A 70,084-nucleotide genomic window follows, 5' to 3' on the forward strand; every position below is an offset into this window, starting at 1 on the left:
ATCATCAGGTCGGTTCGAAGTAAGGCTCCCGTTTAAATCAGATCCAAATTGTTTAGGGCAACTCCTTTGAGGTTGCGAAACGGCGGTTTTTTGTCGCTTGAAAGACGATTGCATCGTGACCCTGAGTTGAAGAAAATGTACTTGAATTCATGGAAGAGTACCTCTCCTTAGGTCATATGTCTCCTACTGACAATACGATTCCGTCTACTCCACACTACGTAATCCCTCATCAGTGTGTTCTGAGGCCCCACAAAGTACGTCTACCAAGCTCCGAGTCGTGTTCGATGCTTCGACCTACCATTCAAGAGGAATTATACTCGACACTGCTCCGTTTCCGTCTGCACAGGTTTGCCCTGACTGCTGATGTTAAAAAGATGTATCGCCAAGTGATGGTGAACGAGCGGATCGGCAGTTTCAGCTCATAGTGTGGAGAAGAGACCCTTCTGAATCCTTGAGATTATACAAGCTCAACACTGTAACCTATGGGACTGGACCAGCCCCATTCTTAGCTATCCGGTGTTTTGAAAAAGGTTGAGTGAGTCTGCGAAGCTCTCATTCCCTAGAGCTGCTAACGTTATTGGGTCCGACTTTTACGTCGATGACTTGTTGACTGGTGCTGCATGTGTAGAGGAGCTAAGGGCAATTAATTCCGAAGTGTCTCAGGTTCTTCAGACCGCAGGGTTTGAGTTGACTAAGTGGTTTTCAAACTCACCCGAGATCACCGCATCTAAGAGCACAGCCAAACCCATAACAATCTCGGATTCAGAGTCGACAGAGGCGTTAGGAATCTCATGGTTCCTACTGACGATGCCTTTAAGTTCAAAATTGACAATTCAGTTATGGGTCTCCAAGCGACAAAACGGAAACATACTATCGGTGACATCAAAGTTGTTTGACCCCCTAGGTTTATTAAGTCCTATCGTTATAAAAGGCAAGATCCTATTGCAGGAGCTTTGGCTTAACAAACTAGATTGGGATGAGTCGATCCCGCTGCATTTGGAAACAGCGTGGAATAAGTTGAAAAATACACTATCTCAATTGGAAGACATATCCATATCTCGGTTTGTGTATTCCGATCCGATGTCACCGGTTCAAATACATGCCTTTGCTGACGCCTCCATGAGAGCGTATGGAGCGTGCGTCTATATACGTAGCAGAACTGCAGAAGGTTTAAAAGTATCATTGTTGACTTCGAAATCCAAAGTAGCGCCGCTCAAGACCAAAACGCTCCCAAGGCTTGAGTTATGTGCCGCTCACCTTCTCGCAGATCTCTGTCACAGAATCAAGCCCCTATTAAACGTGCCCATTGAACGAGTCGTTTATTGGTCGGATTCAGAGGTAACTCTCCATTGGATCCGGTCTCATCCATCGTCGTTGTCGACTTTCGTTTCAAATAGAGTGGCTGAGATTCAAGAGTGGTCAGATGATGCTACGTGGCGGCATGTACCCACGAAACAGAACCCAGCAGATATTGTCTCAAGAGGTTGTGACGTCGACGAAATCGTTCAGTCAATTTGGTTCGAAGGACCATCATTTCTGAAAGAGGAAGAAGAAAACTGGCCCAAGAACGCTCATTTCGAACACTCCGATGATCTTCAGCTGGAAAAGAGGAAGACTGCGGTCGGGCTGACCGCGGCTGTGCGAAGTTCGGAGCTGTTAGATGTCATCGAGGGATTCTCGTCACACCTCAAACTGCTTAGAGTGTTTGTGTATGTGTTCCGCTTTATAAGAAAATGTAAAGACCCAAGCCTAAAATTCGAAAAAACTATCTCACCGACCGAATACAATGAAGCCTTTTATAAAATTGTCGAAATCGTCCAGCATCACGAGTATCAAGGAGAAATCGAAAAGGTTAGGAAAGGATCTACAATTGGTCCTAGTCTTCAGCGGTTGAACCCATTCATCCATGAAGACACAGGGACTTGGTGTAACTTTTCGTTGTTGCGAGTGGGGGGGCGACTAGCTAAAGCTCCTATATCATACGATGCCAAGTTTCCTCTGCTTTTGACTAAGCGCTCGCAATTCGTGCGAAGCTATATTCGTCATCTGCACCATTCGAATTTTCATGTCGGCCCACGAGCATTTGTGAGCATCCTTCGACAGAGCGTGTGGATAGTGAACGCTCAGGAGGTCTGCCGTCAGACAGTTCGATCATGTATGCGCTGTTTTAAATGCAAGCCTCGATTGCTGACGCAACTCATGGGGAATTTACCCGCAGATCGACTCCGTGCTCTCCGCCCATTTTCAATTTGCGGCGTTGATTTTTGTGGACCAGTGCACACGACATTGAAAATTCGCGGAAGGCCCCCATACAAGTCATACATTGCGCTTTTTGTTTGTTTTGCGTCCAAGGCGGTTCACCTAGAAATAGTTTCCGATCTAACCACTGATTGTTTTTTGTTGGCTTTTCAAAGGTTCGTCGGGCGCCGAGGATATCCCCAAGTCGTTCATTGCGACAACGGGACGAACTTCGTCGGAGCGAGCCGCCATCTCAGCGCTCTGCGGATCAGGCTCAAGGAGCAGGGAGACGCAATTCGCGACTTTGCGTCAAAAAACGGATGCGAATTTGCGTTCATACCGCCGCGAGCTCCTCACATGGGAGGGCTATGGGAGGCAGGTGTAAAAACTGCCAAGAGCCTACTCCTACGGGCGGTAGGCAGCGCGCTCCTAACCGCCGAAGAGCTCGCCACAGACCTCGTCGGCATCGAGGCCATAATGAACTCGAGGCCGCTGGGAGCCATCAGCCAAGATCCAAGCGACGGCGAGGCCCTAACACCCGGGCACCTGCTGACAGGCGGGTCGCTCATCGCCCCCCCAGCACTGCGGACTCCGGACCAGGAGAGTCTCAGTTGCTTGCGGCGATGGCGACTTGTCTCGTCAGTCAGGCAAGCGTTTTGGCAGCGATGGTCCCGCGAATATGTCCTGGGGCTGCAAATTCGGGGCAAATGGCACCAGCAGCAACCGAACCTCGAGGAAGGAGACCTCGTCATCGTGGCCGAGGACAATCTGCCGCCTCAGGAGTGGCTCGTAGGGAGGGTCATAGCCACGCACGCAGGAGAGGACGGCATGGTCAGGGTCGTCGAAATAAGGACTAGCACTGGAGCGGTTTTTCGGCGGCCCATACACAAATTAGCGCCGCTCCCAATGTGTTGAAGCCGATGCAGGCGTTCAACGGGGCCGGTGTTGCGGGACCTTCCATCCATGGCCACAATTATTAGTTATAGATGGAATTATGAATTATGAAGTCTAGTGTAAGTTAGGCTAGGGCAAAGCGGGAGCGCAATAAAAGCTCGCTCTCTCGCTCTTGGCGAATTCGCCCCGCTTTGCCACCGTAGGATAGCTAGAGTAAGAGATTTGAATTGTGAAGAAAATATAGTTGTTCGCCAACCTTGAAATAGATCGAGCGTATCAAGTTTTTCGCCCCGCCAAATAAATAATTTAAATTACAGCCACCCAAAGTTTTCGGTAACTGATTAGAAAAACTCTTCTAATTTTTCAGTTATTATTATGGGTAGAAAGAAAATTATATATAGTTATGGGTTGAGTATAAGCTAGGGAAATAAGAGAATTAAAAATATAGGAATAATAATTTTAAATAATATGAATAATATATATGATTCAAAAACAAATGGTAGGATACTGGGAATAATTTCACGAATATTTAACTAGGAACTTTTGTAATTTAAGATTTCTTCATTTTCGTTATTTTCGTATTAATGCAAAAGTAAGGGTAACTAATCACCGTCGCATAGGTGTAAAGCACCTGCTGCCTCTGATCTGCGCTAAAGCTTAAAGCTTACAAAGCTCTTGAGCTTTTCGTGGGCTTAAGGCCTCTTTACAACACAAAAGCCCCAACATAATTTAGGGAAAATCAAAGAATACGGCCGACCGGGCTCATGTATGGTTTTTGTCTCTTTATGTTAAAAGTTTATAAACGATAACTGGGAGCGAGTTCGTTCACTTACGTACTTTCATGTTCCGGCCACGTCCAAAAGATCTTTCGGCGAGGGGTGTTGCGTGACCTTCCATCCATGGCCACAATTATTAGTTATAGATGGAATTATGAATTATGAAGTCTAGTGTAAGTTAGGCTAGGGCAAAGCGGGAGCGCAATAAAAGCTCGCTCTCTCGCTCTTGGCGAATTCGCCCCGCTTTGCCACCGTAGGATAGCTAGAGTAAGAGATTTGAATTGTGAAGAAAATATAGTTGTTCGCCAACCTTGAAATAGATCGAGCGTATCAAGTTTTTCGCCCCGCCAAATAAATAATTTAAATTACAGCCACCCAAAGTTTTCGGTAACTGATTAGAAAAACTCTTCTAATTTTTCATGGCGCCCCCGGGTGGACTGTAAAGTGAATTATAGGCAACAAAAAACAAGTGACAGTGACACAAGAAATTGCAGTATACATATGCAAACATATTCGTTGCCCGCGTCGTGTGTGTGTGCAATCGGCAATCAATTTTTGTAAAATATCATCGCGTCGGTCGCGCCAACAATAATTTTTGTGCAATTCTGCTACCGCCGAGGGATGCCCTGCGAAAAAGACAGGAAAGTAGCAGTTGGATTCAAAAATCCAAAAGAGGAATCAGAGGTATTTGTGCAGAAAATTGAAGGCTGAGCAAAAGACATTCAGATCTCTCTTTGAGGTGTCTTGTGCTGAAAACATTGCACATCGCCTTCAATTCTAGGCACAGACGTATGATACATATATAGTAGAGCTTGATTGCATGCATTTTGTTAGTAATTGCATAAATATAACTAAAAACATAAATACATACATACATATCGACCCAAACAGACATACATATGTGAACCGCTATTTGGACGCAACAGTTATATGTACATACATACATACATCTTTTGTTTACTGCAATCACTGTCGCCCCCCCCCCCCCCCCCCCCCCCCTCCCAGCACAATTTATTTTGTTCTACCTTTCTCGTCGTTAAAACAAAGTTTGTTCGTTCGTTGACCCAAGCCACGGCGTATAGAAAATATCCACACATACATACAAGCAGCAGCACCGGTGCATTATTTCGTTATCGCTTTCGCTTCTCCACTGCTGCTAGCGTTGTATTTGTTGGGAGAATTTTCGTTGCCGCTCTTGAGCTTAACGGTGCGCCAAGTGACGCGCTACCCTACATCCAACGGGTATATTGTTTTCGGCTGTTACTTGCCAAGTGACGCGCTACCCTGCATCCAACGGGTATATTGTTTTCGGCTGTTACTTGCCAAGTGACGCGCTACCCTGTATCTAACGGGTATATTGTTTTCGGCTGTTACTTGCAACAACTCTTTCCCTTGATACCTCGTGCCTCGACATTAAATTAAAATTCGTTTTCGATTATCGTTCTCGTTCAAAAATTTAAAATTAAAAAAAAAAAATAATAATAATAATAAATAAATAAATAAAAACACAACCAATATGGCAGAAAAAAGGAAACCCACTCTTGAAGACTTAAAGATTAAGCTCAAAAGTAGAGTAAAAAGCATTCGCCGCTTAGAGGATCGATTAGATCAAGGGTCGATTCCTTTGCAATTACCGGAATTACAATGTAGATTAGATTGTTTGAATGCTTCAATTGAAAAGGCTAACCATTTGCAGGAGCAAATCGAGGATATAACAGGTGATGATGCATATGCAGCCGAGTTGGAAGAGCTGATAATTGTCACCAAAGGAAAGATAATGTCGCTTATCGCCGCCTTTGATGCAGCAAGCGAGACGAAGCCAGTGTCTTCTTCAGCCCCAACTCATGCTAGACTTCCGAAATTGGCATTACCCAAATTTAGTGGTAAACACTCGGAATTAAAAAATTTCATTAGCCTTTTTGAAAGACTAGTCCATAGCGACAACAGCATACCGGTGATCGAAAAATTTAATCATTTGATTTCGTGCCTCTCTGATGAAGCATTAGGAACAATAAAGGCGTTCCAAGTCACCGAGGCAAATTATGAAAAGGCCATGGCTGGCCTAAAACGAGTGTATGACAACGATTATTTGATTTTCACGAATAATATTTCCACATTGTTCAATCTGCCGAGAATGTCGCATCAATCTGCATCATCTCTAAGAACTCTAATCGATACTGTTTCGTCGATTTACGGATCGTTACTGTCGATCGGAGATGATACAACAATTTCGAATGCAATGCTCATTCACCTCGTTTTAAACAGAGTCGACCCAGTGACGAAACAAAAGTGGGATGAACAGCTTACTTATGAGAAGTTGCCGCTTTGGTCCGACTTTGAGAAAGTCTTGAATCGTCGATACCAGCATCTGTCTGCTGAAGAATCGACCAAGCCAAGGCAAGACAAAGTCATGCCAAGCAAGCAACATAATCGCAGTTCATTTGCTTGTTCTTCCACTTCCACCAACAGTAGAACTCAGCAAACTTGTAGCTACTGCAATTCAGGAGACCATGTAGTGTCAAATTGCCCTTCATTTTCGCGTCTCTCGGTGATGCAAAGGTTTGAGTTTGCTAAGTCGGCATCCCTATGCATTAATTGTCTGCGAAAAGGCCACGCTGTTGTAAAATGCAAAGCCAATAAATGTCGAGTGTGCAGCCGCTCACATCATACATTATTGCATCGATACACAGTGTCGGCTAATAGTCTCGCGTTGCCACCACCCCAAGAGAGTCCTTCTCCTCCATCAAATCAGAATCAACCTTCCACGTCACATGTTTTGCATGCGACAGCGTTGGACAGGGTAATTCTGGCTACGTCGATCGTAAGCGTCCGAACTAAGAGCGGTGAACACATTCTGGCCAGAGCTCTGCTCGACTCTGGATCACAAACAAATTTCATTACCGAGGACCTCGCTAATCGCTTACAGATCCGTAGAGAGGAGTCCTGTATTAACTTGCTTGGAATTGGTGAATCTAATTCTCAAGTAAAGGATAAAATACACACAGTGGTGAAGTCGCGAATAAATGGTAGTGAGTTCTCCTTTGATTTTTGGATCCTGAAATCAATTTCAGGTTATCACCCTGACCAGTCAGTGAATGTGACTGACTGGCGAATCCCAGAGAACCTACCACTGGCAGACCCTTATTTCTACAAGCCACAAAGAATAGATATGTTAATTGGAGCAGAATCGTTCTTTGAATTATTAGCTGTTGGTCAAATTAAACAAGGTCCTGACTTTCCAACTCTTCAGAAAACCCTTCTTGGTTGGGTTGTGTCGGGAAAATATGTTTCCAGGAGTTCTGCTCCTCAAATTACAAACAGTTTGAGTTGCAGTGAAGAGTTGCTAGTATCCATCGATAGGACCTTGAAAAAGTTTTGGTCACTGGAAGAAATGCCATCTACCAAGAAAATTGCCACACCTGAGCACAAGCTATGTGAAGAACACTATCGTAAGACGACTCAGGTACTATCATCAGGTCGGTTCGAAGTAAGGCTCCCGTTTAAATCAGATCCAAATTGTTTAGGCAACTCCTTTGAGGTTGCGAAACGGCGGTTTTTGTCGCTTGAAAGACGATTGCATCGTGACCCTGAGTTGAAGAAAATGTACTTGGAATTCATGGAAGAGTACCTCTCCTTAGGTCATATGTCTCCTACTGACAATACGATTCCGTCTACTCCACACTACGTAATCCCTCATCAGTGTGTTCTGAGGCCCCAAAGTACGTCTACCAAGCTCCGAGTCGTGTTCGATGCTTCGTCCAAGACGTCCTCACAGGTGGCCTTAAATGACATTCTGATGGTGGGACCTACCATTCAAGAGGAATTATACTCGACACTGCTCCGTTTCCGTCTGCACAGGTTTGCCCTGACTGCTGATGTTAAAAAGATGTATCGCCAAGTGATGGTGAACGAAGCGGATCGGCAGTTTCAGCTCATAGTGTGGAGAAGAGACCCTTCTGAATCCTTGAGATTATACAAGCTCAACACTGTAACCTATGGGACTGGACCAGCCCCATTCTTAGCTATCCGGTGTTTGAAAAGGTTGAGTGAGTCTGCGAAGCTCTCATTCCCTAGAGCTGCTAACGTTATTGGGTCCGACTTTTACGTCGATGACTTGTTGACTGGTGCTGCATGCGTAGAGGAGCTAAGGGCAATTAAGTCCGAAGTGTCTCAGGTTCTTCAGACCGCAGGGTTTGAGTTGACTAAGTGGTTTTCAAACTCACCCGAGATCACCGCATCTAAGAGCACAGCCAAACCCATAACAATCTCGGATTCAGAGTCGACAAAGGCGTTAGGAATCTCATGGTTCCTACTGACGATGCCTTTAAGTTCAAAATTGACAATTCAGTTATGGGTCTCCAAGCGACAAAACGGAACATACTATCGGTGACATCAAAGTTGTTTGACCCCCTAGGTTTATTAAGTCCTATCGTTATAAAAGGCAAGATCCTATTGCAGGAGCTTTGGCTTAACAAACTAGATTGGGATGAGTCGATCCCGCTGCATTTGGAAACAGCGTGGAATAAGTTGAAAAATACACTATCTCAATTGGAAGACATATCCATATCTCGGTTTGTGTATTCCGATCCGATGTCACCGGTTCAAATACATGCCTTTGCTGACGCCTCCATGAGAGCGTATGGAGCGTGCGTCTATATACGTAGCAGAACTGCAGAAGGTTTAAAAGTATCATTGTTGACTTCGAAATCCAAAGTAGCGCCGCTCAAGACCAAAACGCTCCCAAGGCTTGAGTTATGTGCCGCTCACCTTCTCGCAGATCTCTGTCACAGAATCAAGCCCCTATTAAACGTGCCCATTGAACGAGTCGTTTATTGGTCGGATTCAGAGGTAACTCTCCATTGGATCCGGTCTCATCCATCGTCGTTGTCGACTTTCGTTTCAAATAGAGTGGCTGAGATTCAAGAGTGGTCAGATGATGCTACGTGGCGGCATGTACCCACGAAACAGAACCCAGCAGATATTGTCTCAAGAGGTTGTGACGTCGACGAAATCGTTCAGTCAATTTGGTTCGAAGGACCATCATTTCTGAAAGAGGAAGAAGAAAACTGGCCCAAGAACGCTCATTTGGAACACTCCGATGATCTTCAGCTGGAAAAGAGGAAGACTGCGGTCGGGCTGACCGCGGCTGTGCGAAGTTCGGAGCTGTTAGATGTCATCGAGGGATTCTCGTCACACCTCAAACTGCTTAGAGTGTTTGTGTATGTGTTCCGCTTTATAAGAAAATGTAAAGACCCAAGCCTAAAATTCGAAAAAACTATCTCACCGACCGAATACAATGAAGCCTTTTATAAAATTGTCGAAATCGTCCAGCATCACGAGTATCAAGGAGAAATCGAAAAGGTTAGGAAAGGATCTACAATTGGTCCTAGTCTTCAGCGGTTGAACCCATTCATCCATGAAGACACAGGGACTTGGTGTAACTTTTCGTTGTTGCGAGTGGGGGGGCGACTAGCTAAAGCTCCTATATCATACGATGCCAAGTTTCCTCTGCTTTTGACTAAGCGCTCGCAATTCGTGCGAAGCTATATTCGTCATCTGCACCATTCGAATTTTCATGTCGGCCCACGAGCATTTGTGAGCATCCTTCGACAGAGCGTGTGGATAGTGAACGCTCAGGAGGTCTGCCGTCAGACAGTTCGATCATGTATGCGCTGTTTTAAATGCAAGCCTCGATTGCTGACGCAACTCATGGGGAATTTACCCGCAGATCGACTCCGTGCTCTCCGCCCATTTTCAATTTGCGGCGTTGATTTTTGTGGACCAGTGCACACGACATTGAAAATTCGCGGAAGGCCCCCATACAAGTCATACATTGCGCTTTTTGTTTTTTTTGCGTCCAAGGCGGTTCACCTAGAAATAGTTTCCGATCTAACCACTGATTGTTTTTTGTTGGCTTTTCAAAGGTTCGTCGGGCGCCGAGGATATCCCCAAGTCGTTCATTGCGACAACGGGACGAACTTCGTCGGAGCGAGCCGCCATCTCAGCACTCTGCGGATCAGGCTCAAGGAGCAGGGAGACGCAATTCGCGACTTTGCGTCAAAAAACGGATGCGAATTTGCGTTCATACCGCCGCGAGCTCCTCACATGGGAGGGCTATGGGAGGCAGGTGTAAAAACTGCCAAGAGCCTACTCCTACGGGCGGTAGGCAGCGCGCTCCTAACCGCCGAAGAGCTCGCCACAGTCCTCGTCGGCATCGAGGCCATAATGAACTCGAGGCCGCTGGGAGCCATCAGCCAAGATCCAAGCGACGGCGAGGCCCTAACACCCGGGCACCTGCTGACAGGCGGGTCGCTCATCGCCCCCCCAGCACTGCGGACTCCGGACCAGGAGAGTCTCAGTTGCTTGCGGCGATGGCGACTTGTCTCGTCAGTCAGGCAAGCGTTTTGGCAGCGATGGTCCCGCGAATATGTCCTGGGGCTGCAAATTCGGAGCAAATGGCACCAGCAGCAACCGAACCTCGAGGAAGGAGACCTCGCCATCGTGGCCGAGGACAATCTGCCGCCTCAGGAGTGGATCGTAGGGAGGGTCATAGCCACGCACGCAGGAGAGGACGGCATGGTCAGGGTCGTCGAAATAAGGACTAGCACTGGAGCGGTTTTTCGGCGGCCCATACATAAATTAGCGCCGCTCCCAATGTGTTGAAGCCGATGCAGGCGTTCAACGGGGCCGGTGTTGCGTGACCTTCCATCCATGGCCACAATTATTAGTTATAGATGGAATTATGAATTATGAATTATGAATTATGAAGTCTAGTGTAAGTTAGGCTAGGGCAAAGCGGGAGCGCAATAAAAGCTCGCTCTCTCGCTCTTGGCGAATTCGCCCCGCTTTGCCACCGTAGGATAGCTGGAGTAAGAGATTTGAATTGTGAAGAAAATATAGTTGTTCGCCAACCTTGAAATAGATCGAGCGTATCAAGTTTTTCGCCCCGCCAAATAAATAATTTAAATTACAGCCACCCAAAGTTTTCGGTAACTGATTAGAAAAACTCTTCTAATATACCTGTAAGTTTTAGAGAGAGAGCACACACATATGGACACGCATGACCACGGCTAACACCGGATTATCTTGATCTTCTTTTCTTTTTCTTTTTGTTTAGGGACTTTTTTTTGGGCATATATAGTGCATAAATCAAATTATTCCATATTTAACTTCTATATATTATTCTTTATTCAATATATATTCGTTTATTCAGGTTCGATGGGGGTAGGTCTTGATACATAGACCAAGGTGTAGGCGCACGGAAAAAGCTCCAAGCAGCTGGTTTCGTTTCACGGGCAAAAGGGGCAACGGCCTAACAAGCGCATATATGTTCTTTGGGAGTAAATGCACAATGGGCCACAAAGAGGTTCATACGAGTTCTGCCCGTTCCGTTGGGGTTTATTTAATACACTTAACCTGCACATGCCATGATCTGACTTTTAGGTTAGGGCGAAGCACGGTGACAAAAAAATTCGGGTCAGGGTCTCTTTTTTATTGGACGAGTCTGGTTATTCCTTGTCATTAGCAAGGAAGATCACTTGGCACTTTTTGTTTAGGGCTCTTGGCCCGGTGGCTGGATGGACCACTCTCGGTCGCGACGACTCGCGTTGGGGCGGCGAAGAGCTCGCTGCTGCCGGCGCTAAAGCTCGGAAACGGCTGAGGGGCCGCTCTCTGCCGGCGCTGAATCTCGGGAACTGCTGAAGGGCTCGATGTGGTGGATGGCGTTGGGGCTTTAGGTGGAGTTTCCCAACTCTACGGTGGACCGCTTTGGTGGAGGGCGTTGGGGCGTTGGGGGGAGCGTCCCAACTCTACGGTGGCCCGCTTTGGGGCGATCGTCGGAAAAAACTGCACCATCCTCTGCACAGTGGATGGGGGATTGATTTCTCTACTGGGTGGATGGGGTCTTGCTTTCGAAAGGCCGGCGGATCGTGCTGATCTACGGAGAACTTTTATTTGATTTTTAACTTTTATTAAATTTTTTTCTTGAGAGCTGGATAAGTACGTCCGTACTGTTCGGATACCATGAGGAGAGAGCGAGCTGCTTTTCCCGGAAATCAAGGCCTCATTCCATCGTTCTTCCCTTTTTCTTTCCGATTTGTCAAAATGACAGTGGGAGGAAGAGGCCGATTAAAACGTCAGCCAAAAGAAATAATATAATAAATAATATGGCGTGTTAAAAGCTTAGCTTTCTTGAACCCAACAGAAGACTTAGCCTATTCGCGTAGCATAATTTTAGGGAAAATTAAGACGTCGATGCAAACAATTTTTTTTCTTACAACAAGCGCACTACATAATCCCCCCCACTTAAATCACGCTTGGGGTGGGACACCCAAAGTGGGATCCGCTGACTGATCACATTGAAGGTCGGGCGTTTACTCTCGGCTATTTTGACCGTTTTGACCGCGCTGAAGACCGTTCATTGAATGACTGCTCGCGCCGAGGGCCGGGCATTTGCTATCCTCTTCTGGGTCTGGGTACGAAATATATAGCCGGGCTGGTTGGTCTTCGGGAGGATTCCGACGCTCACTCGGCCTCTACCGCTCACGACGCGCTGCTCGCCGCGCCCGTGTCGCTCTCTCTCCAGCGATTTCTACCCAGCTTCGGCTCGGTTCCCTTTCTCTGCCGTCTTGCCGCGGCGCTCTCCTCCTCGTGTGGGCGCGGCGGCCACGTGTTTACGCTATGGCTAGGGAGGTTAGGGAAGCCAGCCTCGGCTGTACGTGAATAATGGTCGACCTCACGGGCGGTTTTACAGAGATATACAGCTATTATTGGCCTAATGGTTCCGACTGGCATAGTACAGTCCCGATTCCCCTGCTACTCGTTATACCCGATACTCAAAATGAGTATTGGGGTATATTAGATTTGTGGTGAAAATGGATGTGTGTAACGTCCAGAAGGAATCGTTTCCGACCCCATAAAGTATATATATTCTTGATCAGCATCAATAGCCGAGTCGATTAAGCCATGTCTGTCTGTCCGTCTGTCCGTCTGTCCGTCCGTCCGTCTGTCCGTCTGTCCGTCCCCTTCAGCGCCTAATGCTCAAAGACTATAAGAGCTAGAGCAACGATGTTTTGGATCCAGACTTCTGTGATATGTCACTGCTACAAAAATATTTCAAAACTTTGCCCCGCCCACTTCCGCCTCCACAAAGGACGAAAATCTGTGGCATCCACAATTTCGACGATACGAGAAACCAAAAACGCAGAAACGTAGAGAATGACCATATCTTTTAGACTGCAGAATCTGAATTGGATCGTATTATTATTATAGCCAGCATCAAGAAAACAATTTCATTTTTTCTCCGCCCTGTCTCTCTCTAACCCTGTCTCCGACCCCCGTAGCAATTATTAGTTCGACAGTGTCCCGTGAGTGCTATCCGGCGATTGCCTAGGCACCCTCGGCGATGCTTGTCGATATCCCCGATCCCCGTAGCAATTCTTAGTTCGAAAGTGTCCCGTGAGTACTATCCGGCGATTGCCTAGGTGCCCCGGCCCCGTAATAATTCTTAGTTCGACAGTGTCCCGTGAGTGCTATCCGGTGATTACCGGAAGCATTACATTTAGAAGGTGTACGAGATGGATGGGCATGCATTCATGTGTTGTGTTCATGATCGACAGATCTAGCAGAGGAACTCCCGCAAGTGTCCCAGAGAGGGCAGATAGGTGTCTGGGATCATGTCCACTTTGCTGTGTCCTTCGTCATTGCAAATCTGGCGCACCTCTTTCAAGATGCTGACGCCGGTGCCCACGAAAAGCGATTGGAAGTCGCAGTTGCTGGCGAACAGAATGTCCGTGTAGAGACTGGAATAGGCGGGTGAGGTAAGAGCAGGTGGGGCAGGAGGACGGACCACTTACGTGTCGCCAACCATCAGCGTGGACTCCCGCTTGAGGACGCCGCATTGCAGCAGCTGCTCCACCATCAGGGGATTCGGCTTGCCCAAAATCAGCGGCATTCGGCCAGTGATGGCCTTCACGGCGGCCACCATGGCACCGGCGCCCACAATCATCCGGTTTTTGCCCACCGGATAGGCGGTGTCCAGACAGGTGCCCAGGAAGAGGACCTTCGGCTCCTGGAGGTACAAACTGGCCCTGATTATCTTCGGCACATTGAAGCTCTCATCCTTGCCGATTATCACGGCGCCCACCTCGTGATCCAGGTACATATCCTTGGCAAACTGTTCCATGGGCTTGAGCAGCTTCTCCTTGCCCACAGAGAAGCTGCAGATGTTCTCCTTGGCCAGCTCATCGACAATGGCCGACTCCCCGACGATGTACGCCTTCTTTTTGAACCCCTTCGCGCTGAGGAACGTGGCCACGGACAGCGCCGTGCTCAGTATCTGCTCTTCCTGGATCTCGTAGCCGAACTGGTGCGCCTTCGCGGCCAGATCCTTGGTGAGCAGACCCGAATGGTTGGTCGCCACCAGCACCTGCCTGCCCGAGCTCTTGATCATATTAAAGGTCTCCACTGCCCCATTGATCGGCCGGTTCAGGTGCCACAGAACACCGTCGGCATCGAATATCACCGATTCGATTGTGGTCAGCCACTGGCGCACCTTCTCCTTGGGTATTTTGGTCAGATCCGTGCAGGTACGCTTGAACATGGCTCAGCACGGGACTACAACTGCTCGTAGGTGATATTTTGAAACAACAATAAAACAGTCAAACCACAATTGACATTCCACACAGCCAGTACTAGATTGTGAGTTTTCTCAGAAACCAAGATCTCAGATCCAATCAAAAAGCACTGTTTGAACAGAGCAAGCCCAGCACCGAGAAATAATAGGTACACATCGTATTAACCGCTCTCAGGACCCTTCTCGGGATCCCCCCTAAAGGGCGCGCCAGTGCCACATAAATTTAATTATCAATCAATTATACATTCCCCCCACAGCGAGGGGTATCAAAAGTACTGCCGTAAGAGCGTGGTGTCTATCTGTCTGTCTAAAGTAATGAATGTAGTCTAAGGGGTAAGGTGTAAGGGGTAAGGTGTCAGGTGTAGGGGCCTTAATAGTTTCGGGAGGGTATGAATGGCAGCAAGTCCGAGAGCCTGTGCAGATGCAGGTCTGGTATCTGCTGGTACGCAAAGGCCTGCTTAGAGGCCAGGGCATGGCGGACATCCTGGAGACTGCTGACGCCAGTGCCCACCAGTAGAGTGTGAAAGCCGCAGTTGTAGCCGAACTGCATATCCGTGTACATGCTGGGCGGGGGGGGGGAAAGGCATGAAAGTAAGCGAAAATACCATATAGGAGTGAGAAACTCACGTGTCGCCCACCAGCAGGGTGCGTTCCGGCTCGATGACACCCTGACGTATCAGATGGGAGCAGACATAGGGACTGGGCTTGCCGCAGGTGAACGGGGCCCGCTTCGCCACCGCCTGTATGGCAGCCACCACGACTCCCGCCCCGGGCACTTGACGGTCGGCAGCCACTGGAAAGGCGCGATCGCGATTGGTGGCCAAAAAGAGGGTCTTTGGGTCCCGGAGGTATATGCTGGCCTTGGTCAGCTTCAGCACATTGAGGCCCAAGTCCATGCCGACGGCCACGGCGCCCACATTCGCATCTAAGTACATTTTTTGCACCTGGTCCACCATGGAGTTCTCCTGCGTGGAGGCCAAGTCCAGCGGCAGACTCTCGATCCCGACCTGCCGCAGCTCGTCCTTGATGCCCTGGCCACCCACGATGTAGACCTTGCGATTGAACTTCCGCTCTCGCATATAGCGGGCCAGAGCCTGCGCCGAGGAGAGGATCTCGTTCTCGGCTATCAGGAAGCCCATGCTGTCTGCCTTCTTGCTCAGGGCCCGGCACGAGGCCTCCGAGTTGTTGGTGCAGATGAACGAATTCTTGCCCATCGCCCGCAGGGCATTGAACGTATCGGCAGCTCCCGTGAGTGCCTGATCGTGGCGCCACAGCACCCCATCCGCGGCGTAGACGATCGTGTCGAAGGTCTTCAGCAGTTGGCGGACATTATATATGTTTGGTTCCAGCACCTGGCAGCCGCCCATCCGCAGCACTCGCCGCGACAAAACGAAATTCATTCTCAGTCCGTATCCGAATCAATGTGGGCTGATGATCGACTAAGTATCCTCTAAACTCAGGGCATACTATGGCTTGAAATCTCCCCTGAAATCTTGCACTCTGCTTGTGGCTGCTAAAATCAATGGAAAGTTTGTCCCGGGACCCCGTGACCTTTGAGCTGTCGCCGACCACTCCCCGGGACCGTCACGGGCTGCCATTCTCCGATGCACTTAATTCACTAAACTTTTGCTCATTTTGCTACTTTTGGCCAAGACCGGAATGGACCCTGGCTGTGGTTCGGCTTGGGTTTGGGCTGGGGTTTGGGCTTGGGTGCGGGTCCGGGTCCGGGGGCAAACATCGCGGACAACTTTTAATTGTGCGCAACGACTGAAGGACAAACGGAGCATCCCCCTCCCCCGTACCCAGTCCTGGGGGAGCCAGTTCTCTGCCAAGGATTCGCGCCTTTTCGACCAGCAGCCAACGCCCCGATGCGCCAATTAAAATGGCATTCAGGCTTTATTGTTGACAGGTCCTGTCTCCTACGAGCGACCAAATCCGACACCTGTCCACTGCCCAGCGCCCAGAGACAGGGACAGAGGGAGAGAGAGACATTCCCTCGCACCTTGACATAAATTCATTAAATCTTGTCCGGGCTTTCAAATCTGCCGCAGTTTAACGGATCTCTGTTGAATGGCCCCCGGTCAAATGGCGGCTCACGGCTCTTAAAATAGAGGGCGAAAATCGACGCAAATTGGCCAACAACCGGGGGGGAGCAGAGCTCGAGACCGTGCCGGGGATAAGCCGCTGCCTCCGGGCCAAGGCAAAAAGCCAGGAAACGCGACTTTCGAAATTTCCGCCCGCACCGCGATATGATAATTTGCGTGAGAGGAAAAACGAAAGATTGGGGATATTTTTGAAGCCCCCAGTACATGATTTTCTCGCTCAGGGGAAAAGGAAACACTCACATGTCAATAAAGTATTTACTTAGACCCACGCAGACTCAAACGTCCCATCGAACATAAAAAATACAAAAATTTGCTGAATAACACATCATTAAAATTTGTATATAAACCTAATCACTAAACTCTTAAAATATGTAGTACGCCAATGTAAATATCACTAATATTAGATCATAGTTTAAGTAAAGCTGATTTGTATACTAAGTCAGTATGGCTCTCCTCCGGTAGACGCCGCTAATATTAAACGACACGACAAAGAGTGCGTGCGAGAGAGACAGAAAATCAGTCTGAGCGTGACGTCGGGCGCTGCGTAGCCACTAAAAATTGATTTCTTGCTTTTGGCTACAAAAATGATCCGATCTGATCCAGATTCGGCAACCGGATAGATATGGTCATTGTCTATGATTCTGCGTTTTTAGTTTACTCGATTTTGCAATATTGTGGACGGACAGACGGACGGACGGACAGACGGACAGACGGACAGACAGTTATGGCTCAATCGACTCGGCTATTGATGCTGATCAAGAATATATATACTTTATGGGGTCGGAAATGTTTCGGTTGACACTTGATCATTAATTATATTTGCGCGTGGCGGGGCATCGTTTGTGCGGGAATCGAATCTATATATATATAACTACTTAAGTACACATATACACACATACATACATATAGTATACATGTAGCCCTGAAAGCAATCATATAAAAACGCCAACTTAATTGATTAACGATGGGGCTGTGCCGTAGAACTCATGGTCGCTGCCGCAGTCTTGGGCATGGCTTAATCCAAATGGCAAAGAAACTCCCCCCCCCCCCCCCCCCCCCCCCCTCCCACTCCGCCCCCAAACAAGCGCCAACCGCGCGCACCATTTGCTTTATTAAATTGTCATCTATGGTGGGGTTTGTCTTTGGGCTCTGAGTTTCGGGGCTCATACAAAGGCGGAATTGGGTCAGAAAGTGGCCTGCTGATTAAGCTGGGGCGTAGGAGTGAGGGTACTCGTGTTTGGCCAGCTCCACATCCAGCTCCTCTATCCTTTCCCCCCTGCTGCTGTGTTGCCAAGGGCTAAGCATTTATCGCGCTGGCTTCTGCGAGGGCTACACTCAACGATGATCGACGAGGATTGAAGCCTGGAAATCAGTCGAAATGACTATCAATAGGAGATCGAAATGGAAGGAAGGATGCGTCCTGGGGAGACAGGATTTGCCACGGCTGTGTCTCTGATGGTGGTAGGTCCATTCTTTCTTTCCTTGAGCCCTTTCTGAAGAGCCAATATCCACAAAAATGTAAGGATTGGATAGAGATTTGTATAACCTTTTATGGGGTTATATTTCTAGAAATTTTAGTGTGTTTTTTTTCAAGACTTGGGTTATTTATTGGCTGCTCTGCTGTTTTTTAGTGGGTCAAGGGCTTTGGTAATTGATTTCTTATAATTTCCTGGCGCTGCCCCCATCTGGTGTTGCATATTAAATGTGAAATTGATATTCTCGTCGCCCTCCTGGAGGACAACAACAGCACAAGCTGAAGCATTTTGTGGGCCTGTAAATCAAGGAGCGCGTGTATGCGTGTGTGCGTGGATGGGTGGATGGGTGGATGGGCGTGTGTGTGTGGGTGGGTATGGGTGTAAGATGATTTATGAAACGAGCAGCAGTTTGTGGCGGCTGCCGCCGGACACCGGACATCGGACACCGGGCTCTGGTCAGCGGGACACAAATGCAAATGTGCAACAAAAAGTGGCTGCCACACACAGCAAACAATTGGAGGGGAAAAAGAGCAGCAGAACAGCCAGAACAGCCAGAACACCCGGCGGCATTGATGGCACAAAGTGGAAATAATGGCTTGAGTTTGGTTTTGGCTTTGGCTTTGGTTTTGGTTTGGTTACGTTTTCGCTTAAGTTATAAATTACAATGATTGACGTTGCTTTAAATATTCTCGAAATATGTGATACATGTGTGTGGCTATTTGTTTAACTGAAATGCAGGCCCGTGGCAAGTCCTTGCAGGGGAGTTTTTATGAAATATTTAAGTTTTGCCGGGGAGCGGCAAGGCTGCAAGCTGTCTGCTGCATCTCTGAGCAAAAGTCAGTCGGTTGAGAAGGGTCGGCGACAGGACATGCCTGGAAGAGGATACCCTGTCTGAACGGAGGGCGGATAAATACTTTGAATCTTGCACCATGAATGTCCTCCGCAAGGGCCCAATGTTTATGGGCACAGCTTAGGCGCTTCGCCTGGACTTCTAGTCGAACAATCACAGGCGAGTCGACACAGGCAGTAGCCTTGCCACAATCGCCTCTCGCCTTTGGTGTGGATATGCAAATCGTTTATTTATTCAACTGCCATGTGGCCGTATATTCAGCCCAGCCTTGGGGGCACTGCATAAAAGTATACAGTGTCCCCCAGCCAATATTCATGCTTGTCTGCCGTCAGATCTGGCATCTCTCGAATGAGTTTTTGGGGGACATTTGCAGACACAAATTATAATGTGCTATAATTTGGTTTAATGTACGCACATTGAAACTCTAACCGCAGAAACAACAACAGAACAAAACTCCCTTATTGCCCCCAAGGCCGCCCCCCCTACAGCTACTGCTGTGGCATTGCTCATACGCAGTGTGAGCCGGAAGCGGGGCCTGCGAGCGTGGCCGAGCGGGGGGGCCAAGGCCGGAAGGGACTCACTCCGTTGAGCTTGTATTCGGAATTTAAATTTCATGCGGCTGACCAAGGTGCACTCATTGCTGAAACATTGAGTATTTTAAAGAGCACAGGACATGGCACATATGGCCATAGCCTTGCCCTTAAGGGACTCTTTAAGGCCTGGCCGAGGAGAATTCCTGTGGCTTGCATAACCACTCCAAAATCGAAGAGTCCTGGCCAGGTTAAGCTATTAATCGTTGTGTCATGTCCGTGCTTGTGGTAAAATCCTTAGAAATACAGCTTAGATGTTTAGCATTCGGGAAGGGGTGTGAGGAGTCGTGGGGTATGTATTGTTTGTGCTTCATGAAACAACAAAAACGTTTCAATTGTGTCAAGCTTGTGAAATGCAACTCGAAAGTCCCCCCCCCCCCCCTGGCAGCAGAATGCCCATCAGTCAGCCGCCGTAGAGATTATACCTACTGGAGACAGGGGCTTATCGAGGGTATCTCGGGGAAACGGCAACGTAGTCGGCCAACTAGGGTGTCCGGCGACAGACAAAACGCAAAGGAAACGGCAGGGAGGCAATACATTTTCCGCAAATAATTGCGCCTTGTGAACCCAGCTGATGATGCTATCTTCGGATGATTTATACGCAGATATCGGATAATTTAAAGTTGGCCACTGTTGTCACCATGCCACCAGATAGGGGGCCACCATTCGGAAGAGAGAAAAAACCCGTAACATGATTTAAGCGACTGTCGATGCCCCGAGCTCGAGCCGGCACTAGTGCCCCTCCCCCCAGGCAGAGTGGATTGCGGCGACCGGCCACTGATTAGCATATAAATCAAGTGGATTTCAGCCTTCGTCTCGAGGTATTAATTAGGGAAAAAACAACAGCCCCAGGGCCCCCACTGAACTCCGAGGGAGGCCCAAGAAATTAACTTTTTCTTGTAAACTTAATAAAAAAGTTTCCGTTTCTCGGTGCTCGGTTCTTGGTTCGCTTTCTGCTTTTTTCTGGGTTCCGAAAAAAGTTTGGTCAAACTTTGTGCTTAAAATTCCATTTGGATACTATTGCCTCTCGATACCTAGTCGAGTGGAATTTGCTCGTTTGTTGTTCCGCTCCGCTCTTGTATTGTTTGCAGAGAGAATGGAGAATGCATTCCATGTGGATTTGCCACTTGCCTCTGCTTCTGCTTCTGCTTCTGCTTCTACTTCCGCCCCAAGCCATCCATCAGTGGGCCCCATCTAGTGTTGGGTAAACTGCGAAAACTGGGAAAAATGTAAAGCGCTTTCCACTTGAGGAAATTGAGTTATGCTGCAAATCCACACACACTCAAACCTTACGTAAAGAGACAGAAGGTGCTTAGATATATTTCACAGGCGACAAAACTTTCAAGGAGGATTTCCTTTTGGGCTGCAATTAATTGGCGAGGCCCTGAGATACCGACTATGGAAATTGTAGTAAAATTAATCTGAAAATATTCGACACACTCGTAAATATATTCTTACAAATTTAATAGATTTTTAATAGATTTAAATCTAAGTAATTTTTTTTTTTATTTTTTTTTTATTACAAATCAGCTTTACTTAAACTATGATCTAATATTAGTGATATTTACATTGGCTTACTACATATTTTAAGAGTTTAGTGATTAGGTTTATATACAAATTTTAATGATGTGTTATTCAGCAAATTTTTGTATTTTTTATGTTCGATGGGACGTTTGAGTCTGCGTGGGTCTAAGTAAATACTTTATTGACATGTGAGTGTTTCCTTTTCCCCTGAGCGAGAAAATCATGTACTGGGGGCTTCAAAAATATCCCCAATCTTTCGTTTTTCCTCTCACGCAAATTATCATATCGCGGGGCGGGCGGAAATTTCGAAAGTCGCGTCCCGGAGGCAGCGGCTTATCCCCGGCACGGTCTCGAGCTCTGCTCCCCCCCGGTTGTTGGCCAATTTGCGTCGATTTTTCGCCCTCTATTTTAAGAGCCGTGAGCCGCCATTTGACCGGGGGCCATTCAACAGAGATCCGTTAAACTGCGGCAGATTTGAAAGCCCGGACAAGATTTAATGAATTTATGTCAAGGTGCGAGGGAATGTCTCTCTCTCCCTCTGTCCCTGTCTCTGGGCGCTGGGCAGTGGACAAGTGTCGGATTTGGTCGCTCGTAGGAGACAGGACCTGTCAACAATAAAGCCTGAATGCCATTTTAATTGGCGCATCGGGGCGTTGGCTGCTGGTCGAAAAGGCGCGAATCCTTGGCAGAGAACTGGCTCCCCCAGGACTGGGTACGGGGGAGGGGGATGCTCCGTTTGGCCTTCAGTCGTTGCGCACAATTAAAAGTTGTCCGCGATGTTTGCCCCCGGACCCGGACCCGCACCCAAGCCCAAACCCCAGCCCAAACCCAAGCCGAACCACAGCCAGGGTCCATTCCGGTCTTGGCCAAAAGTAGCAAAATGAGCAAAAGTTTAGTGAATTAAGTGCATCGGAGAATGGCAGCCCGTGACGGTCCCGGGGAGTGGTCGGCGACAGCTCAAAGGTCACGGGGTCCCGGGACAAACTTTCCATTGATTTTAGCAGCCACAAGCAGAGTGCAAGATTTCAGGGGAGATTTCAAGCCATAGTATGCCCTGAGTTTAGAGGATACTTAGTCGATCATCAGCCCACATTGATTCGGATACGGACTGAGAATGAATTTCGTTTTGTCGCGGCGAGTGCTGCGGATGGGCGGCTGCCAGGTGCTGGAACCAAACATATATAATGTCCGCCAACTGCTGAAGACCTTCGACACGATCGTCTACGCCGCGGATGGGGTGCTGTGGCGCCACGATCAGGCACTCACGGGAGCTGCCGATACGTTCAATGCCCTGCGGGCGATGGGCAAGAATTCGTTCATCTGCACCAACAACTCGGAGGCCTCGTGCCGGGCCCTGAGCAAGAAGGCAGACAGCATGGGCTTCCTGATAGCCGAGAACGAGATCCTCTCCTCGGCGCAGGCTCTGGCCCGCTATATGCGAGAGCGGAAGTTCAATCGCAAGGTCTACATCGTGGGTGGCCAGGGCATCAAGGACGAGCTGCGGCAGGTCGGGATCGAGAGTCTGCCGCTGGACTTGGCCTCCACGCAGGAGAACTCCATGGTGGACCAGGTGCAAAAAATGTACTTAGATGCGAATGTGGGCGCCGTGGCCGTCGGCATGGACTTGGGCCTCAATGTGCTGAAGCTGACCAAGGCCAGCATATACCTCCGGGACCCAAAGACCCTCTTTTTGGCCACCAATCGCGATCGCGCCTTTCCAGTGGCTGCCGACCGTCAAGTGCCCGGGGCGGGAGTCGTGGTGGCTGCCATACAGGCGGTGGCGAAGCGGGCCCCGTTCACCTGCGGCAAGCCCAGTCCCTATGTCTGCTCCCATCTGATACGTCAGGGTGTCATCGAGCCGGAACGCACCCTGCTGGTGGGCGACACGTGAGTTTCTCACTCCTATATGGTATTTTCGCTTACTTTCATGCCTTTCCCCCCCCCCCGCCCAGCATGTACACGGATATGCAGTTCGGCTACAACTGCGGCTTTCACACTCTACTGGTGGGCACTGGCGTCAGCAGTCTCCAGGATGTCCGCCATGCCCTGGCCTCTAAGCAGGCCTTTGCGTACCAGCAGATACCAGACCTGTATCTGCACAGGCTCTCGGACTTGCTGCCATTCATACCCTCCCGAAACTATTAAGGCCCCTACACCTGACACCTTACCCCTTACACCTTACCCCTTAGACTACATTCATTACTTTAGACAGACAGATAGACACCACGCTCTTACGGCAGTACTTTTGATACCCCTCGCTGTGGGGGGAATGTATAATTGATTGATAATTAAATTTATGTGGCACTGGCGCGCCCTTTAGGGGGGATCCCGAGAAGGGTCCTGAGAGCGGTTAATACGATGTGTACCTATTATTTCTCGGTGCTGGGCTTGCTCTGTTCAAACAGTGCTTTTTGATTGGATCTGAGATCTTGGTTTCTGAGAAAACTCACAATCTAGTACTGGCTGTGTGGAATGTCAATTGTGGTTTGACTGTTTTATTGTTGTTTCAAAATATCACCTACGAGCAGTTGTAGTCCCGTGCTGAGCCATGTTCAAGCGTACCTGCACGGATCTGACCAAAATACCCAAGGAGAAGGTGCGCCAGTGGCTGACCACAATCGAATCGGTGATATTCGATGCCGACGGTGTTCTGTGGCACCTGAACCGGCCGATCAATGGGGCAGTGGAGACCTTTAATATGATCAAGAGCTCGGGCAGGCAGGTGCTGGTGGCGACCAACCATTCGGGTCTGCTCACCAAGGATCTGGCCGCGAAGGCGCACCAGTTCGGCTACGAGATCCAGGAAGAGCAGATACTGAGCTCGGCGCTGTCCGTGGCCAGGTTCCTCAGCGCGAAGGGGTTCAAAAAGAAGGCGTACATCGTCGGGGAGTCGGCCATTGTCGATGAGCTGGCCAAGGAGAACATCTGCAGCTTCTCTGTGGGCAAGGAGAAGCTGCTCAAGCCCATGGAACAGTTTGCCAAGGATATGTACCTGGATCACGAGGTGGGCGCCGTGATAATCGGCAAGGATGAGAGCTTCAATGTGCCGAAGATAATCAGGGCCAGTTCGTACCTCCAGCAGCCGAAGGTCCTCTTCCTGGGCACCTGTCTGGACACCGCCTATCCGGTGGGCAAAAACCGGATGATTGTGGGCGCCGGTGCCATGGTAGGCCGCCGTGAAGGCCATCACTGGCCGAATGCCGCTGATTTTGGGCAAGCCGAATCCCCTGATGGTGGAGCAGCTGCTGCAATGCGGCGTCCTCAAGCGGGAGTCCACGCTGATGGTTGGCGACACGTAAGTGGTCCGTCCTCCTGCCCCACCTGCTCTTACCTCACCCGCCTATTCCAGTCTCTACACGGACATTCTGTTCGCCAGCAACTGCGGCTTCCAATCGCTTTTCGTGGGCACCGGCGTCAGCATCTTGAAAGAGGTGCGCCAGATTTGCAATGACGAAGGACACAGCAAAGTGGACATGATCCCAGACACCTATCTGCCCTCTCTGGGACACTTGCGGGAGTTCCTCTGCTAGATCTGTCGATCATGAACACAACACATGAATGCATGCCCATCCATCTCGTACACCTTCTAAATGTAATGCTTCCGGTAATCACCGGATAGCACTCACGGGACACTGTCGAACTAAGAATTATTACGGGGCCGGGGCACCTAGGCAATCGCCGGATAGTACTCACGGGACACTTTCGAACTAAGAATTGCTACGGGGATCGGGGATATCGACAAGCATCGCCGAGGGTGCCTAGGCAATCGCCGGATAGCACTCACGGGACACTGTCGAACTAATAATTGCTACGGGGGTCGGAGACAGGGTTAGAGAGAGACAGGGCGGAGAAAAAATGAAATTGTTTTCTTGATGCTGGCTATAATAATAATACGATCCAATTCAGATTCTGCACTCTAGAAGATATAGTCATCTTCTACGATTCTGCGTTTTTAGTTTTCTCGTATCGTCGAAATTGTGGATGCCACAGATTTTCGCCTTTGTGGGGGCGGAAGTGGGCGGGGCAAAGTTTTGAAATATTTTTGGAGCAGTGACATATCACAGAAGTCTGGATCCAAAACATCGTTGCTCTAGCTCTTATAGTCTTTGAGCATTAGGCGCTGAAGGGGACGGACAGACGGACAGACGGACAGACGGACGGACGGACAGACAGACGTGGCTCAATCGACTCGGCTATTGATGCTGATCAAGAATATATATACTTTATGGGGTCGGAAACGATTCCTTCTGGACGTTACACACATACACTTTTACCACAAATCTAATATACCCCAATACTCATTTTGAGTATCGGGTATAAAAAAAAACGAGGGGGAACGTTGTGAGTTGCTGCGGACACCGCAACTCTAAGGTTATACCCGATACTAAGTCAGTATGGCTCTCCTCCGGCAGACGCCGCTAATATTTAACGACACGACAAAGAGTGCGTGCGAGAGAGACAGAAAATCAGTCTGAGCGTGACGTCGGGCGCTGCGTAGCCACTGCAAATTGATTTGTTTCTTTTGGCTATAAAAATGATCTGATCTGATCTGATCCAGATTCAGCAATCTAATAGATATGGTCATTATCTATGATTCTGCGTTTTTAGTTTTCTCAAATCTGCAATATTGTGGATGCAACAGATTTTCGTCCTTTGTGGGGGCGGAAGGGGGTGGGGCGAAATTCTGAGATATACGTTTTATAGTGACATCTTAAAGGAGTGTGTGATACCAAATTTGGTTACTCTAGCCTTAATAGTCTCTGAGATTTGTGGTTGCCTCAGATTTTCGTCCTTTGCGGGGGCGGAAGGGGGTGTGGCGAAATTTGGACAGGAAAACGGTCAAGGTCCGATATCACAGGAGTGTGGATACCAAATTTGGTTGCTCCTGGCTTTTATAGGTTCTGAGATCCTTGAACTCATATTTTGCAATTGGCAAAACCGACCATGAAACCTGTGTGTTAGAGAGAGACAGAGCGAGAAAGAGTGAAATTATTTTCTTGATTCTGGCTATAATAATTATACGATCTGGTTCAGATTTTGCACTCTAGAAGATATGGTCATCTTCTACGATTCTGCGGTTTTAGTTTTTTCGTATCGTCAAAATTGTTGATGCCACAGATTTTCGTCCTTTGTGGGGGCGGAAGTGGGCGGGGCAAAGATTTGAAATATTTTTGTAGCAGTGACATATCACAGAAGTTTGGATCCAAAACATCGTTGCTCTAGCTCTTATAGTCTTTGAGCATTAGGCGCTGAAGGGGACGGACAGACGGACGGACGGAAAGACGGACGGACGGACAGACAGACATGGCTCAATCGACTCGGCTATTGATGCTGATCAAGAATATATATACTTTATGGGGTCGGAAACGATTCCTTCTGAACGTTACACACATCCACTTTTACCACAAATCTAATATACCCCAATACTCATTTTGAGTATCGGGTATAACGAGGGGGAACGTTGTGAGTTGCTGCGGACACCGCAACTCTACAGTTATACCCGATACTAAGTCAGTATGGCTCTCCTCCGGCAGCGCCGCTAATATTAAACGACACGACAAAGAGTGCGTGCGAGAGAGACAGAAAATCAGTCTGAGCGTGACGTCGGGCGCTGCGTAGCCAATGCAAATTGATTTGTTCCTTTTGGCTACAAAAATTATCTGATCTGATCCAGATTCAGCAATCTGATAGATATGGTCATTATCTATGATTCTGCGTTTTTAGTTTTCTCAAATCTGCAATATTGTGGATGCAACAGATTTTCGTCCTTTGTGGGGGCGGAAGGGGGTGGGGCGAAATTTTGAGATATACGTTTTATAGTGAGATCTAACAGGAGTGCGGATACTAAATTTGGTTACTCTAGCTTTAATAGTCTCTGAGATTTGTGAATATCCCCAGACTTGCATCCTTTGCGGGGGCGGAAGGGGGTGTGGCGAAATTTTGAAACAAACTCGTCTCGGTCCGATATATTAGGAGTGTGGATACCAAATTTGGTAGCTCTAGCTTTTATAGTCTCTGAGATCTAGGCGCTAATGTTTTACTCTAAGCAAAGCCGCCTATGCTACGTGTGTATTAGAGAGAGACAGGGCGAGAAAAAATGAAATTGTTTTCTTGATGCTGGCTATAATAACAATACGATCCAATTCAGATTCCGTAATCTAAAAGATATCGTCATTCTCTACGATTCTGCGTTTTTGGTTTTCTCGTATCTTTAAAATTGCGGATGCTACAGATTTTCGCTCTTTGTGGGAGCGGAAGTGGGCGGGGCAAAGTTTTGAAATATTTTTGTAGCAGTGACATATCACAGAAGTCTGGATCCAAAACATCGTTGCTCTAGCTCTTATAGTCTTTGAGCATTAGGCGCTGAAGGGGACGGACATACGGACAGACGGACGGACGGACAGACGGACAGACAGACATGGCTCAATCGACTCGGCTATTGATGCTGATCAAGAATATATATGTATACTTTATGGGGTCGGAAACGATTCCTTCTGGACGTTACAAACATCCACTTTTACCACAAATCTAATATACCCCAATACTCATTTTGAGTATCGGGTATAAAAACGAGTAGCAGGGGAATCGGGACTGTACTATGCCAGTCGGAACCATTAGGCCATTAGGTTTTTGGCGAGCCGGCGGGTTTGCCGTTGGGGGCTCGTCGTGGGCTTCCGCGGTGTCATCGTTTTGTAGCCGATGAACCCGGAAGACTGCGCTTGGCCCGTTGCTTGGTCTGGAGTGGTGGAAGTCAGCGTGACCTGGTGTTGGGTCAGCGTTACGAAGACGGCGCCAGTCAATCGGCGGCTATGTGTGGAGGGGGGTGTTCGCGTAGTAAATCACTTTGGGCGAGGTGTGGTAATTTAGTAGCCGGGTTTTTATAGGGCGTTGGGAGAGGCGTTGTAGCGAACCCTTTTGGGTTTGAAATTTTAGAATAGTTTTTCTAAATAACAATACCGAAATTTTGGGTGACTGCAATTTTTTTTTTATTTTATTACGACGAAAAGAAAAGGGGTGCGTGCGTTCGATTTCAGGGGTTTTTCTCGACTTCTTTGCATATATTAAAACAATTTCTTCTAAGCCTACCTTACCTACGGTGGCAAAGCGGGGCGAATTCGCCAAGAGCGAGAGAGCGAGCTTTTATTGCGCTCCCGCTTTGCCCTAGCCTAACTTACACTAGACTTCATGAAATACTATCCTAATAACAATTATTATAATTCAAATGGCGCTACACCGGCCCCGTTGAAGGCCTGGAAGGCTTCAAACCATTGGCAGAAGCGCCAATTTGTGTATCGGCCTCCTGAACGTGGCTCCGCTGCTCGTCCTTAGCTCGACCACTCTGACCCTTCCGTCCTGCCCGGCGGTTGTTCCGACCACCCTTCCGAGGAGCCACTGTTGAGGGGGCAGGTTGTCCTCGGCGACGATTACTAGGTCGCCTTCCTTTATGTTTGGCTCCTCCTGGTGCCACTTGCATCTGATTTGTAATCCCAGCACATACTCCCGGGACCATCGCTGCCAGAACATTTGCCTGGCTGACGAGACAAGCCGCCATCGCTTTAAGCAGCTCAGACCCTCCTGGTCCGGGGTCCTGGGTGCTGGGGGTGCGATGAGCGGCCCGCCTGTCAGCAGGTGCCCGGGAGTCAGCGCGTCTCCGTCGCTTGGGTCTGGGCTTAGGGGTCCTAGCGGGCGCGAGTTGAGTACCGCCTCGATCCCGACCAGCACGGTCTCCAGCTCCTCTGCGGTGAGGAGAGCGCTTCCGACTGCCCGTAGGAGTAGGCCCTTGGCAGACTTCACACCGGCCTCCCAAAGTCCGCCCATGTGCGGTGCTCGAGGCGGTATGAAGGCAAACTCGCACCCGCTTCTTGACGCAAATTCGCGTATCGCGTCCGCTTCCGCCTCGATCTTCCTCCGCAGTTCGCTGAAGTGGCGACTTGCTCCGACGAAATTTGTCGCGTTGTCGCAGTTCACGCGTTGCGGACATCCTCGACGACCGACGAACCTTTGGAATGCCAACAAGAAGGAATTAGTCGTCAAATCGGAGACAATTTCTAAATGAACCGCCTTGGACGCAAAACAGACAAATAACGCTATGTAGGACTTATAAGGGGGCCTTCCACGAATTTTCAGAGTCGTATAGACTGGGCCACAAAAATCAACGCCACATACTGAAAATGGGCGGAGAGCACGGAGCCGGTCTGCGGGTAAGTTGCCCATCATTTGGGTCTGGAGTAGCGGCTTGCATTTAAAGCAACGAATACACGACCTGCAGACCGCCTGAGCATTCACTATCCAAATGCGCTGTCTAAGGATACTCACGAGTGCTCGTGGGCCGGCATGAAAATTCGTTTGATGCAGATAGCGAACGTATGTCTGCACAAACTGCGAGCGTTTTGTCAATAACAAAGGAAACTTGGCATTATATGACATAGGAGCGTTAACTAGTCGCCCCCCAACTCGCAACAACGAAAAAGAGCACCATGTCCCAGCCTCTTCATGGATGAAGGGATTCAAGCGCTGAAGACTGGGGCCTAACTTGGTGCCTTTACGAACCCTTTCAATATCTTCTTGAGACTCATTTTTCTGTGTTATTTCGACTATTTTTAGAAACGCCTCGTCGTATTCTACGGATGACGGAATTTTTCCAAAGTTGAGACTTTTGTTTTTGCATTTTCGGATGAAGCGGAACACGAAAACGAACACTCTTAGCAGTTTGAGGTGTGACGAGTATCCCTCGATTACATCCACTAAGTAATTTGGCTTGGCCGCGACGGTCAGTCCGACCGATTTCTTCCGACTTTCCATCTGTATCTCTTCTTCGGAAAGCTCGAAGTGTGGATTTCTGGGCCAGCTCTCTTCTTCAAACTTTAAGAACTCTGGTCCACCAAACCAGATCGACTGCACGATTTCCTCTACGTCACAACCTCTCGAAACTATGTCTGCTGGGTTCTGTTTTGTTGGCACATGCCGCCACGTAGCTTCACTTGACCACTCTTGAATCTCCGCTACTCGGTTCGCAACGAATGTTGACAACGACGAAGGGTGGGATCTGATCCAATGAAGAGTAACTTCTGAATCTGACCAGAATATCATTTTCTCAATTGGAACCTTGAGCAGTGATTTGATTCGGTGACAAAGGTCTGCTAGAAGGTGAGCGGCACATAACTCAAGCCTTGGGAGCGTTTTCGTCTTGAGTGGCGCTACTTTCGACTTTGCAGTCAACAAGGAGACCTTGAAACCTTCTGCAGTCTTTCTACGGATATAGACGCAGGCTCCATAAGCTCTCATGGATGCGTCGGCAAAGGCATGTACTTGAATCGGTGACATGGGATCAGTATGCACAAATCGAGGTATGGTAATCTTCTCCAACTGACCCAAGGATTCTTTTAATAAGTTCCATGCTGTTTCCAAGTTCATTGGAATTGACTCATCCCAATCTAGCTTGTTGAGCCAAAGCTCCTGCAGTAGGATCTTTCCCTTAATTACTAAAGGACTTAACAAGCCAAGGGGGTCAAACAGCTTTGATGTCACCGATAAGATGTTCCGTTTTGTCGCTCGGAGACCCATAACTGACGTGTCAATTTGGAACTTAAAGACGTCTTCGTGTGGCAGCCACGATATTCCTAACGCCTTAGTTGACTCTGAGTCCGAGATCGTTATCGGTTTAACTGTGCTCTCGGATGCGGTGACCTCAGGTGAGTTCGAAAACCATTTAGTCAATTCAAACCCAGCGGTTTGAAGAACCTGAGCCACATCAGACTTAATTGTCTTTAACTCCTCTACGCAACCAGCACCAGTCAACATGTCATCGACATAGAAGTCGGAGTCAATAACTTCAGCAGCTTTAGGGAATGAGAGTTTTGCAGACTCACTCAACCTCTTCAAACACCGAATTGCCAAAAATGGGGCTGGTCCAGTCCCATATGTTACGGTGTTGAGCTGGTATATTCTCAAGGACTCAGACGGGTCTCTTCTCCACACTATGAGCTGGAATTGTCTATCCGCATCAGCGACCCAGACTTGGCGATACATCTTCTTAACATCGGCTGTCAAGGCGTACCTGTGTAGTCTGAATCGGAGCAATGTCGAATACAGCTCATCCTGTATCGTAGGACCGACCATCAATATGTCGTTCAAGGCCACCTGAGAGGACGTTTTACAAGACGCATCGAAAACGACGCGGAGCTTGGTCGACGTGCTTTGAGGCCTCAACACACACTGATGTGGAATGAAATAATGTGGAGTTTTGGGGATTGTGTTGTCTGTGGTAGACATGTGACCCAAGGAGAGGTACTCTTCCATGAACTCCAAGTACATTTTCTGCAACTCGGGGTCACGAGACAATCTTTTTTCAAGCGATAAAAACCGCCGTTTAGCCACTTCAAAGGAGTTGCCTAAGATACTGGGATCTGATTTGAACGGCAGTCTTACTTCAAACCTACCTGAAGGCACGACCTGAGTAGTCCTTCTATAATGCTTTTCACATAACTTGTGTTCAGGAGATAAAGACTTTTTAGAAGACGGCAATTCTTCCAGTGACCAAAACTTTTGTAATGTATTGTCGATGTGGATCACTGACTCTTCTCGACAACTCAAACAATTCCTAGCTTCTTGGGTGGCAGTCACCTTTGGAGTGTATCTGCCCGACACAATCCAGCCGAGAAGCGTTTTCTGCAGAGTTGGATAGTCAGGACCTTGTCGAATCTGACCAACAGATTGAAGTTCGAAAAATGTTTCTGCACCTATCAACATATCTATCTTCTGTGGCTTGAAGAAATATGGGTCTGCAAGTGGTAAGTTCTTCGGGATTTTCCAGTCACTCACGTTAAGTGTCTGATCAGGGTGATACCCCGAAATGGACCTTAGAATCCAGAAATCAACCGAAAACTCACTACCAGTAATTCGCGACTTCACCACCGTGTGTATCTTTTTCTTGACTTGTGAATTGGATTCACCAATACCAAGCAAGTTGATACACGACTCCTCCCTACGGATCTGTAAGCGCTGTGCTAAGTCCTCAGTTATAAAATTGGTTTGAGACCCCGAGTCAAGCAGAGCTCGGGCCAAAACATGTTCACCATTATTTGTTCGGACGCTTACGATCGACGTAGCCAGAATAACTCTATCCATAGCTGTCGCATGGAGAGCATGCGAAGTGGAAGGTTGACTTCTGATTGGGAGGAGGAGAAGAATTCTCTGGGGGTGATGGTAACGCTAGACTTTTATTCGCCACTGTGTACCTATGCAATAAGGTATGGTGTGAGCAGCCACACACTCGACACTTCTTAGCTTTGCATCGTACTACAGAGTGGCCTGGCTGCAATTGATGCACAAGGATGCAGTTTTTGCAAATTCGAACCTTTGCATTACTGCTAGCCGACCAAATGGACTGCAATCTGTCAACAAATGGCCTTTCGCATTGCAGTAGCTGCATTGTTGATTTTTGGTATTCGCGGTGGAACACGCGAATGAGCTCCGATTATGCGGCTTGCTTGGCACAGCTTTCTGCTCCTGCTTTGGTTTGTCCGAATTTTCGGCCGAAAGATGCTGATGTCTGCGATTAAGCAACTTTTCACAGTCCGTCCAAAGTGGCAGTTTGTCATAATCGAGCTGTTCTTCCCATTTCTCTTTGGTCACCGGATCGACTCTGCTCAAGACGAGATGAATAATCATCGCATTCGAGATCTTTTTATCATCGCCTATCGACAACAACGAACCATATATGGATGAGGCGGTATCGATAAGGTTCCTTAAGGACGATGCTGATTGCTGGGTCATTTTGGGAAGATTAAATAGGGCATCAATGTGATTTTTAAAGATCAGACAATCATTATCGTAGACCCGTTTTAAGCTAGCCATTGCTTTCTCGTAGTTGGTCTCGGTTACTTGGAAAGCCCTAACTGTTCCCAACGCTTCACCGGAGAGACACGAAAGCAAATGGTTGAACTTTTCGATAATTGGAATGCTTTGGTCATTATGAACTAGAGTCTCAAATAAACCTATGAAGTTTTTAAAGTCCGAAAAGTTGCCGCTGAACTGCGGCAAAGCTAACTTCGGAAGGCGAGCACGAGTTGGGCCACCATAAGCTGGTACTGCCGGTATTGTCTCATCAGCTGTCTTTAATGCGCAAATGAGAGACATTAATTTTGCCTTTGTGACAATTGAGAGTTCTTCCAACTCGACTCCAAATTCATCGTCAATGTCTATATCTTCAATCTTCTCTTGAAGTTCGCGTGCCGTGTCAATGCTACGCATCAGCGTTTCGAGTCTGCACTCGAGCTCCGTCAATACCAGCGGAATATCCCCCGCTTCTAAACGGTCCGCTAATAAACGAATGCCTTTGACACGGCAACTGCGCTTTTTCTTCAGCTCTTCAAGGACGATCGTATTTAATGCCGAGGCACTCAATGAAATAATGGGTAATTGTACCCAAACGAGGTGAAAAACCAATATACCCGAAAAATGTAGGGTATAGCGTCGCTTGGCTGGCGCGTACACGAAAACCACACAAGAATACCAACGAACTGCACTGGTGACAAGCGAAAACGAAAAATTTCACCGCTGCAGTTCTGAAGAATTAATGTTGTGTGTATACGTATGCACCGACAACGATCGACGCTAAATTGATTTGCGAAGCACGACTTTGTCTTAATTGATAGTTGGATCCTACTGACACCAAACGAATATACCCGACGAAAACAGGGTAGCGCGTCACTTGGTGTTTGGTTTGGATCAAGCGCGCCAAACAAAAGAACAACGATAAGCAACGGTGAAGAGCGAAAGCGAGACGAAAAAATTCACCGCTGCAGCTGCGTATTGGTATGCGTGCTTGGCCAACGACCCAACTATACATATATTTGACACAACGAAAACGAGAAAGGGGAAAGGGGCGACAGCGATTGCAGTTAAAATGAGTTATATGTGTAGTTATTGCGTCCAAGAGGGTTAGATGTACATATGTATTTATATATGTATTAATATATATGCTCAACTCTAACTACAGCATGCAATCTAGCTCTACTATGTCATACGTATGTGCCAAGAATTGAAAGCGAGGTGCAATTGTTTCAGCACAAGACAATAATTGCGAGTTTTTTAATCTTTTCGTCTTCACTCGAGCTTTCAATTTTTTGCACAAATACCTCTTGGGAAGATAGGAAATTCCAGGTGCTGTACTCTCCTCTTGTATATATGTAGCTGCAGACAGGGTATTGCACGACCGACGCGGTGATTTTTAGTTTGGTTTGTTTAATTATTTTCACACACGTCGCGGTCAATTTGGCAATTTAGCTGCCGCACATATGCATGTACATGTATGTATGTATGTAGAATAGATTTTGGCTATTTATCTTTTCTTCACTGTGTCACTGTCACTTTTTGCCTTCCACTTGACTTAATATGTACGTTTAAATTGCAAGTCCACCCGGGGGCGCCATGAAATTTTAGAATAGTTTTTCTAAATAACAATACCGAAATTTTGGGTGACTGCAATTTTTTTTATACCCGATACTCAAAATGAGTATTGGGGTATATTAGGTTTGTGGTAAAAGTGTATGTGTGTAACGTCCAGAAGGAATCGTTTCCGACCCCATAAAGTATATATATTCTTGATCAGCATCAATAGCCGAGTCGATTGAGCCATGTCTGTCTGTCCGTCTGTCCGTCCGTCCGTCTGTCCGTCTGTCCGTCCGTCCGTCTGTCCGTCTGTCCGTCCGTCCGTCTGTCCGTCCCCTTCAGCACCTAATGCTCAAAGACTATAAGAGCTAGAGCAACGATGTTTTGGATCCAGACTTCTGTGATATGTCACTGCTCCAAAAATATTTCAAAACTTTGCCATGCCCACTTCCGCCCCCACAAAGGGCGAAAATCTGTGGCATCCACAATTTGGACGATACAAGAAAACTAAAAACGCAGAATCGTAGAAGATGACTATATCTTACAGAGTGCAAAATCTGAACCAGATCGTATAATTATTATAGCCAGAATCACGAAAACAATTTCACTCTTTCTCGCTCTGTCTCTCTTTTTAACACACAGGTATCCACACTCCTGTGATATCGGACCTTGACCGTTTCGTGTCCAAATTTCGCCACACCCCCTTCCGCCCCCGCAAAGGACGAAAATCTGAGGCAACCACAAATCTCAGAGACTATTAAGGCTAGAGTAACCAAATTTGGTACACACACTCCTTTAAAATGTCACTATAAAACGTATATCTCAGAATTTCGCCCCACCCCCATCCGCCCCCACAAAGGACGAAAATCTGTTGCATCCACAATATTGCAGATTCGAGAAAACTAAAAACGCAGAATCATAGAGAATGACCATATCTATCCGGTTGCTGAATTTGGATCAGATCAGGTCATTTTTATAGCCAAAAGGAACAAACCATTTGCACTGGCTACGCAGCGCCCGACGTCACGCTCCGACTGATTTTTTGTCTCTCTCGCACACACTCTTTGTCGTGTCGCTTAATATTAGCGCCATCTGCCGGAGGAGAGCATCGGGAGAGTATCGGGTATAACTGTAGAGTTGCGGTGTCCGCAGCAACTCACAACGTTCCCCCTCGTTATACCCGATACTCAAAATGAGTATTGGGGTATATTAGATTTGTGGTAAAAGTGTATGTGTGTAACGTCCAGAAGGAATCGTTTCCGACCCCATAAAGTATATATATTCTTGATCAGCATCAATAGCCGAGTCGATTGAGCCATGTCTGTCTGTCCGTCTGTCCGTCCGTCCGTCTGTCCGTCTGTCCGTCCCCTTCAGCGCCTAATGCTCAAAGACTATAAGAGCTAGAGCAACGATGTTTTGGATCCAGACTTCTGTGATATGTCACTGCTACAAAAATATTTCAAAACTTTGCCCCGCCCACTTCCGCCCCCACAAAGGGCGAAAATCTGTGGCATCCACAATTTTAAAGATACGAGAAAACCAAAAACGCAGAATCGTAGAGAATGACGATATCTTTTAGACTGCGGAATCTGAATTGGATCTTATTATTATTATAGCCAGCATCGAGAAAACAATTTCATTTTTTCTCGCCCTGCCTCTCTCTAACACACACGTAGCATAGGCGGCTTTGCTTAGAGTAAAACATTAGCGCCTAGATCTCAGAGACTATAAAAGCTAGAGCAACCAAATTTGGTATCCACACTCCTAATATATCGGACCGAGACGAGTTTGTTTCAAAATTTCGCCACACCCCCTTCCGCCCCCGCAAAGGATGCAGATCTGGGGATATTCATAAATCTCAGAGACTATTAAGGCTAGAGTAACCAAATTTGGTATCCTCACTCCTGTTAGATCTCACTATAAAACGTATATCTCAAAATTTCGCCCCACCCCCTTCCGCCCACACAAAGGACGAAAATCTGTTGCATCCACAATATTGCAAAATCGAGTAAACTAAAAACGCAGAATCATAGACAATGACCATATCTATCCGGTTGCCGAATCTGGATCAGATCGGATCATTTTTGTAGCCAAAAGCAAGAAATCAATTTTTAGTGGCTACGCAGCGCCCGACGTCACGTTCAGACTGATTTTCTGTCTCTCTCGCACGCACTCTTTGTCGTGTCGTTTAATATTAGCGGCGTCTGCCGGAGGAGAGCCATACTGACTTAGTATCGGGTATAACTGTAGAGTTGCGGTGTCCGCAGCAACTCACAACGTTCCCCCTCGTTTTATTTTAATACGACGAAAAGAAAAGGGGTGCGTGCGTTCGATTTCAGGGGTTTTTCTCGACTTCTTTGCATATATTAAAACAATTTCTTCTAAGCCTACCTTACCTACGGTGGCAAAGCGGGGCGAATTCGCCAAGAGCGAGAGAGAGAGCTTTTATTGCGCTCCCGCTTTGCCCTAGCCTAACTTACACTAGACTTCATGAAATACTATCCTAATAACAATTATTATAATTCAAATGGCGCTACACCGGCCCCGTTGAAGGCCTGTAAGGCTTCAAACCATTGGCAGAAGCGCCAATTTGTGTATCGGCCTCCTGAACGTGGCTCCGCTGCTCGTCCTTAGCTCGACCACTCTGACCCTTCCGTCCGGCGGTTGTTCCGGCGGTTGTTCCGACCACCCTTCCGAGGAGCCACTGTTGAGGGGGCAGGTTGTCCTCGGCGACGATTACTAGGTCGCCTTCCTTTATGTTTGGCTCCTCCTGGTGCCACTTGCATCTGATTTGTAATCCCAGCACATACTCCCGGGACCATCGCTGCCAGAACATTTGCCTGGCTGACGAGACAAGCCGCCATCGCTTTAAGCAGCTCAGACCCTCCTGGTCCGGGGTCCTGGGTGCTGGGGGTGCGATGAGCGGCCCGCCTGTCAGCAGGTGCCCGGGAGTCAGCGCGTCTCCGTCGCTTGGGTCTGGGCTTAGGGGTCCTAGCGGGCGCGAGTTGAGTACCGCCTCGATCCCGACCAGCACGGTCTCCAGCTCCTCTGCGGTGAGGAGAGCGCTTCCGACTGCCCGTAGGAGTAGGCCCTTGGCAGACTTCACACCGGCCTCCCAAAGTCCGCCCATGTGCGGTGCTCGAGGCGGTATGAAGGCAAACTCGCACCCGCTTCTTGACGCAAATTCGCGTATCGCGTCCGCTTCCGCCTCGATCTTCCTCCGCAGTTCGCTGAAGTGGCGACTTGCTCCGACGAAATTTGTCGCGTTGTCGCAGTTCACGCGTTGCGGACATCCTCGACGACCGACGAACCTTTGGAATGCCAACAAGAAGGAATTAGTCGTCAAATCGGAGACAATTTCTAAATGAACCGCCTTGGACGCAAAACAGACAAATAACGCTATGTAGGACTTATAAGGGGGCCTTCCACGAATTTTCAGAGTCGTATAGACTGGGCCACAAAAATCAACGCCACATACTGAAAATGGGCGGAGAGCACGGAGCCGGTCTGCGGGTAAGTTGCCCATCATTTGGGTCTGGAGTAGCGGCTTGCATTTAAAGCAACGAATACACGACCTGCAGACCGCCTGAGCATTCACTATCCAAATGCGCTGTCTAAGGATACTCACGAGTGCTCGTGGGCCGGCATGAAAATTCGTTTGATGCAGATAGCGAACGTATGTCTGCACAAACTGCGAGCGTTTTGTCAATAACAAAGGAAACTTGGCATTATATGACATAGGAGCGTTAACTAGTCGCCCCCCAACTCGCAACAACGAAAAAGAGCACCATGTCCCAGCCTCTTCATGGATGAAGGGATTCAAGCGCTGAAGACTGGGGCCTAACTTGGTGCCTTTACGAACCCTTTCAATATCTTCTTGAGACTCATTTTTCTGTGTTATTTCGACTATTTTTAGAAACGCCTCGTCGTATTCTACGGATGACGGAATTTTTCCAAAGTTGAGACTTTTGTTTTTGCATTTTCGGATGAAGCGGAACACGAAAACGAACACTCTTAGCAGTTTGAGGTGTGACGAGTATCCCTCGATTACATCCACTAAGTAATTTGGCTTGGCCGCGACGGTCAGTCCGACCGATTTCTTCCGACTTTCCATCTGTATCTCTTCTTCGGAAAGCTCGAAGTGTGGATTTCTGGGCCAGCTCTCTTCTTCAAACTTTAAGAACTCTGGTCCACCAAACCAGATCGACTGCACGATTTCCTCTACGTCACAACCTCTCGAAACTATGTCTGCTGGGTTCTGTTTTGTTGGCACATGCCGCCACGTAGCTTCACTTGACCACTCTTGAATCTCCGCTACTCGGTTCGCAACGAATGTTGACAACGACGAAGGGTGGGATCTGATCCAATGAAGAGTAACTTCTGAATCTGACCAGAATATCATTTTATCAATTGGAACCTTGAGCAGTGATTTGATTCGGTGACAAAGGTCTGCTAGAAGGTGAGCGGCACATAACTCAAGCCTTGGGAGCGTTTTCGTCTTGAGTGGCGCTACTTTCGACTTTGCAGTCAACAAGGAGACCTTGAAACCTTCTGCAGTCTTTCTACGGATATAGACGCAGGCTCCATAAGCTCTCATGGATGCGTCGGCAAAGGCATGTACTTGAATCGGTGACATGGGATCAGTATGCACAAATCGAGGTATGGTAATCTTCTCCAACTGACCCAAGGATTCTTTTAATAAGTTCCATGCTGTTTCCAAGTTCATTGGAATTGACTCATCCCAATCTAGCTTGTTGAGCCAAAGCTCCTGCAGTAGGATCTTTCCCTTAATTACTAAAGGACTTAACAAGCCAAGGGGGTCAAACAGCTTTGATGTCACCGATAAGATGTTCCGTTTTGTCGCTCGGAGACCCATAACTGACGTGTCAATTTGGAACTTAAAGACGTCTTCGTGTGGCAGCCACGATATTCCTAACGCCTTAGTTGACTCTGAGTCCGAGATCGTTATCGGTTTAACTGTGCTCTCGGATGCGGTGACCTCAGGTGAGTTCGAAAACCATTTAGTCAATTCAAACCCAGCGGTTTGAAGAACCTGAGCCACATCAGACTTAATTGTCTTTAACTCCTCTACGCAACCAGCACCAGTCAACATGTCATCGACATAGAAGTCGGAGTCAATAACTTCAGCAGCTTTAGGGAATGAGAGTTTTGCAGACTCACTCAACCTCTTCAAACACCGAATTGCCAAAAATGGGGCTGGTCCAGTCCCATATGTTACGGTGTTGAGCTGGTATATTCTCAAGGACTCAGACGGGTCTCTTCTCCACACTATGAGCTGGAATTGTCTATCCGCATCAGCGACCCAGACTTGGCGATACATCTTCTTAACATCGGCTGTCAAGGCGTACCTGTGTAGTCTGAATCGGAGCAATGTCGAATACAGCTCATCCTGTATCGTAGGACCGACCATCAATATGTCGTTCAAGGCCACCTGAGAGGACGTTTTACAAGACGCATCGAAAACGACGCGGAGCTTGGTCGACGTGCTTTGAGGCCTCAACACACACTGATGTGGAATGAAATAATGTGGAGTTTTGGGGATTGTGTTGTCTGTGGTAGACATGTGACCCAAGGAGAGGTACTCTTCCATGAACTCCAAGTACATTTTCTGCAACTCGGGGTCACGAGACAATCTTTTTTCAAGCGATAAAAACCGCCGTTTAGCCACTTCAAAGGAGTTGCCTAAGATACTGGGATCTGATTTGAACGGCAGTCTTACTTCAAACCGACCTGAAGGCACGACCTGAGTAGTCCTTCTATAATGCTTTTCACATAACTTGTGTTCAGGAGATAAAGACTTTTTAGAAGACGGCAATTCTTCCAGTGACCAAAACTTTTGTAATGTATTGTCGATGTGGATCACTGACTCTTCTCGACAACTCAAACAATTCCTAGCTTCTTGGGTGGCAGTCACCTTTGGAGTGTATCTGCCCGACACAATCCAGCCGAGAAGCGTTTTCTGCAGAGTTGGATAGTCAGGACCTTGTCGAATCTGACCAACAGATAGAAGTTCGAAAAATGTTTCTGCACCTATCAACATATCTATCTTCTGTGGCTTGAAGAAATATGGGTCTGCAAGTGGTAAGTTCTTCGGGATTTTCCAGTCACTCACGTTAAGTGTCTGATCAGGGTGATACCCCGAAATGGACCTTAGAATCCAGAAATCAACCGAAAACTCACTACCAGTAATTCGCGACTTCACCACCGTGTGTATCTTTTTCTTGACTTGTGAATTGGATTCACCAATACCAAGCAAGTTGATACACGACTCCTCCCTACGGATCTGTAAGCGCTGTGCTAAGTCCTCAGTTATAAAATTGGTTTGAGACCCCGAGTCAAGCAGAGCTCGGGCCAAAACATGTTCACCATTATTTGTTCGGACGCTTACGATCGACGTAGCCAGAATAACTCTATCCATAGCTGTCGCATGGAGAGCATGCGAAGTGGAAGGTTGATTCTGATTGGGAGGAGGAGAAGAATTCTCTGGGGGTGATGGTAACGCTAGACTTTTATTCGCCACTGTGTACCTATGCAATAAGGTATGGTGTGAGCAGCCACACACTCGACACTTCTTAGCTTTGCATCGTACTACAGAGTGGCCTGGCTGCAATTGATGCACAAGGATGCAGTTTTTGCAAATTCGAACCTTTGCATTACTGCTAGCCGACCAAATGGACTGCAATCTGTCAACAAATGGCCTTTCGCATTGCAGTAGCTGCATTGTTGATTTTTGGTATTCGCGGTGGAACACGCGAATGAGCTCCGATTATGCGGCTTGCTTGGCACAGCTTTCTGCTCCTGCTTTGGTTTGTCCGAATTTTCGGCCGAAAGATGCTGATGTCTGCGATTAAGCAACTTTTCACAGTCCGTCCAAAGTGGCAGTTTGTCATAATCGAGCTGTTCTTCCCATTTCTCTTTGGTCACCTTATCGACTCTGCTCAAGACGAGATGAATAATCATCGCATTCGAGATCTTTTTATCATCGCCTATCGACAACAACGAACCATATATGGATGAGGCGGTATCGATAAGGTTCCTTAAGGACGATGCTGATTGCTGGGTCATTTTGGGAAGATTAAATAGGGCATCAATGTGATTTTTAAAGATCAGACAATCATTATCGTAGACCCGTTTTAAGCTAGCCATTGCTTTCTCGTAGTTGGTCTCGGTTACTTGGAAAGCCCTAACTGTTCCCAACGCTTCACCGGAGAGACACGAAAGCAAATGGTTGAACTTTTCGATAATTGGAATGCTTTGGTCATTATGAACTAGAGTCTCAAATAAACCTATGAAGTTTTTAAAGTCCGAAAAGTTGCCGCTGAACTGCGGCAAAGCTAACTTCGGAAGGCGAGCACAAGTTGGGCCACCATAAGCTGGTACTGCCGGTATTGTCTCATCAGCTGTCTTTAATGCGCAAATGAGAGACATTAATTTTGCCTTTGTGACAATTGAGAGTTCTTCCAACTCGACTCCAAATTCATCGTCAATGTCTATATCTTCAATCTTCTCTTGAAGTTCGCGTGCCGTGTCAATGCTACGCATCAGCGTTTCGAGTCTGCACTCGAGCTCCGTCAATACCAGCGGAATATCCCCCGCTTCTAAACGGTCCGCTAATAAACGAATGCCTTTGACACGGCAACTGCGCTTTTTCTTCAGCTCTTCAAGGACGATATTGTTGGCTTTTGAGGTCATATTGATTCTCAATACAAGCAACTGAAGGCGAAAGATCGTTTCTAATAATCGTATTTAATGCCGAGGCAAGCAATGAAATAATGGGTAATTGTACCCAAACGAGGTGAAAAACCAATATACCCGAAAAATGTAGGGTATAGCGTCGCTTGGCTGGCGCGTACACGAAAACCACACAAGAATACCAACGAACTGCACTGGTGACAAGCGAAAACGAAAAATTTCACCGCTGCAGTTCTGAAGAATTAATGTTGTGTATACGTATGCACCGACAACGATCGACGCTAAATTGATTTGCGAAGCACGACTTTGTCTTAATTGATAGTTGGATCCTACTGACACCAAACGAATATACCCGACGAAAACAGGGTAGCGCGTCACTTGGTGTTTGGTTTGGATCAAGCGCGCCAAACAAAAGAACAACGATAAGCAACGGTGAAGAGCGAAAGCGAGACGAAAAAATTCACCGCTGCAGCTGCGTATTGGTATGCGTGCTTGGCCAACGACCCAACTATACATATATTTGACACAACGAAAACGAGAAAGGGGAAAGGGGCGACAGCGATTGCAGTTAAAATGAGTTATATGTGTAGTTATTGCGTCCAAGAGGGTTAGATGTACATATGTATTTATATATGTATTAATATATATGCTCAACTCTAACTACAGCATGCAATCTAGCTCTACTATGTCATACGTATGTGCCAAGAATTGAAAGCGAGGTGCAATTGTTTCAGCACAAGACAATAATTGCGAGTTTTTTAATCTTTTCGTCTTCACTCGAGCTTTCAATTTTTTGCACAAATACCTCTTGGGAAGATAGGAAATTCCAGGTGCTGTACTCTCCTCTTGTATATATGTAGCTGCAGACAGGGTATTGCACGACCGACGCGGTGATTTTTAGTTTGGTTTGTTTAATTATTTTCACACACGTCGCGGTCAATTTGGCAATTTAGCTGCCGCACATATGCATGTACATGTATGTATGTATGTAGAATAGATTTTGGCTATTTATCTTTTCTTCACTGTGTCACTGTCACTTTTTGCCTTCCACTTGACTTAATATGTACGTTTAAATTGCAAGTCCACCCGGGGGCGCCATGAAATTTTAGAATAGTTTTTCTAAATAACAATACCGAAATTTTGGGTGACTGCAATTTTTTTTATACCCGATACTCAAAATGAGTATTGGGGTATATTAGGTTTGTGGTAAAAGTGTATGTGTGTAACGTCCAGAAGGAATCGTTTCCGACCCCATAAAGTATATATATTCTTGATCAGCATCAATAGCCGAGTCGATTGAGCCATGTCTGTCTGTCCGTCTGTCCGTCCGTCCGTCTGTCCGTCTGTCCGTCCGTCCGTCCGTCTGTCCGTCCCCTTCAGCGCCTAATGCTCAAAGACTATAAGAGCTAGAGCAACGATGTTTTGGATCCAGACTTCTGTGATATGTCACTGCTCCAAAAATATTTCAAAACTTTGCCATGCCCACTTCCGCCCCCACAAAGGGCGAAAATCTGTGGCATCCACAATTTGGACGATACAAGAAAACTAAAAACGCAGAATCGTAGAAGATGACTATATCTTACAGAGTGCAAAATCTGAACCAGATCGTATAATTATTATAGCCAGAATCACGAAAACAATTTCACTCTTTCTCGCTCTGTCTCTCTCTAACACACAGGTTTCATGGTCGGTTTTGCCAATTGCAAAATATGAGTTCAAGGATCTCAGAACCCATAAAAGCTAGAGCAACCAAATTTGGTATCCACACTCCTGTGATATCGGACCTTGACCTTTTCGTGTCCAAATTTCGCCACACCCCCTTCCGCCCCCGCAAAGGACGAAAATCTGAGGCAACCACAAATCTCAGAGACTATTAAGGCTAGAGTAACCAAATTTGGTACACACACTCCTTTAAAATGTCACTATAAAACGTATATCTCAGAATTTCGCCCCACCCCCATCCGCCCCCACAAAGGACGAAAATCTGTTGCATCCACAATATTGCAGATTCGAGAAAACTAAAAACGCAGAATCATAGAGAATGACCATATCTATCCGGTTGCTGAATTTGGATCAGATCAGGTCATTTTTATAGCCAAAAGGAACAAACCAATTTGCACTGGCTACGCAGCGCCCGACGTCACGCTCCGACTGATTTTTTGTCTCTCTCGCACACACTCTTTGTCGTGTCGCTTAATATTAGCGCCATCTGCCGGAGGAGAGCATCGGGAGAGTATCGGGTATAACTGTAGAGTTGCGGTGTCCGCAGCAACTCACAACGTTCCCCCTCGTTTTATTTTAATACGACGAAAAGAAAAGGGGTGCGTGCGTTCGATTTCAGGGGTTTTTCTCGACTTCTTTGCATATATTAAACCAATTTCTTCTAAGCCTACCTTACCTACGGTGGCAAAGCGGGGCGAATTCGCCAAGAGCGAGAGAGCGAGCTTTTATTGCGCTCCCGCTTTGCCCTAGCCTAACTTACACTAGACTTCATGAAATACTATCCTAATAACAATTATTATAATTCAAATGGCGCTACAGGGTTCGTTACAGGCACGACATGGAATAAGCGATCCAAAACGGCCCCTGACATATACGATTGCGGTAGCTAGCAGCACGTTTTGGCTAGGCAGAGATTTCTGATTCGAGGGGGGAGGGCTAGTATAATTGCTTGCTACTAGGGCACTCGCAGGATCATGCTGGGTCGATTCCGTGCTCGGCGACGGCAACTCAGCGTAATCGCCCAACTGCATGTGGAGCAGTGTGTGATGCTTGGCTTGGCAATTTCTACATGCCCCTGACTTGCAGCGTTGCAATGAATGGCCTTTGTTAAGACAGTTTAGACATAAATGGCGCTTCTTCACCTCCTTGTATCGAGAAAAAACAGGGAGATCTAGAAATGCCTGGCATCGGGATATGTAGTGATCGGAGGATTTGCAATACTTGCATGTTGAGCTATTATGATAGTTAATGGAGGTGATTAGGGTGCTAGGTTTACTTTCTCTCACCTGCTGGCTAGGAATTGTTACTATAGCCGATACCAAATTTTCCAGCATCCGACATCTTGCTTCCAAGAATGAGGCCATGCTTCACCACCGAGGCAATCCTGACGTCGGCAAGTTCTCTTCCCATTTCTCCTTGGTCTTGTGGTCCAATTTCGTGCCTATGATGAAGATCAGCAACCCATCGGAAATTTCCTGCGGGGTCGCCAAGGTCTGAAGTGCACGCAAGTGCGAATTGATTTTGTCGCTGAGCGGGCGCAAGCCGATAGCCACCCCTTTCAGCCCGAAAATAGCCTTGACGTGTGCCTGAAAATGTAACAGTTTATTATCGAATGCGGCATCGAAATCCGCATTCATTCGCTCGATTTGCTCTAAGCGAGCTTGAAGTTCTGCCTTGTGCTTGTAGAAATCTACATCACTCGGCATTGCTGCGTTCGCGACATTGGAAGGCTCAGGTGCTGCCATGTTGAGGTTTTAAAAGAGCCACTCAGCACGACCGAAAAAGACACCCTGTATACGTATAAACGTGCCTTTGGCTGTGGGGCTGTGCGAGCTGTCCGATTCCGCTTTGTACTTCGAGTAGCGATCACGGCGGACCCCACTGGCTTTTCAGAACGAAACCCCAACAACAACGACGCAGCAGCAGCCAAAACGAGAGAGGAATACACCAAGGACCGAAAACCAACGGCATGGACGCAGTAACGGCGAGGAATACACCGAGAAAGCTGAAACCCAACGACAACGACGCAGCAGCAGCCAAAGAGGGAGAGGAATACACCAAGAATCAAAATCCAACGGCACCGACACAGCAACGGGGAGGAATACACAAAGAACCGAAACCTATCGACACCGACACAGAAACGGGGAGGAATACACCAAGAAGCAAAACCCAACGACAACAACTCAGCGGAAGCCAAAGAGAGAGTGGAATACACCAAGAGCCGAAACGGTAGCCAACAGCATCAATTCAGCGACGGCCGAAGACGAGAAGCGCCGAAAAGATAAGCCGCCAGCGTCGACGCCGCAACGAAGCGCCGAAACGGTAAGCCCACAGCAGCAACGGCAGAAGAGAAACGCGGAAAACCAAAACCGAGTAACGACGCGCCAGCAGCGAAAAGGAGAGACAAGAGTCACCGGCGCAGCATATACGCCGAACGACGGCGCCAGCCCTCTGCCGCCGCGAGAATGACGACGCTGACCGCCCACGCTGACGCTGGATCGGGAGAGTTCTGAGGCTGGAGGAAAAAAACGTGGATAGAAGAGATTCGATTGGGAGCAGTCGTAGGAGTCGGACGTGTTCGCGGAAAAATTCGAGTGTCTTGGAAAAAGTAAAAACACGTGGCGGCCCGGATCCACGCCAACGCTATCAGTGACACGGGGAAGATCCTGCATCGACGCTGCGCTTACGGGGAAGACCCTGCATCGATATTACACTTACGGAGAGGAGATCCTGCATCTACGCTGCACCCACGGGGAAGAGGAGGCTTTCGACGAGTACAAGCGTGGGAGTTCAGGGGTAAGCTAGTCTCTAGGCGTGTATACGGGCTGCTGAGCGGTGCGATAGGTAGGGAACAAAGAAAGAATAAAGTGAAATGTAACGAATATAACAGAAACATAGCCCGACCACCAACAATCTAGACACTAGAGAACCTGGAGGCCCGGGGCTTCATCTTCTCTGCCCTTCCTCCCGCCTCTTGGCCGAGTCTGCGTGATTCCATCCAGTAGTTCGTAGCCCGACAGGATCCTGAGGCCGCTGTCCGGCGATTGCCTAGGCGTTCTCGGTGACCCTCCGCCTGATTCCCTCCCGTAGTTTGTGCCCCGCAGGGTCCCAAAGCCGCTATCCGACGATCGTCTAAGCGTCCCCGGTGACGCCTGTTGGTGTCTCGCCTGATTCCCGTAGTTCCCTGGGTCCCGACGGGGCTGTCCGGCGATTGCCTAAGCCCTCTCGGCGATACCTGCCCTGTATGATAAAGACTTTCGCAGTAATGTTTAGCCCGATAGTGTCCCGTGAGTGCTATCCGGCGATTTCCTAGGCACTATCGGTGAAGCTTGTCGATATCCCTGACCCTCGTAGTATCTCTTAGGCCGACAGGGTCCCGTAAGTACCGTCCGGCGATAGCCGGTACTCTCGGCGATACTTGTCGGTATTTCCGCATAGCAAAGTCCCCTTTCCGCGTCGTAGTAATTCTTAGGCCGACAGGGTCCCGTAAGTACCGTCCGGCGATAGTCTAGGTACTCTCGGCGATACTTGTCGGTATTTCCGCATAGCAAAGTCCCCCTTCCGCGTCGTAGTAATTCTTAGGCCGACAAGGTCCCGTAAGTACCGCCGGGCGATAGCCTAGGTACTCTCGGCGATACTTGTCGGTATTTCCGCATAGCAAAGTCCCCCTTTCCGCTTCGTAGTAACTCTCAGGCCGGCGGGGTCCCGTAAGTACTGTCTGGCGATAGCCTAAGTACTCTCGGCGACCCCTGTCGGTATTATCACATAGTAAAGACCTCCGTATTGATTCTGAGTTCGGTGGAGTCCGGAAGGCGCTATTCGGCGATAACCTGAGTGCTCTCGGTGAAACCGACTGCCACGTCCCACGCTACGATCGCTCCCGTCCGCGGGAATGCCGCCCCGTCCCCATCGTCGGTCCGAAATACGGAGTCCCGGCAAATTATAAATATTACTGTAATTTCGACCCTGGAGTAGACTGAGATATGTACCCCAGCCCAGGATCGCTTCCGTACAGATGGCGCCCGAGCAGGGACTCCGGGATTCCGTTAAGTTTTGTGGCGCTAAGTGGAACAATCGATCAAAAAAAAACGAGGGGGAAAGTTGTGAGTTGCTGCGGACACCGCAACTCTACAGTTATACCCGATACTAAGTCAGTATGGCTCTCCTCCGGCAGACGCCGCTAATATTAAACGACACGACAAAGAGTGCGTGCGAGAGAGACAGAAAATCAGTCTGAACGTGACGTCGGGCGCTGCGTAGCCACTAAAAATTGATTTCTTGCTTTTGGCTACAAAAATGATCCGATCTGATCCAGATTCGGCAACCGGATAGATATGGTCATTGTCTATGATTCTGCGTTTTTAGTTTACTCGATTTTGCAATATTGTGGATGCAACAGATTTTCGTCCTTTGTGTGGGCGGAAGGGGGTGGGGCGAAATTTTGAGATATACGTTTTATAGTGAGATCTAACAGGAGTGCGGATACCAAATTTGGTTACTCTAGCCTTAATAGTCTCTGAGATTTATGAATATCCCCAGATCTGCATCCTTTGCGGGGGCGGAAGGGGGTGTGGCGAAATTTTGAAACAAACTCGTCTCGGTCCGATATATTAGGAGTGTGGATACCAAATTTGGTTGCTCTAGCTTTTATAGTCTCTGAGATCTAGGCGCTAATGTTTTACTCTAAGCAAAGCCGCCTATGCTACGTGTGTGTTAGAGAGAGACAGGGCGAGAAAAAATGAAATTGTTTTCTTGATGCTGGCTATAATAATAATACGATCCAATTCAGATTCTGCACTCTAGAAGATATAGTCATCTTCTACGATTCTGCGTTTTTGGTTTTCTCGTATCTTTAAAATTGTGGATGCCACAGATTTTCGCCCTTTGTGGGGGCGGAAGTGGGCGGGGCAAAGTTTTGAAATATTTTTGTAGCAGTGACATATCACAGAAGTCTGGATCCAAAACATCGTTGCTCTAGCTCTTATAGTCTTTGAGCACTAGGCGCTGAAGGGGACGGACAGACGGACGGACGGACAGACGGACGGACGGACAGACGGACAGACGGACAGACAGTTATGGCTCAATCGACTCGGCTATTGATGCTGATCAAGAATATATATACTTTATGGGGTCGGAAATGTTTCGGTTGACACTTGATCATTAATTATATTTGCGCGTGGCGGGGCATCGTTTGTGCGGGAATCGAATCTATATATATATAACTACTTAAGTACACATATACACACATACATACATATAGTATACATGTAGCCCTGAAAGCAATCATATAAAAACGCCAACTTAATTGATTAACGATGGGGCTGTGCCGTAGAACTCATGGTCGCTGCCGCAGTCTTGGGCATGGGTTAATCCAAATGGCAAAGAAACTCCCCCCCCCCCCCCCCTCCCACTCCGCCCCCAAACAAGCGCCAACCGCGCGCACCATTTGCTTTATTAAATTGTCATCTATGGTGGGGTTTGTCTTTGGGCTCTGAGTTTCGGGGCTCATACAAAGGCGGAATTGGGTCAGAAAGTGGCCTGCTGATTAAGCTGGGGCGTAGGAGTGAGGGTACTCGTGTTTGGCCAGCTCCACATCCAGCTCCTCTATCCTTTCCCCCCTGCTGCTGTGTTGCCAAGGGCTAAGGATTTATCGCGCCGGCTTCTGCGAGGGCTACACTCAACGATGATCGACGAGGATTGAAGCCTGGAAATCAGTCGAAATGACTATCAATAGGAGATCGAAATGGAAGGAAGGATGCGTCCTGGGGAGACAGGATTTGCCACGGCTGTGTCTCTGATGGTGGTAGGTCCATTCTTTCTTTCCTTGAGCCCTTTCTGAAGAGCCAATATCCACAAAAATGTAAGGATTGGATAGAGATTTGTATAACCTTTTATGGGGTTATATTTCTAGAAATTTTAGTGTGTTTTTTTTCAAGACTTGGGTTATTTATTGGCTGCTCTGCTGTTTTTTAGTGGGTCAAGGGCTTTGGTAATTGATTTCTTATAATTTCCTGGCGCTGCCCCCATCTGGTGTTGCATATTAAATGTGAAATTGATATTCTCGTCGCCCTCCTGGAGGACAACAACAGCACAAGCTGAAGCATTTTGTGGGCCTGTAAATCAAGGAGCGCGTGTATGCGTGTGTGCGTGGATGGGTGGATGGGTGGATGGGCGTGTGTGTGTGGGTGGGTATGGGTGTAAGATGATTTATGAAACGAGCAGCAGTTTGTGGCGGCTGCCGCCGGACACCGGACATCGGACACCGGACACCGGGCTCTGGTCAGCGGGACACAAATGAAAATGTGCAACAAAAAGTGGCTGCCACACACAGCAAACAATTGGAGGGGAAAAAGAGCAGCAGAACAGCCAGAACAGCCAGAACACCCGGCGGCATTGATGGCACAAAGTGGAAATAATGGCTTGAGTTTGGTTTCGGCTTTGGCTTTGGTTTTGGTTTGGTTACGTTTTCGCTTAAGTTATAAATTACAATGATTGACGTTGCTTTAAATATTCTCGAAATATGTGATACATGTGTGTGGCTATTTGTTTAACTGAAATGCAGGCCCGTGGCAAGTCCTTGCAGGGGAGTTTTTATGAAATATTTAAGTTTTGCCGGGGAGCGGCAAGGCTGCAAGCTGTCTGCTGCATCTCTGAGCAAAAGTCAGTCGGTTGAGAAGGGTCGGCGACAGGACATGCCTGGAAGAGGATACCCTGTCTGAACGGAGGGCGGATAAATACTTTGAATCTTGCACCATGAATGTCCTCCGCAAGGGCCCAATGTTTATGGGCACAGCTTACGCGCTTCGCCTGGACTTCTAGTCGAACAATCACAGGCGAGTCGACACAGGCAGTAGCCTTGCCACAATCGCCTCTCGCCTTTGGTGTGGATATGCAAATCGTTTATTTATTCAACTGCCATGTGGCCGTATATTCAGCCCAGCCTTGGGGGCACTGCATAAAAGTATACAGTGTCCCCCAGCCAATATTCATGCTTGTCTGCCGTCAGATCTGGCATCTCTCGAATGAGTTTTTGGGGGACATTTGCAGACACAAATTATAATGTGCTATAATTTGGTTTAATGTACGCACATTGAAACCCTAACCGCAGAAACAACAACAGAACAAAACTCCCTTATTGCCCCCAAGGCCGCCCCCCCTACAGCTACTGCTGTGGCATTGCTCATACGCAGTGTGAGCCGGAAGCGGGGCCTGCGAGCGTGGCCGAGCGGGGGGGCCAAGGCCGGAAGGGACTCACTCCGTTGAGCTTGTATTCGGAATTTAAATTTCATGCGGCTGACCAAGGTGCACTCATTGCTGAAACATTGAGTATTTTAAAGAGCACAGGACATGGCACATATGGCCATAGCCTTGCCCTTAAGGGACTCTTTAAGGCCTGGCCGAGGAGAATTCCTGTGGCTTGCATAACCACTCCAAAATCGAAGAGTCCTGGCCAGGTTAAGCTATTAATCGTTGTGTCATGTCCGTGCTTGTGGTAAAATCCTTAGAAATACAGCTTAGATGTTTAGCATTCGGGAAGGGGTGTGAGGAGTCGGGGGGTATGTATTGTTTGTGCTTCATGAAACAACAAAAACGTTTCAATTGTGTCAAGCTTGTGAAATGCAACTCGAAAGTCCCCCCCCCCCCCCCTGGCAGCAGAATGCCCATCAGTCAGCCGCCGTAGAGATTATACCTACTGGAGACAGGGGCTTATCGAGGGTATCTCGGGGAAACGGCAACGTAGTCGGCCAACTAGGGTGTCCGGCGACAGACAAAACGCAAAGGAAACGGCAGGGAGGCAATACATTTTCCGCAAATAATTGCGCCTTGTGAACCCAGCTGATGATGCTATCTTCGGATGATTTATACGCAGATATCGGATAATTTAAAGTTGGCCACTGTTGTCACCATGCCACCAGATAGGGGGCCACCATTCGGAAGAGAGAAAAAACCCGTAACATGATTTAAGCGACTGTCGATGCCCCGAGCTCGAGCCGGCACTAGTGCCCCTCCCCCCAGGCAGAGTGGATTGCGGCGACCGGCCACTGATTAGCATATAAATCAAGTGGATTTCAGCCTTCGTCTCGAGGTATTAATTAGGGAAAAAACAACAGCCCCAGGGCCCCCACTGAACTCCGAGGGAGGCCCAAGAAATTAACTTTTTCTTGTAAACTTAATAAAAAAGTTTCCGTTTCTCGGTGCTCGGTTCTTGGTTCGCTTTCTGCTTTTTTCTGGGTTCCGAAAAAAGTTTGGTCAAACTTTGTGCTTAAAATTCCATTTGGATACTATTGCCTCTCGATACCTAGTCGAGTGGAATTTGCTCGTTTGTTGTTCCGCTCCGCTCTTGTATTGTTTGCAGAGAGAATGGAGAATGCATTCCATGTGGATTTGCCACTTGCCTCTGCTTCTGCTTCTGCTTCTGCTTCTACTTCCGCCCCAAGCCATCCATCAGTGGGCCCCATCTAGTGTTGGGTAAACTGCGAAAACTGGGAAAAATGTAAAGCGCTTTCCACTTGAGGAAATTGAGTTATGCTGCAAATCCACACACACTCAAACCTTACGTAAAGAGACAGAAGGTGCTTAGATATATTTCACAGGCGACAAAACTTTCAAGGAGGATTTCCTTTTGGGCTGCAATTAATTGGCGAGGCCCTGAGATACCGACTATGGAAATTGTAGTAAAATTAATCTGAAAATATTCGACACACTCGTAAATATATTCTTACAAATTTAATAGATTTTTAATAGATTTAAATCTAAGTAATTTTTTTTTTTTATTTTTTTTTTATTACAAATCAGCTTTACTTAAACTATGATCTAATATTAGTGATATTTACATTGGCTTACTACATATTTTAAGAGTTTAGTGATTAGGTTTATATACAAATTTTAATGATGTGTTATTCAGCAAATTTTTGTATTTTTTATGTTCGATGGGACGTTTGAGTCTGCGTGGGTCTAAGTAAATACTTTATTGACATGTGAGTGTTTCCTTTTCCCCTGAGCGAGAAAATCATGGAAATTTCGAAAGTCGCGTTTCCTGGCTTTTTGCCTTGGCCCGGAGGCAGCGGCTTATCCCCGGCACGGTCTCGAGCTCTGCTCCCCCCCGGTTGTTGGCCAATTTGCGTCGATTTTTCGCCCTCTATTTTAAGAGCCGTGAGCCGCCATTTGACCGGGGGCCATTCAACAGAGATCCGTTAAACTGCGGCAGATTTGAAAGCCCGGACAAGATTTAATGAATTTATGTCAAGGTGCGAGGGAATGTCTCTCTCTCCCTCTGTCCCTGTCTCTGGGCGCTGGGCAGTGGACAAGTGTCGGATTTGGTCGCTCGTAGGAGACAGGACCTGTCAACAATAAAGCCTGAATGCCATTTTAATTGGCGCATCGGGGCGTTGGCTGCTGGTCGAAAAGGCGCGAATCCTTGGCAGAGAACTGGCTCCCCCAGGACTGGGTACGGGGGAGGGGGATGCTCCGTTTGGCCTTCAGTCGTTGCGCACAATTAAAAGTTGTCCGCGATGTTTGCCCCCGGACCCGGACCCGGACCCGCACCCAAGCCCAAACCCCAGCCCAAACCCAAGCCGAACCACAGCCAGGGTCCATTCCGGTCTTGGCCAAAAGTAGCAAAATGAGCAAAAGTTTAGTGAATTAAGTGCATCGGAGAATGGCAGCCCGTGACGGTCCCGGGGAGTGGTCGGCGACAGCTCAAAGGTCACGGGGTCCCGGGACAAACTTTCCATTGATTTTAGCAGCCACAAGCAGAGTGCAAGATTTCAGGGGAGATTTCAAGCCATAGTATGCCCTGAGTTTAGAGGATACTTAGTCGATCATCAGCCCACATTGATTCGGATACGGACTGAGAATGAATTTCGTTTTGTCGCGGCGAGTGCTGCGGATGGGCGGCTGCCAGGTGCTGGAACCAAACATATATAATGTCCGCCAACTGCTGAAGACCTTCGACACGATCGTCTACGCCGCGGATGGGGTGCTGTGGCGCCACGATCAGGCACTCACGGGAGCTGCCGATACGTTCAATGCCCTGCGGGCGATGGGCAAGAATTCGTTCATCTGCACCAACAACTCGGAGGCCTCGTGCCGGGCCCTGAGCAAGAAGGACAGACAGCATGGGCTTCCTGATAGCCGAGAACGAGATCCTCTCCTCGGCGCAGGCTCTGGCCCGCTATATGCGAGAGCGGAAGTTCAATCGCAAGGTCTACATCGTGGGTGGCCAGGGCATCAAGGACGAGCTGCGGCAGGTCGGGATCGAGAGTCTGCCGCTGGACTTGGCCTCCACGCAGGAGAACTCCATGGTGGACCAGGTGCAAAAAATGTACTTAGATGCGAATGTGGGCGCCGTGGCCGTCGGCATGGACTTGGGCCTCAATGTGCTGAAGCTGACCAAGGCCAGCATATACCTCCGGGACCCAAAGACCCTCTTTTTGGCCACCAATCGCGATCGCGCCTTTCCAGTGGCTGCCGACCGTCAAGTGCCCGGGGCGGGAGTCGTGGTGGCTGCCATACAGGCGGTGGCGAAGCGGGCCCCGTTCACCTGCGGCAAGCCCAGTCCCTATGTCTGCTCCCATCTGATACGTCAGGGTGTCATCGAGCCGGAACGCACCCTGCTGGTGGGCGACACGTGAGTTTCTCACTCCTATATGGTATTTTCGCTTACTTTCATGCCTTTCCCCCCCCCCGCCCAGCATGTACACGGATATGCAGTTCGGCTACAACTGCGGCTTTCACACTCTACTGGTGGGCACTGGCGTCAGCAGTCTCCAGGATGTCCGCCATGCCCTGGCCTCTAAGCAGGCCTTTGCGTACCAGCAGATACCAGACCTGTATCTGCACAGGCTCTCGGACTTGCTGCCATTCATACCCTCCCGAAACTATTAAGGCCCCTACACCTGACACCTTACCCCTTACACCTTACCCCTTAGACTACATTCATTACTTTAGACAGACAGATAGACACCACGCTCTTACGGCAGTACTTTTGATACCCCTCGCTGTGGGGGGAATGTATAATTGATTGATAATTAAATTTATGTGGCACTGGCGCGCCCTTTAGGGGGGATCCCGAGAAGGGTCCTGAGAGCGGTTAATACGATGTGTACCTATTATTTCTCGGTGCTGGGCTTGCTCTGTTCAAACAGTGCTTTTTGATTGGATCTGAGATCTTGGTTTCTGAGAAAACTCACAATCTAGTACTGGCTGTGTGGAATGTCAATTGTGGTTTGACTGTTTTATTGTTGTTTCAAAATATCACCTACGAGCAGTTGTAGTCCCGTGCTGAGCCATGTTCAAGCGTACCTGCACGGATCTGACCAAAATACCCAAGGAGAAGGTGCGCCAGTGGCTGACCACAATCGAATCGGTGATATTCGATGCCGACGGTGTTCTGTGGCACCTGAACCGGCCGATCAATGGGGCAGTGGAGACCTTTAATATGATCAAGAGCTCGGGCAGGCAGGTGCTGGTGGCGACCAACCATTCGGGTCTGCTCACCAAGGATCTGGCCGCGAAGGCGCACCAGTTCGGCTACGAGATCCAGGAAGAGCAGATACTGAGCTCGGCGCTGTCCGTGGCCAGGTTCCTCAGCGCGAAGGGGTTCAAAAAGAAGGCGTACATCGTCGGGGAGTCGGCCATTGTCGATGAGCTTGCCAAGGAGAACATCTGCAGCTTCTCTGTGGGCAAGGAGAAGCTGCTCAAGCTCATGGAACAGTTTGCCAAGCATATGTACCTGGATCACGAGGTGGGCGCCGTGATAATCGGCAAGGATGAGAGCTTCAATGTGCCGAAGATAATCAGGGCCAGTTCGTACCTCCAGGGGCCGAAGGTCCTCTTCCTGGGCACCTGTCTGGACACCGCCTATCCGGTGGGCAAAAACCGGATGATTGTGGGCGCCGGTGCCATGGTGGCCGCCGTGAAGGCCATCACTGGCCGAATGCCGCTGATTTTGGGCAAGCCGAATCCCCTGATGGTGGAGCAGCTGCTGCAATGCGGCGTCCTCAAGCGGGAGTCCACGCTGATGGTTGGCGACACGTAAGTGGTCCGTCCTCCTGCCCCACCTGCTCTTACCTCACCCGCCTATTCCAGTCTCTACACGGACATTCTGTTCGCCAGCAACTGCGACTTCCAATCGCTTTTCGTGGGCACCGGCGTCAGCATCTTGAAAGAGGTGCGCCAGATTTGCAATGACGAAGGACACATTCGCATCTAAGTACATTTTTTGCACCTGGTCCACCATGGAGTTCTCCTGCGTGGAGGCCAAGTCCAGCGGCAGACTCTCGATCCCGACCTGCCGCAGCTCGTCCTTGATGCCCTGGCCACCCACGATGTAGACCTTGCGATTGAACTTCCGCTCTCGCATATAGCGGGCCAGAGCCTGCGCCGAGAACGAGATCCTCTCCTCGGCGCAGGCTCTGGCCCGCTATATGCGAGAGCGGAAGTTCAATCGCAAGGTCTACATCGTGGGTGGCCAGGGCATCAAGGACGAGCTGCGGCAGGTCGGGATCGAGAGTCTGCCGCTGGACTTGGCCTCCACGCAGGAGAACTCTATGGTGGACCAGGTGCAAAAAATGTACTTAGATGCGAATGTGGGCGCCGTGGCCGTCGGCATGGACTTGGGCCTCAATGTGCTGAAGCTGACCAAGGCCAGCATATACCTCCGGGACCCAAAGACCCTCTTTTTGGCCACCAATCGCGATCGCGCCTTTCCAGTGGCTGCCGACCGTCAAGTGCCCGGGGCGGGAGTCGTGGTGGCTGCCATACAGGCGGTGGCGAAGCGGGCCCCGTTCACCTGCGGCAAGCCCAGTCCCTATGTCTGCTCCCATCTGATACGTCAGGGTGTCATCGAGCCTGAACGCACCCTGCTGGTGGGCGACACGTGAGTTTCTCACTCCTATATGGTATTTTCGCTTACTTTCATGCCTTTACCCCCCCCCCGCCCAGCATGTACACGGATATGCAGTTCGGCTACAACTGCGGCTTTCACACTCTACTGGTGGGCACTGGCGTCAGCAGTCTCCAGGATGTCCGCCATGCCCTGGCCTCTAAGCAGGCCTTTGCGTACCAGCAGATACCAGACCTGTATCTGCACAGGCTCTCGGACTTGCTGCCATTCATACCCTCCCGAAACTATTAAGGCCCCTACACCTGACACCTTACCCCTTACACCTTACCCCTTAGACTACATTCATTACTTTAGACAGACAGATAGACACCACGCTCTTACGGCAGTACTTTTGATACCCCTCGCTGTGGGGGGAAAGTATAATTGATTGATAATTAAATTTATGTGGCACTGGCGCGCCCTTTAGGGGGGATCCCGAGAAGGGTCCTGAGAGCGGTTAATACGATGTGTACCTATTATTTCTCGGTGCTGGGCTTGCTCTGTTCAAACAGTGCTTTTTGATTGGATCTGAGATCTTGGTTTCTGAGAAAACTCACAATCTAGTACTGGCTGTGTGGAATGTCAATTGTGGTTTGACTGTTTTATTGTTGTTTCAAAATATCACCTACGAGCAGTTGTAGTCCCGTGCTGAGCCATGTTCAAGCGTACCTGCACGGATCTGACCAAAATACCCAAGGAGAAGGTGCGCCAGTGGCTGACCACAATCGAATCGGTGATATTCGATGCCGACGGTGTTCTGTGGCACCTGAACCGGCCGATCAATGGGGCAGTGGAGACCTTTAATATGATCAAGAGCTCGGGCAGGCAGGTGCTGGTGGCGACCAACCATTCGGGTCTGCTCACCAAGGATCTGGCCGCGAAGGCGCACCAGTTCGGCTACGAGATCCAGGAAGAGCAGATACTGAGCTCGGCGCTGTCCGTGGCCAGGCCAGCGCGAAGGGGTTCAAAAAGAAGGCGTACATCGTCGGGGAGTCGGCCATTGTCGATGAGCTGGCCAAGGAGAACATCTGCAGCTTCTCTGTGGGCAAGGAGAAGCTGCTCAAGCCCATGGAACAGTTTGCCAAGGATATGTACCTGGATCACGAGGTGGGCGCCGTGATAATCGGCAAGGATGAGAGCTTCAATGTGCCGAAGATAATCAGGGCCAGTTCGTACCTCCAGCAGCCGAAGGTCCTCTTCCTGGGCACCTGTCTGGACACCGCCTATCCGGTGGGCAAAAACCGGATGATTGTGGGCGCCGGTGCCATGGTAGCCGCCGTGAAGGCCATCACTGGCCGAATGCCGCTGATTTTGGGCAAGCCGAATCCCCTGATGGTGGAGCAGCTGCTGCAATGCGGCGTCCTCAAGCGGGAGTCCACGCTGATGGTTGGCGACATGTAAGTGGTCCGTCCTCCTGCCCCACCTGCTCTTACCTCACCCGCCTATTCCAGTCTCTACACGGACATTCTGTTCGCCAGCAACTGCGGCTTCCAATCGCTTTTCGTGGGCACCGGCGTCAGCATCTTGAAAGAGGTGCGCCAGATTTGCAATGACGAAGGACACAGCAAAGTGGACATGATCCCAGACACCTATCTGCCCTCTCTGGGACACTTGCGGGAGTTCCTCTGCTAGATCTGTCGATCATGAACACAACACATGAATGCATGCCCATCCATCTCGTACACCTTCTAAATGTAATGCTTCCGGTAATCACCGGATAGCACTCACGGGACACTGTCGAACTAAGAATTATTACGGGGCCGGGGCACCTAGGCAATCGCCGGATAGTACTCACGGGACACTTTCGAACTAAGAATTGCTACGGGGATCGGGGATATCGACAAGCATCGCCGAGGGTGCCTAGGCAATCGCCGGATAGCACTCACGGGACACTGTCGAACTAATAATTGCTACGGGGGTCGGAGACAGGGTTAGAGAGAGACAGGGCGGAGAAAAAATGAAATTGTTTTCTTGATGCTGGCTATAATAATAATACGATCCAATTCAGATTCTGCAGTCTAAAAGATATGGTCATTCTCTTCGTTTCTGCGTTTTTGGTTTTCTCGTATCGTCAAAATTGTGGATGCCACAGATTTTCGTCCTTTGTGGAGGCGGAAGTGGGCGGGGCAAAGTTTTGAAATATTTTTGTAGCAGTGACATATCACAGAAGTCTGGATCCAAAACATCGTTGCTCTAGCTCTTATAGTCTTTGAGCATTAGGCGCTGAAGGGGACGGACAGACGGACAGACGGACGGACGGACAGACGGACAGACGGACAGACAGACATGGCTTAATCGACTCGGCTATTGATGCTGATCAAGAATATATATACTTTATGGGGTCGGAAACGATTCCTTCTGGACGTTACACACATCCATTTTCACCACAAATCTAATATACCCCAATACTCATTTTGAGTATCGGGTATAACGAGTAGCAGGGGAATCGGGACTGTACTATGCCAGTCGGAACCATTAGGCCAATAATAGCTGTATATCTCTGTAAAACCGCCCGTGAGGTCGACCATTATTCACGTACAGGCGAGGCTGGCTTCCCTAACCTCCCTAGCCATAGCGTCAACACGTGGCCGCCGCGCCCACACGAGGAGGAGAGCGCCGCGGCAAGACGGCAGAGAAAGGGAACCGAGCCGAAGCTGGGTAGAAATCGCTGGAGAGAGAGCGACACGGGCGCGGCGAGCAGCGCGTCGTGAGCGGTAGAGGCCGAGTGAGCGTCGGAATCCTCCCGAAGACCAACCAGCCCGGCTATATATTTCGTACCCAGACCCAGAAGAGGATAGCAAATGCCCGGCCCTCGGCGCGAGCAGTCATTCAATGAACGGTCTTCAGCGCGATCATTCAATGCCCGGCCTACAAAATAGCCGAGAGTAAACGCCCGACCTTCAATGTGATCAGTCAGCGGATCCCACTTTGGGTGTCCCACCCCAAGCGTAATTTAAGTGGGGGGATTATGTAGTGCGCTTGTTGTAAGAAAAAAAATTGTTTGCATCGACGTCTTAATTTTCCCTAAAATTATGCTACGCGAATAGGCTAAGTCTTCTGTTGGGTTCAAGAAAGCTAAGCTTTTAACACGCCATATTATTTATTATATTTCTTTTGGCTGACGTTTTAATCGGCCTCTTCCTCCCACTGTCATTTTGACAAATCGGAAAGAAAAAGGGAAGAACGATGGGATGAGGCCTTGATTTCCGGGAAAAGCAGCTCGCTCTCTCCTCATGGTATCCGAACAGTACGGACGTACTTATCCAGCTCTCAAGAAAAAAATTTAATAAAAGTTAAAAATCAAATAAAAGTTCTCCGTAGATCAGCACGATCCGCCGGCCTTTCGAAAGCAAGACCCCATCCACCCAGTAGAGAAATCAATCCCCCATCCACTGTGCAGAGGATGGTGCAGTTTTTTCCGACGATCGCCCCAAAGCGGGCCACCGTAGAGTTGGGACGCTCCCCCCAACGCCCCAACGCCCTCCACCAAAGCGGTCCACCGTAGAGTTGGGAAACTCCACCTAAAGCCCCAACGCCATCCACCACATCGAGCCCTTCAGCAGTTCCCGAGCTTCAGCGCCGACAGAGAGGGGCCCCTCAGCCGTTTCCGAGCTTTAGCGCCGGCAGCAGCGAGCTCTTCGCCGCCCCAACGCGAGTCGTCGCGACCGAGAGTGGTCCATCCAGCCACCGGGCCAAGAGCCCTAAACAAAAAGTGCCAAGTGATCTTCCTTGCTAATGACAAGGAATAACCAGACTCGTCCAATAAAAAAGAGACCCTGACCCGAATTTTTTTGTCACCGTGCTTCGCCCTAACCTAAAAGTCAGATCATGGCATGTGCAGGTTAAGTGTATTAAATAAACCCCAACGGAACGGGCAGAACTCGTATGAACCTCTTTGTGGCCCATTGTGCATTTACTCCCAAAGAACATATATGCGCTTGTTAGGCCGTTGCCCCTTTTGCCCGTGAAACGAAACCAGCTGCTTGGAGCTTTTTCCGTGCGCCTACACCTTGGTCTATGTATCAAGACCTACCCCCATCGAACCTGAATAAACGAATATATATTGAATAAAGAATAATATATAGAAGTTAAATATGGAATAATTTGATTTATGCTCTATATATGCCCAAAAAAAAGTCCCTAAACAAAAAGAAAAAGAAAAGATCAAGATAATCCGGTGTTAGCCGTGGTCATGCGTGTCCATGTGTGTGTGCTCTCTCTCTAAAACTTACAGGTATATTAGAAGAGTTTTTCTAATCAGTTACCGAAAACTTTGGGTGGCTGTAATTTAAATTATTTATTTGGCGGGGCGAAAAACTTGATACGCTCGATCTATTTCAAGGTTGGCGAACAACTATATTTTCTTCACAATTCAAATCTCTTACTCTAGCTATCCTACGGTGGCAAAGCGGGGCGAATTCGCCAAGAGCGAGAGAGCGAGCTTTTATTGCGCTCCCGCTTTGCCCTAGCCTAACTTACACTAGACTTCATAATTCATAATTCATAGTTCCATCTATAACTAATAATTGTGGCCATGGATGGAAGGTCACGCAACACCGGCCCCGTTGAACGCCTGCATCGGCTTCAACACATTGGGAGCGGCGCTAATTTGTGTATGGGCCGCCGAAAAACCGCTCCAGTGCTAGTCCTTATTTCGACGACCCTGACCATGCCGTCCTCTCCTGCGTGCGTGGCTATGACCCTCCCTACGAGCCACTCCTGAGGCGGCAGATTGTCCTCGGCCACGATGACGAGGTCTCCTTCCTCGAGGTTCGGTTGCTGCTGGTGCCATTTGCCCCGAATTTGCAGCCCCAGGACATATTCGCGGGACCATCGCTGCCAAAACGCTTGCCTGACTGACGAGACAAGTCGCCATCGCCGCAAGCAACTGAGACTCTCCTGGTCCGGAGTCCGCAGTGCTGGGGGGGCGATGAGCGACCCGCCTGTCAGCAGGTGCCCGGGTGTTAGGGCCTCGCCGTCGCTTGGATCTTGGCTGATGGCTCCCAGCGGCCTCGAGTTCATTATGGCCTCGATGCCGACGAGGACTGTGGCGAGCTCTTCGGCGGTTAGGAGCGCGCTGCCTACCGCCCGTAGGAGTAGGCTCTTGGCAGTTTTTACACCTGCCTCCCATAGCCCTCCCATGTGAGGAGCTCGCGGCGGTATGAACGCAAATTCGCATCCGTTTTTTGACGCAAAGTCGCGAATTGCGTCTCCCTGCTCCTTGATCCTGATCCGCAGAGCGCTGAGATGGCGGCTCGCTCCGACGAAGTTCGTCCCGTTGTCGCAATGAACGACTTGGGGATATCCTCGGCGCCCGACGAACCTTTGAAAAGCCAACAAAAAACAATCAGTGGTTAGATCGGAAACTATTTCTAGGTGAACCGCCTTGGACGCAAAACAAACAAAAAGCGCAATGTATGACTTGTATGGGGGCCTTCCGCGAATTTTCAATGTCGTGTGCACTGGTCCACAAAAATCAACGCCGCAAATTGAAAATGGGCGGAGAGCACGGAGTCGATCTGCGGGTAAATTCCCCATGAGTTGCGTCAGCAATCGAGGCTTGCATTTAAAACAGCGCATACATGATCGAACTGTCTGACGGCAGACCTCCTGAGCGTTCACTATCCACACGCTCTGTCGAAGAATGCTCACAAGTGCTCGTGGGCCGACATGAAAATTCGAATGGTGCAGATGACGAATATAGCTTCGCACGAATTGCGAGCGCTTAGTCAAAAGCAGAGGAAACTTGGCATCGTATGATATAGGAGCTTTAGCTAGTCGCCCCCCCACTCGCAACAACGAAAAGTTACACCAAGTCCCTGTGTCTTCATGGATGAATGGGTTCAACCGCTGAAGACTAGGACCAATTGTAGATCCTTTCCTAACCTTTTCGATTTCTCCTTGATACTCGTGATGCTGGACGATTTCGACAATTTTATAAAAGGCTTCATTGTATTCGGTCGGTGAGATAGTTTTTTCGAATTTTAGGCTTGGGTCTTTACATTTTCTTATAAAGCGGAACACATACACAAACACTCTAAGCAGTTTGAGGTGTGACGAGAATCCCTCGATGACATCTAACAGCTCCGAACTTCGCACAGCCGCGGTCAGCCCGACCGCAGTCTTCCTCTTTTCCAGCTGAAGATCATCGGAGTGTTCGAAATGAGCGTTCTTGGGCCAGTTTTCTTCTTCCTCTTTCAGAAATGATGGTCCTTCGAACCAAATTGACTGAACGATTTCGTCGACGTCACAACCTCTTGAGACAATATCTGCTGGGTTCTGTTTCGTGGGTACATGCCGCCACTTAGCATCATCTGACCACTCTTGAATCTCAGCCACTCTATTTGAAACGAAAGTCGACAACGACGATGAATGAGACCGGATCCAATGGAGAGTTACCTCTGAATCCGACCAATAAACGACTCGTTCAATGGGCACGTTTAATAGGGGCTTGATTCTGTGACAGAGATCTGCGAGAAGGTGAGCGGCACATAACTCAAGCCTTGGGAGCGTTTTGGTCTTGAGCGGCGCTACTTTGGATTTCGAAGTCAACAATGATACTTTTAAACCTTCTGCAGTTCTGCTACGTATATAGACGCACGCTCCATACGCTCTCATGGAGGCGTCAGCAAAGGCATGTATTTGAACCGGTGACATCGGATCGGAATACACAAACCGAGATATGGATATGTCTTCCAATTGAGATAGTGTATTTTTCAACTTATTCCACGCTGGGATCGACTCATCCCAATCTAGTTTGTTAAGCCAAAGCTCCTGCAATAGGATCTTGCCTTTTATAACGATAGGACTTAATAAACCTAGGGGGTCAAACAACTTTGATGTCACCGATAGTATGTTCCGTTTTGTCGCTTGGAGACCCATAACTGAATTGTCAATTTTGAACTTAAAGGCATCGTCAGTAGGAACCATGAGATTCCTAACGCCTTTGTCGACTCTGAATCCGAGATTGTTATGGGTTTGGCTGTGCTCTTAGATGCGGTGATCTCGGGTGAGTTTGAAAACCACTTAGTCAACTCAAACCCTGCGGTCTGAAGAACCTGAGACACTTCGGACTTAATTGCCCTTAGCTCCTCTACGCATGCAGCACCAGTCAACAAGTCATCGACGTAAAAGTCGGACCCAATAACGTTAGCAGCTCTAGGGAATGAGAGCTTCGCAGACTCACTCAACCTTTTCAAACACCGGATAGCTAAGAATGGGGCTGGTCCAGTCCCATAGGTTACAGTGTTGAGCTTGTATAATCTCAAGGATTCAGAAGGGTCTCTTCTCCACACTATGAGCTGAAACTGCCGATACGCTTCGTTCACCATCACTTGGCGATACATCTTTTTAACATCAGCAGTCAGGGCAAACCTGTGCAGACGGAAACGGAGCAGTGTCGAGTATAATTCCTCTTGAATGGTAGGTCCCACCATCAGAATGTCATTTAAGGCCACCTGTGAGGACGTCTTGGACGAAGCATCGAACACGACTCGGAGCATTGGTAGACGTACTTTGGGGCCTCAGAACACACTGATGAGGGATTACGTAGTGTGGAGTAGACGGAATCGTATTGTCAGTAGGAGACATATGACCTAAGGAGAGGTACTCTTCCATGAATTCCAAGTACATTTTCTTCAACTCAGGGTCACGATGCAATCGTCTTTCAAGCGACAAAAACCGCCGTTTCGCAACCTCAAAGGAGTTGCCTAAACAATTTGGATCTGATTTAAACGGGAGCCTTACTTCGAACCGACCTGATGATAGTACCTGAGTCGTCTTACGATAGTGTTCTTCACATAGCTTGTGCTCAGGTGTGGCAATTTTCTTGGTAGATGGCATTTCTTCCAGTGACCAAAACTTTTTCAAGGTCCTATCGATGGATACTAGCAACTCTTCACTGCAACTCAAACTGTTTGTAATTTGAGGAGCAGAACTCCTGGAAACATATTTTCCCGACACAACCCAACCAAGAAGGGTTTTCTGAAGAGTTGGAAAGTCAGGACCTTGTTTAATTTGACCAACAGCTAATAATTCAAAGAACGATTCTGCTCCAATTAACATATCTATTCTTTGTGGCTTGTAGAAATAAGGGTCTGCCAGTGGTAGGTTCTCTGGGATTCGCCAGTCAGTCACATTCACTGACTGGTCAGGGTGATAACCTGAAATTGATTTCAGGATCCAAAAATCAAAGGAGAACTCACTACCATTTATTCGCGACTTCACCACTGTGTGTATTTTATCCTTTACTTGAGAATTAGATTCACCAATTCCAAGCAAGTTAATACAGGACTCCTCTCTACGGATCTGTAAGCGATTAGCGAGGTCCTCGGTAATGAAATTTGTTTGTGATCCAGTGTCGAGCAGAGCTCTGGCCAGAATGTGTTCACCGCTCTTAGTTCGGACGCTTACGATCGACGTAGCCAGAATTACCCTGTCCAACGCTGTCGCATGCAAAACATGTGACGTGGAAGGTTGATTCTGATTTGATGGAGGAGAAGGACTCTCTTGGGGTGGTGGCAACGCGAGACTATTAGCCGACACTGTGTATCGATGCAATAATGTATGATGTGAGCGGCTGCACACTCGACATTTATTGGCTTTGCATTTTACAACAGCGTGGCCTTTTCGCAGACAATTAATGCATAGGGATGCCGACTTAGCAAACTCAAACCTTTGCATCACCGAGAGACGCGAAAATGAAGGGCAATTTGACACTACATGGTCTCCTGAATTGCAGTAGCTACAAGTTTGCTGAGTTCTACTGTTGGTGGAAGTGGAAGAACAAGCAAATGAACTGCGATTATGTTGCTTGCTTGGCATGACTTTGTCTTGCCTTGGCTTGGTCGATTCTTCAGCAGACAGATGCTGGTATCGACGATTCAAGACTTTCTCAAAGTCGGACCAAAGCGGCAACTTCTCATAAGTAAGCTGTTCATCCCACTTTTGTTTCGTCACTGGGTCGACTCTGTTTAAAACGAGGTGAATGAGCATTGCATTCGAAATTGTTGTATCATCTCCGATCGACAGTAACGATCCGTAAATCGACGAAACAGTATCGATTAGAGTTCTTAGAGATGATGCAGATTGATGCGACATTCTCGGCAGATTGAACAATGTGGAAATATTATTCGTGAAAATCAAATAATCGTTGTCATACACTCGTTTTAGGCCAGCCATGGCCTTTTCATAATTTGCCTCGGTGACTTGGAACGCCTTTATTGTTCCTAATGCTTCATCAGAGAGGCACGAAATCAAATGATTAAATTTTTCGATCACCGGTATGCTGTTGTCGCTATGGACTAGTCTTTCAAAAAGGCTAATGAAATTTTTTAATTCCGAGTGTTTACCACTAAATTTGGGTAATGCCAATTTCGGAAGTCTAGCATGAGTTGGGGCTGAAGAAGACACTGGCTTCGTCTCGCTTGCTGCATCAAAGGCGGCGATAAGCGACATTATCTTTCCTTTGGTGACAATTATCAGCTCTTCCAACTCGGCTGCATATGCATCATCACCTGTTATATCCTCGATTTGCTCCTGCAAATGGTTAGCCTTTTCAATTGAAGCATTCAAACAATCTAATCTACATTGTAATTCCGGTAATTGCAAAGGAATCGACCCTTGATCTAATCGATCCTCTAAGCGGCGAATGCTTTTTACTCTACTTTTGAGCTTAATCTTTAAGTCTTCAAGAGTGGGTTTACTTTTTTCTGCCATAATGGTTGTGTTTTTATTTATTTATTTATTATTATTATTATTTTTTTTTTTTAATTTTAAATTTTTGAACGAGAACGATAATCGAAAACGAATTTTAATTTAATGTCGAGGCACGAGGTATCAAGGGAAAGAGTTGTTGCAAGTAACAGCCGAAAACAATATACCCGTTAGATACAGGGTAGCGCGTCACTTGGCAAGTAACAGCCGAAAACAATATACCCGTTGGATGCAGGGTAGCGCGTCACTTGGCAAGTAACAGCCGAAAACAATATACCCGTTGGATGTAGGGTAGCGCGTCACTTGGCGCACCGTTAAGCTCAAGAGCGGCAACGAAAATTCTCCCAACAAATACAACGCAAGCAGCAGTGGAGAAGCGAAAGCGATAACGAAATAATGCACCGGTGCTGCTGCTTGTATGTATGTGTGGATATTTTCTATACGCCGTGGCTTGGGTGAACGAACGAACAAACTTTGTTCTAACGACGAGAAAGGTAGAACAAAATAAAATGGGGGGGGGGGGGGGGGGGGGGACAGTGATTGCAGTAAACGAAAGATGTATGTATGTATGTACATATAACTGTTGCGTCCAAATAGCGGTTCACATATGTATGTCTGTTTGGGTCGATATGTATGTATGTATTTATGTTTTTAGTTATATTTATGCAATTACTAACAAAATGCATGCAATCAAGCTCTACTATATATGTATCATACGTCTGTGCCTAGAATTGAAGGCGATGTGCAATGTTTTCAGCACAAGACACCTCAAAGAGAGATCTGAATGTCTTTTGCTCAGCCTTCAATTTTCTGCACAAATACCTCTGATTCCTCTTTTGGATTTTTGAATCCAACTGCTACTTTCCTGTCTTTTTCGCAGGGCATCCCTCGGCGGTAGCAGAATTGCACAAAAATTATTGTTGGCGCGACCGACGCGATGATATTTTACAAAAATTGATTGCCGATTGCACACACACACGACGCGGGCAACGAATATGTTTGCATATGTATACTGCAATTTCTTGTGTCACTGTCACTTGTTTTTTGTTGCCTATAATTCACTTTACAGTCCACCCGGGGGCGCCATGAAAAATTAGAAGAGTTTTTCTAATCAGTTACCGAAAACTTTGGGTGGCTGTAATTTAAATTATTTATTTGGCGGGGCGAAAAACTTGATACGCTCGATCTATTTCAAGGTTGGCGAACAACTATATTTTCTTCACAATTCAAATCTCTTACTCTAGCTATCCTACGGTGGCAAAGCGGGGCGAATTCGCCAAGAGCGAGAGAGCGAGCTTTTATTGCGCTCCCGCTTTGCCCTAGCCTAACTTACACTAGACTTCATAATTCATAATTCCATCTATAACTAATAATTGTGGCCATGGATGGAAGGTCACGCAACACCGGCCCCGTTGAACGCCTGCATCGGCTTCAACACATTGGGAGCGGCGCTAATTTGTGTATGGGCCGCCGAAAAACCGCTCCAGTGCTAGTCCTTATTTCGACGACCCTGACCATGCCGTCCTCTCCTGCGTGCGTGGCTATGACCCTCCCTACGAGCCACTCCTGAGGCGGCAGATTGTCCTCGGCCACGATGACGAGGTCTCCTTCCTCGAGGTTCGGTTGCTGCTGGTGCCATTTGCCCCGAATTTGCAGCCCCAGGACATATTCGCGGGACCATCGCTGCCAAAACGCTTGCCTGACTGACGAGACAAGTCGCCATCGCCGCAAGCAACTGAGACTCTCCTGGTCCGGAGTCCGCAGTGCTGGGGGGGCGATGAGCGACCCGCCTGTCAGCAGGTGCCCGGGTGTTAGGGCCTCGCCGTCGCTTGGATCTTGGCTGATGGCTCCCAGCGGCCTCGAGTTCATTATGGCCTCGATGCCGACGAGGACTGTGGCGAGCTCTTCGGCGGTTAGGAGCGCGCTGCCTACCGCCCGTAGGAGTAGGCTCTTGGCAGTTTTTACACCTGCCTCCCATAGCCCTCCCATGTGAGGAGCTCGCGGCGGTATGAACGCAAATTCGCATCCGTTTTTTGACGCAAAGTCGCGAATTGCGTCTCCCTGCTCCTTGAGCCTGATCCGCAGAGCGCTGAGATGGCGGCTCGCTCCGACGAAGTTCGTCCCGTTGTCGCAATGAACGACTTGGGGATATCCTCGGCGCCCGACGAACCTTTGAAAAGCCAACAAAAAACAATCAGTGGTTAGATCGGAAACTATTTCTAGGTGAACCGCCTTGGACGCAAAACAAACAAAAAGCGCAATGTATGACTTGTATGGGGGCCTTCCGCGAATTTTCAATGTCGTGTGCACTGGTCCACAAAAATCAACGCCGCAAATTGAAAATGGGCGGAGAGCACGGAGTCGATCTGCGGGTAAATTCCCCATGAGTTGCGTCAGCAATCGAGGCTTGCATTTAAAACAGCGCATACATGATCGAACTGTCTGACGGCAGACCTCCTGAGCGTTCACTATCCACACGCTCTGTCGAAGGATGCTCACAAGTGCTCGTGGGCCGACATGAAAATTCGAATGGTGCAGATGACGAATATAGCTTCGCACGAATTGCGAGCGCTTAGTCAAAAGCAGAGGAAACTTGGCATCGTATGATATAGGAGCTTTAGCTAGTCGCCCCCCCACTCGCAACAACGAAAAGTTACACCAAGTCCCTGTGTCTTCATGGATGAATGGGTTCAACCGCTGAAGACTAGGACCAATTGTAGATCCTTTCCTAACCTTTTCGATTTCTCCTTGATACTCGTGATGCTGGACGATTTCGACAATTTTATAAAAGGCTTCATTGTATTCGGTCGGTGAGATAGTTTTTTCGAATTTTAGGCTTGGGTCTTTACATTTTCTTATAAAGCGGAACACATACACAAACACTCTAAGCAGTTTGAGGTGTGACGAGAATCCCTCGATGACATCTAACAGCTCCGAACTTCGCACAGCCGCGGTCAGCCCGACCGCAGTCTTCCTCTTTTCCAGCTGAAGATCATCGGAGTGTTCGAAATGAGCGTTCTTGGGCCAGTTTTCTTCTTCCTCTTTCAGAAATGATGGTCCTTCGAACCAAATTGACTGAACGATTTCGTCGACGTCACAACCTCTTGAGACAATATCTGCTGGGTTCTGTTTCGTGGGTACATGCCGCCACGTAGCATCATCTGACCACTCTTGAATCTCAGCCACTCTATTTGAAACGAAAGTCGACAACGACGATGGATGAGACCGGATCCAATGGAGAGTTACCTCTGAATCCGACCAATAAACGACTCGTTCAATGGGCACGTTTAATAGGGGCTTGATTCTGTGACAGAGATCTGCGAGAAGGTGAGCGGCACATAACTCAAGCCTTGGGAGCGTTTTGGTCTTGAGCGGCGCTACTTTGGATTTCGAAGTCAACAATGATACTTTTAAACCTTCTGCAGTTCTGCTACGTATATAGACGCACGCTCCATACGCTCTCATGGAGGCGTCAGCAAAGGCATGTATTTGAACCGGTGACATCGGATCGGAATACACAAACCGAGATATGGATATGTCTTCCAATTGAGATAGTGTATTTTTCAACTTAT

General features: G+C 48.3%; 7 protein-coding genes across 7 annotated transcripts; 5 read left to right on the plus strand and 2 right to left on the minus strand.

The window, feature by feature from the left end:
• Positions 1-13,427: 13,427 nt before the first annotated feature.
• On the minus strand, positions 13,428-14,549 carry LOC113566927 (glycerol-3-phosphate phosphatase-like). Its single transcript, XM_026994140.1, has 2 exons — positions 13,763-14,549; positions 13,428-13,708 (listed from the first exon to the last, which is right to left on the minus strand). The coding sequence occupies exons 1-2, from the start codon at positions 14,506-14,508 to the stop codon at positions 13,528-13,530; spliced, it is 927 nt and encodes a 308-aa protein (XP_026849941.1). The 5' UTR covers positions 14,509-14,549; the 3' UTR covers positions 13,428-13,527.
• A 165-nt stretch (positions 14,550-14,714) lies between these two features.
• LOC113566926 (glycerol-3-phosphate phosphatase-like) lies at positions 14,715-15,941 on the minus strand. Its single transcript, XM_026994139.1, has 2 exons — positions 15,169-15,941; positions 14,715-15,104 (listed from the first exon to the last, which is right to left on the minus strand). The coding sequence occupies exons 1-2, from the start codon at positions 15,939-15,941 to the stop codon at positions 14,912-14,914; spliced, it is 966 nt and encodes a 321-aa protein (XP_026849940.1). The 3' UTR covers positions 14,715-14,911.
• A 6,258-nt stretch (positions 15,942-22,199) lies between these two features.
• Positions 22,200-23,427, plus strand: LOC113566925 (glycerol-3-phosphate phosphatase-like). The gene is made up of 2 exons (XM_026994138.1): positions 22,200-22,972; positions 23,038-23,427. Exons 1-2 carry the CDS (start codon positions 22,200-22,202, stop codon positions 23,228-23,230), a joined length of 966 nt encoding a protein of 321 aa, XP_026849939.1. The 3' UTR covers positions 23,231-23,427.
• Positions 23,428-23,633: 206 nt separating this feature from the next.
• On the plus strand, positions 23,634-24,265 carry LOC113566922 (phosphoglycolate phosphatase 1B, chloroplastic-like). Its single transcript, XM_026994135.1, has 2 exons — positions 23,634-24,089; positions 24,152-24,265. The coding sequence occupies exons 1-2, from the start codon at positions 23,634-23,636 to the stop codon at positions 24,263-24,265; spliced, it is 570 nt and encodes a 189-aa protein (XP_026849936.1).
• Positions 24,266-24,278: 13 nt separating this feature from the next.
• LOC113566928 (pyridoxal phosphate phosphatase-like) lies at positions 24,279-24,715 on the plus strand. The gene is made up of 2 exons (XM_026994141.1): positions 24,279-24,380; positions 24,435-24,715. Exons 1-2 carry the CDS (start codon positions 24,283-24,285, stop codon positions 24,613-24,615), a joined length of 279 nt encoding a protein of 92 aa, XP_026849942.1. The 5' UTR covers positions 24,279-24,282; the 3' UTR covers positions 24,616-24,715.
• Positions 24,716-53,768: 29,053 nt separating this feature from the next.
• On the plus strand, positions 53,769-54,996 carry LOC113566923 (glycerol-3-phosphate phosphatase-like). The gene is given in 3 exon segments (XM_026994136.1): positions 53,769-54,029; positions 54,031-54,542; positions 54,607-54,996. Coding segments are annotated over 3 exon segments (966 nt in total). The 3' UTR covers positions 54,800-54,996.
• Positions 54,997-57,853: 2,857 nt separating this feature from the next.
• LOC113566924 (glycerol-3-phosphate phosphatase-like) lies at positions 57,854-58,530 on the plus strand. Its single transcript, XM_026994137.1, has 2 exons — positions 57,854-58,195; positions 58,250-58,530. Exons 1-2 carry the CDS (start codon positions 57,867-57,869, stop codon positions 58,428-58,430), a joined length of 510 nt encoding a protein of 169 aa, XP_026849938.1. The 5' UTR covers positions 57,854-57,866; the 3' UTR covers positions 58,431-58,530.
• The last annotated feature ends 11,554 nt before the right edge of the window (positions 58,531-70,084 follow it).

The sequence above is a fragment of the Drosophila persimilis genome, unplaced genomic scaffold (assembly GCF_003286085.1).
Source record: "Drosophila persimilis strain 14011-0111.01,24,50 unplaced genomic scaffold, DperRS2 tig00001273-arrow-arrow-pilon, whole genome shotgun sequence".
NCBI classification, from domain to species: domain Eukaryota; kingdom Metazoa; phylum Arthropoda; class Insecta; order Diptera; family Drosophilidae; genus Drosophila; species Drosophila persimilis.

What these genes read in the sequence shown, in the direction of transcription:
- LOC113566925 (XM_026994138.1), top strand. Translation starts at nt 22,200, where the DNA reads ATGAATTTCGTTTTGTCGCGGCGAGTGCTGCGGATGGGCGGCTGCCAG. An exon ending in ACCCTGCTGGTGGGCGACAC is followed by an intron (nt 22,973 to 23,037) that starts GTGAGTTTCTCA and finishes CCCCCCGCCCAG; the next exon opens with CATGTACACGGATATGCAGT.
- LOC113566927 (XM_026994140.1), bottom strand. Translation starts at nt 14,508, where the DNA reads ATGTTCAAGCGTACCTGCACGGATCTGACCAAAATACCCAAGGAGAAG. An exon ending in ACGCTGATGGTTGGCGACAC is followed by an intron (nt 13,709 to 13,762) that starts GTAAGTGGTCCG and finishes CGCCTATTCCAG; the next exon opens with TCTCTACACGGACATTCTGT.
- LOC113566922 (XM_026994135.1), top strand. Translation starts at nt 23,634, where the DNA reads ATGTTCAAGCGTACCTGCACGGATCTGACCAAAATACCCAAGGAGAAG. An exon ending in ATATGTACCTGGATCACGAG is followed by an intron (nt 24,090 to 24,151) that starts GTGGGCGCCGTG and finishes AATCAGGGCCAG; the next exon opens with TTCGTACCTCCAGCAGCCGA.
- LOC113566924 (XM_026994137.1), top strand. Translation starts at nt 57,867, where the DNA reads ATGGAACAGTTTGCCAAGGATATGTACCTGGATCACGAGGTGGGCGCC. An exon ending in ACGCTGATGGTTGGCGACAT is followed by an intron (nt 58,196 to 58,249) that starts GTAAGTGGTCCG and finishes CGCCTATTCCAG; the next exon opens with TCTCTACACGGACATTCTGT.
- LOC113566928 (XM_026994141.1), top strand. Translation starts at nt 24,283, where the DNA reads ATGCCGCTGATTTTGGGCAAGCCGAATCCCCTGATGGTGGAGCAGCTG. An exon ending in ACGCTGATGGTTGGCGACAC is followed by an intron (nt 24,381 to 24,434) that starts GTAAGTGGTCCG and finishes CGCCTATTCCAG; the next exon opens with TCTCTACACGGACATTCTGT.
- LOC113566926 (XM_026994139.1), bottom strand. Translation starts at nt 15,941, where the DNA reads ATGAATTTCGTTTTGTCGCGGCGAGTGCTGCGGATGGGCGGCTGCCAG. An exon ending in ACCCTGCTGGTGGGCGACAC is followed by an intron (nt 15,105 to 15,168) that starts GTGAGTTTCTCA and finishes CCCCCCGCCCAG; the next exon opens with CATGTACACGGATATGCAGT.